The following is a 72,089-nucleotide window of genomic DNA, read 5'->3' on the forward strand; positions in this document are numbered from 1 at the left end:
ATATCAAACGATATGAATGTACAACTGTATATAGATTTAAAGATGAAAAAGACAGAGATCACTTCGTATCCGCTATGCATAACATTCAAGGACAATGCAGTCGACAGAGAATATGTGAATCCAAACAGTTCTGCGACATCATCACATCGCGTATATGATTTAAATATACCATATTTGCTGGAAAATGGAGCAACAGGGGTGATATGTAACGGGCAAGAATTTGACGGCATAGATGAAGCTCAACATAGTATAATTCGAGACCCATCAAATCAAAACATTGAAGAAGGTCAGTTATACCAAGACAAAGAAACCATTATAAGTGTTATGAAACACTGCGCAATCCGTGAGAATTTTCAGTTCAGAGTTCAGAGTTCCTGTACAAAAAGGTATATTTAGTATTGTTATGTAAATTTCTTCTTTGCAACACTGAAATGTTAAAACATGTATATAGTATATTGAAAATATGTATGCGTGTATTAATTAGATAGAACTAGTAGCAAAATATTAAATGTTAAGTTACTATATATATTATATTGCTTATAGGTATAAAATATAATGTTTTCATATTCAGTATATCATATTTTTCTTCCAACAGGTATTGTCTCGTATGCGTGGACGACATGTGTACTTGGAATTTTGTATCTTTCAGACTGAACAAAACTAAGATATTTAAAGTGATGAAGTTCAATAATGTTCACAACTGTGGGGTCGAAGTACGAATGTATACACAACGTCACGCTACATCAGATTTCATAGGATATTTTATACAAGATAAGTACGCGTTGATTCGAAGACTGTGTATACTCCAGCAGATGTAAGGCGAGACATGAAAAAAATTCATGGTTTCGACGTGAATTATATGAAAGCTTGGAGATCGAAGGAGAAGACTCTTGAAATAGTGCGAGGGAACCCAAGCAAATCATATATAGAGCTTCCTAACTCCCTGTACATGTTGATGCATACAAATTCCGAGTCCGCATATAGATTAGAGAAAACTGATGATGGATCATTCTTGTATTTATTTGTAGCTATTTATGCATCGATTAAAGGGTGGGAGTATTGCAAACCAATCGTCGTTGTTGATGGCAACTTTCTAAAATCTACATATAGAGGAACAATAATCACTGCTTCAACACAAGATGCCGCAGGTAATTTTAAAATATTGATGAGTTAAAATTATCTACTCATTCTAAGCTTTCTTTTTACTTGTAAGAGAATGAATAGAAGTGAGTTTAAAGTTCATTTGCTTATATATTGTAGCTCCCAGTGAGAATCAGAAAGTGAGAGAATATAAAGGAGAGATTTTAGGAATTAAAAAGTTGCATGATTTTAAAATAAGTTGTACTAAAAATAATTTTATTAAAGCAGTCGTAGAAAATATAAATACGTCTTTAAAGAGTTGTATTATATGTAAATTCCTCGTAAAGAGACCCAAAACTAACTCTTCCTTCTAAATATACAATTTATAATATAAAAATATAAAACTAATCTTAATTAATTAAACTAAACTATATTAAAACATGAACTATTTTTTGTATTTTCAAGATTATATAAAAATAAAAATAAGGTACTATTTTGTATATTTTTTATTTAAATTTATGAAAGATACATAAACTAAACTATTTTTTTGTAATTTTTATTTTTGTGATAAAATAAAGTAAAAGAGTCAAAATTAGTTGAAATAGCGATATTAGGCCTAAACTAAGTATTTAAATGATAAAATATGTAAAATCTTGGGGAGTGTCAAAAATCACATGTCTACAAAGATTTTTTCTTTATTTAGTTGCATTTAATGCATGTTTAATATTTTGAAATCATAAGAAAAACCATAAAAATTATCACATTTTAATATCTTAGGTTTAATTTAAATTTTTAGGAATTAGTCACTCTTTAATTGTTAGAAATTAATAAATAAAAATCAAATAAAATATTTTTTAAAATTTTACATGCATTTGTTAATATATAAATAGAATTAATTTTGCTAATTAGATTTAAGTTAGGTTTTAATTTGTTAGAATTTAAAATCAAGAAAAAAGAAAGAAAAGAAGGGGGTTTCTTTTGGTGTTGAATTCACTGGGCCAAATGTACAACGGCCCAGTCATTTTAAATCCGCCCAACTCGTCTGACCCGCCGGCCCAAGACCCCCTTCTCATTGAACTCACCTTCCCAAACCCTTTCCCAAACCCTAAAAGAAGACAATCAGATCCCTTCCCCTTTAGAAAAGAGACCAGCGCCGTTTCCTCCCCTCGAGGATTTTCTTGGACCTCTGGCTCAAACAACAGAGAATGGACAACCTTCCTCCATGAAAAGACTCTCCTCACTCTCACCTCCACACTCTCACCTCCACACTCTCTTCACTCACCTCTCACACATACACAGAGACAGGAATAACGAGAGAAAAACATAGGCTACAAACGGACAAAAAGAGAGATAGAGAGAGGACGAAACAGCTAGAGAGAGGGACTTTCTTCTTCTTCTTGGCCAAGAGCAATGTCTCTGCGGCTGGTCTTCTTCTTCTTTCTCAGAAAAAATGCAACACCATAAACTCACATCTGTTCAACACCGAAAACTATCCCCAAATTTCAGCCTAAAACGCCTCTGAAATATCCCAAAACTAGCTGAAAACCAGATCTAAAATACCCCAAAATCTGCCCCAAAACTCACCTCCATAACAACCAATATTCATCTCCAAAGTTGCTGAGAAAATGCAGCAACTCTCCTCCCCGAACCAGCCATGAAATTCACCTCCAAAACACCTTTAAACTAGCTCCAAAATAGCAATATTTTACAGCCGAACCCAGCTGGAAAATACAGCAATAAGCACCATTAAAACCATCGTAATTCTTCCCCAAGGTAGCGTGTAATTGGGTTTGAGCCAGATTCGATTTGACATCGAGGTTCCGGCGTGGCTTTCAGTTGGCTGGACCGTACGCTCTCAGCTTCGTCAGAGGCTCCTCTTTGTATATTTGTTGGAAGCTCTTGCAAACATTGAAAGCTAATCAAAAGATCCATTTTTAATCTATTGTTTTCAATATAATAGTAGATCTGTTGTGACTTTTGTTATATTATGCCTATTCCTATGGTCGGGTAGATGATTTCTTGTTTGGATTTGCTTATTAGATTTGATATTGAGTTATAACTTGAATTAATTATGTGACTATTAAGTAATTTGTTTATTTTGATTAAGTTCAAAATTAAATAGTGATGGCCATGTGATTAGTTGGGAATTTGTGGTGGACTGTGAATATTTAGCCATTAGAATTTTAAATGTTCTTTGTTTATTTAGCACATAGTAACGAGTTAATATTTTTGCTGTAAATGTCCTATGTCTTTTCTTTTTCTTTATAGAAGCTTTAATTAAGTACATTTCTTTTGCTTAATGTTTGAATATTTTTAGTTGAAATCATGCTGCAACAAGTTTATTTACTAGTTAAAATAGATCTTTGATATACTGCACTAGGCTTCATTAGATTTGAATGCTTAGGCTTAGAGAATAATATTGTAGTGCTCAACGGATTTTGAGACTAAGTTTGGTTTAGGGATGACGGATGCTGGAAATAATTTTAACGAAAAGATAAAGAAATTTGGCCCAAAAGAATTATGCCTGACACACCTCCTTAAGTAAAATAAGCAACTTTTGAACATCTTAGCTTGCTTTAGGTGCGATTAATAAATCATCGCGGCTATGGATACGATTTCCGTGGCATGATCGTGATACATAATTCCCAATTCGAGTGTGTGTTTCACGTGACTCGATCATAACTTCAAACAATAATTAAAACAAATATGTTGTAAATCGCGGGTGCATTTCATGTGACGCGATTCGCAATATGTACAAAAACAACGAGTGCACGACATCGTGACTAGTTCAAATAAATTTCATAAATCGAAAAAATGGTTAAGTAAATAAAAGCGGTTATAAAAATAAAAATACACAATAGGTTTAAAATATGTAGTAAATCAGATAATGAGGCCAATTATTAATAGTTGAGTGACCGTGCTAAAACTACAAAACTCGGGAATGCCTAACACCTTTTCCCGGGTTAACAGAATTCCTTACCCAGTCTTTTGTGTTCGTGGACAAAAAAATAGAGTCAATTTTTCTCGATTTGGGATTTGAAATAAACCGATGACTTGGGACACCAATAATTATTCCAAGTTGCGACTCAGAAATTAAATAAATAATCTCATTTCGGTTATGCCACTTAAATTAGAAAAACCCCCTATCTCCCCTCGGGAAAAAGGAGGTGTGATAGCTCTGGCGTCTCTGCTGGGGATAAGAACCCAGAACTTCTGGTTCAGGATTCAGAATTCGAGCTTAGAATAACTATTATAGTTGTCTTTTATTTATTATCTGATTTTTACGTGTTTGAGCCTAATGTGCTAAATGCTACTTTTTTCGCTTTGATATTGACTAAACTGTATATAAACTGTTATGAAACCCTCTTCTCTCTGAGTCTTCTAAATCTTCTGGGAACGTGCGCTTTGCGTGACTTCTTTTCTATTAGAGTCGTATCCCAATTTTAGAACGAGGTGAAACTTGTGTATTTCCGGTACGTTGTCCCCCTCCCCCTCCGGTTCGAGCTGTCCGCTCGGGTAAGCCAGGTCTAGAATAATACACCCAGGTTTTAAACCTAGAATAACATAGTCTCATGGCGGATCCCTAGTATGAACGCTTGTTTGCATCACGTGCATTTGACTTTGGGGACTCAACACAGGGGTTGAGTCCGTCTAGGACAAATGTACCCAATTTAAAAAGGCCATCATGATACATCTTACGTGCTACTTGATTATCAGTTTGTTTCGGCTAGCATGTTGACCAGCTTCTAGAATAAGGAAAGAAAAAATAAAAAATAAATAATAAAAAGAAAAAGAAAAAAAACCAAGAGTGAGGTAGGTATTTGAAAATTCCGAAACTCTGCCGAAATTATGAGGTAAAAAAAAAGTCATTTCAAAATGATCCAAAATTTTCAAGTGCCATGTTTTCCTTGTTCCGTCAAAACTGACCAAACTATGCAGGTATGATTCTCACCGGAAATGAGATACGTAGCAAACCTCATCGGTTCTGGCCCTAATTTTTTTAAAAAATCTAAAAAATATTTTCCTTTAATTCCTTCTTTAGAAGCACTTCCTTAGAAAATTCAAAAAAAAATTAAACTCAAAATAAATAGTTTCGTTCTTTCTGAAGTCTTTCATACGGAAAAAAGAAATAAAAAAGAAAAATCAATCAAAAATCAAAATCCAAAATACGGATGTCCTTTATTTTGAAGTATTTTTTCCAAAAAATGCCAAAAACAAATCAGAAAAAAAGAATCCAAAAAAATTATTCTTTTCCTTCTTTAAAGGTCTTTCTTTTGTAAATGTTATTAAAAAAATAAAAAATTGAAGTCCAAAAATATTATCGTTTTTCTTTAGAAATACTTTTGTAAATTTTAAAAAAAAGCTAAGGAATCCAAAATATTTTCTTAAAAGCCCCTCTTTCTAAAACTAAGAGGCAACATCCAAAATTCGAAAATATTTTCTTTCTTTTGGAAGTCTTTCATTCAAAAAAAAGAAAACAAATAAAATCAAAATTCAAAAAAAAAATATATGTTTTTCCATTCTTTAGGAATCTTTCTCCTACAAATTCAAAAAAGAAAAGAGAAATAATACAAATCAAAATCCAAAAAAAAAAAAAAAAATTCTACCTTTTTAGAAGTCCTTTTTCCAAAAATTCAAATAAATCAAAATCAAAATAAAAAATTCTAAAATATTTCTTTCCTCTTTAATAGACTTTCTTCCGAATATTCAATAAATAAAAAAAACGAAATGCAAAAAAAAAGAGTTCCTTTTTAAACGCTTTCATTGTTTGAGTGTTATAAAAAGTAAAAGAGAGAGTTAGTTTATTTACTTCATTCCTGATTTTTCTGAACTACGCAAGATTTGATTCATATGGTGTCATGATACGTAGGCAATCCCCATCGGATTCAATAATAGCAATAAAATTAATTGAGTGAAAAATAAACTGAAAAAAAGAAAAATTGAGTGAAAAAAAAGAAGAAGAAAAGAGTGGGAAAAAAAAAGAAAAAAAAGAGACAAAAAATAAAAGAGTGACAAAAACAAAATAAAAAAGAAAAGAAAAGAGAATGCCAAAAAATAAAAGAGCGGTAGAAATAAAATAAAAAAATCAAGAGTGATTAAAGAGAGGCAGAAATAAAAGAAAAGAGGTACATACTAGAAGGATTAGTTAAGGCCGGGATAAAACATGCAACCTGTCACACCTCCTTTTTCTAACACCCCCGTAAAGGAGTATAAGGGAGTTTTTTCAATTAAAAAACAATCGAAACGGGATTTATTTCAATTAAAATTCAGAGTCACCACTTGAGATAGTTTAATGGTGTCCCAAGTCACCAGTTCAAATCCCGAATCGAGGAAAAGATCGACTCTGTATTACAGTCCGCGAACACAGAAATTCGGGTAAGGAATTCTGTTAACCCGGGAGAAGGTGCTAGGCATTCCTGAGTTCCGTGGTTCTAGCATGGTCGCTCAACTGTTATAATTGGTCTATTATATGATTTTAGAACATGTTTAAACCTATGGTTCAATTTTAACTTTAACCGCTATATTTAATTAATTTTTAGGAAAAAAATTCAACGTCATCTAAAACACGTCTTGAACCACGTCACATAAAAGCACCTGCGGTCCACGACATATTTTATCTAACATGTTGAGATTTGGATTTGGGTCACATAAATGCGCACCCGAGTTTAGGGAGGTAAGTTATTAAAATAACGCGCCTAAAGCAACTGCGCGTTAGCAACTTTGCGAGGGCCATGAAAATTCGCTAAATGGCGCGCCTCGAATTCTAAGGATTAAACAAAATTAATTAAAACGAGGGCCATGCAACTGTGATTTTTTTTTTTTGCATGGCGTGCCCCGAATTATTCTAACCTAAGGGGGTTGCTAGATTATAAAGTGAGGGACATTCTTTATGCAATTGGTCATTATGGCATATCTCGATTTCATTTTGGAAAGTCTCATTAATTAAAAGGAGAAAATTTATCAAAGCTTTGGACAAAAAATTGAACTACTTTTAAAAGGCGGGTCAGTAGCGAGAATGAATGGATGCATGAACACAAAGAGAGGCAGCTGATTTCCAACTCAGGCCCAATCGTGGGCCCAAATCCTTGGGGAAAACTGGGCATTAGTGGAAAGCAAGACTCCAGATCGAGTCCTTAACCAAAGCAAGTGATTCTTTCACATTTAGCCACATGCTAACAGATTTCCCTAACAATCAGTAATCAATATATCAAGCTACTTTTTAACACTATCAGGTACAACTGTTTGATTGCAGATTTATCAGATGCCTATTTTGGATTCGAATACAACTGGACTTGCTTATTCCTCATGGAAATTCAAACCAAAACCTTTCAGTACTAACAACATTCAATCCACACAAGACAACATGCTAGTTATTGGAATTTTTAAAAGAAATCTAGCTTAAACTCATTCTTCAAGCAATGAGTACCAAAATCAAAGATGGAGTTGACATGCAAACACCCATTCTAACTCACCCTGTAGCCTTTTATACTCAAACAAAGCTCGACTTCAGCATTTGAAATAAGCTGACAACAACCTCAATAAATTTCCCAGCAAAGAGATCTGATGACTAAACTTAAATGTAGCCAGAAGTTTTAATTAAAACTCAGAATAATGAGAACACAACATATAACCAAATTTGACTAAACCTAATGCTAATCAGGCATCCATAATAATTCAGAATCATGCTAAAGTTCGATTATATAATACCAAAGTCCAACTACCAACTCAAATGGCCAAAGTGTGACCCAAGTTTCATAATAGCCTTATGCCAAACATACTAATAACACTCATTTACTTAAACCAGAATTCAATCCATTAAGACAACAAAGAGATTTCGAATGTAAAATCAGAGCAAGACTATTAAATCAGCAAAGTATGAAATGTCATGCTTCAAATTCAGCTTTTCATTTCAATCTTCAAGTTCACTTCACAACATTGAGGCTCAAAGTAGATACCGGGATATAGCCAAAAGAAATACAGAATTTTAGTAAGGGAACGGTGAGATCAACAGCAGTTAAGCAGCAAAACAACCATTAAAATCAACTCCAACCAAGAATGAGTTGCAGCAACAACAGTTCCAATCAAACAGTAGCCCAGCAAGCTTTAAACCAACTTTGACGACCAGATTGAACCCATTTTATACTCGGATGAGTCCAGATTGTTTCAGAAATTGAAAAGAATTCAAAACAAATCACTGAAGAGACCCAATGAAACAGTAAAAATCAGCCATTTTGTATTTCTGTATTTTTTTATCTCTTAAAACTCTCAAAATAAAGTCATTTCAACCCTCAAAGAAGTTAGAATTCAATTCAGGAGTTGGAAATCTAAGAAATCACCAAGGAAACTCAATGAAATAGTAATTTTTTGCAGCCGTTTGTATTTTTTCAGAATTTTTATCTATTAAGCTCTGCCTTTCAATACAAGAAAGCATGCCTTTATAGGCCAGGAAGTAGGGCAGCTTTCAGATTTTAATATTTACCCCCTTAGTCCCTTTCCAATTCTTATTTTTGCTGCTTAATCCCTAAACTTCTGACTTGCTGGCCAAGTAAGGCCTTTTTTTCAGCTTCTAGGAAGCTTCCTAGACAGTTATCAAAAGATTCTCTACCCCAAATTTTCCAAATTAACCTCTAAGTCTTCTTGTTTTTACCCTCAGCAACCAAACAGACCAAGCTTGACCCAAAACCTTTGGGCTCTAAACAGAGACGGGCTTCTAATGCCCCTAAGTCTACCTTACCCAAGGCCCTGAAACTAATCAAAAATCAGCCTGGTAACAAATTGAGCAAAGGCTGACAAAAGCCCCAAAATAATTAACAAGCCCGAATTAAACCCAACAGGAATCCAAATCAAACAAAGACAAATTCCAATAAAAAATTAATCTAATTACATGATTTAAAAGCTTAAAAACCACTGATTTTAATTAGACTTAAACTAATTTAAATCACAAGAAAATATGAAAACCAGAAAAGAAAATAAACAAAGGACGAAAAGAAAAGAAAGAAAGAAAGAAAGTACTGATGCAATCCGCCATGGATCGATGAAGACGAGCCAAAATCGTCGTTAATCAATTGTTCTAAACAAGAACAATCGCTTAACGAAAGTTCTGTGTCAAGTCGAGTCTTGAAATGTTATTTTCTTTCTGATTTTCAAATCTAGACTTGAAGTGAAGATTGGGCATTTTGGGGGAAATTGGCACCAGATTAACGTCTGAAGGGGTTTGGGGAGTAGATGGTGAGAGTTTTGGAGTTATTTGGAGCTTTCTTCCTTCGAAAATGGCGGGACTTAGGGTTGTATTAGGGTTGAGACGTGAGAGAGATGAGGGAGATGAGAGATGGGGAACTGAAGGGTCTCTATATTTTCGGACATTAGTATGTGACAAATGAGATAGTTCTAGGATCGTTGGATGATCTGAAATGAAAGGCTGAGATTGGATTGGAATTAAAACTTTAAACGTTGTCGTTTGGACATTAAAGAGACCGACCAGTTTGGACCCGTGTATTGGGCGGGTTCTTAAGGAAAAAAACATTGGGCTTGGGTGAATTAATTTAAAGCAGCCCAAAATCCAACTCTCTTCTTATTTTTTTTTCAATTCTCTAATTTCAAATTAATTTTTCAAACAATTCTTTTCCTTGTTTTTTTTTCACAAATTAAAACTAAAATCTTAAATTAAGCTATAAAACAAGACCAACTAATACTAAATAATTACCACAATTAATAAATTAAAGAACAATTACTCAAAAATCAAAAATTAAAATTAAAAAGGTGCACAATAACTATTTTTGTGATTTTCCTTTTTTTATAAAATAACTTAATTACTACTTAATTCTTACAACTGCCAAATTAAATCCTAAATGCAAATGCAACATATTTTTTGTATTTTTCATCAATTTAAACAAAAAATAATAATGCACAGACAAATGCAAACAATTAACAAAAAAAATGCCACAAAAATCCACAAAATTTGCAAATAATGAGAAAAAATTATTTTTGTTTTGAATTTGTGGGAGTAATTTATATAGGGCAAAAATCACGTGCTCACAGCTGCCCCTCTTTGCTCGAAAACATGATGAGTTTTCGTGCAAAGATAAAGTGAGTGGATACGAGCGATTTTTGCCCGCTTGAATACTCCGCGGGAAGCATTTTTTGAAAGATTTGACCGCACCCTGCTTCTGAGGTTACCTACATATCCTTGACTATAAAGAAATCAGGTCAGTGTAGTTCGAAAAGTTTTGGTAGCTGGGACTACCATGAAGCTATGATTTCACTGTTGCTCCTGCTACTGCTTACGAAACCCCTTATAACACCATGTCAAAATAAAAAGAAACTAGACTAGACTATGATCTATGCATTACAAAAACAAAAATCCTATCTATATCTTCAAACTTGCTCTTGTGTTTCTTGTTGCCTTGTTGACTTGTATTCTCCCGGCGAAATTCCTTTGTTACCGACTTGAATTGTAATCTGAGATGTTTTCCCTTTCTTCAGGTGGATGCCTGACTGCCAAAAACTTGAACTACATTCTGAGATGCTTTCCCTTTCTCCAGGTGGACGCCTGACCGCTGAACTTGAGTTATACTTTGCGATGCTTTCCATTTCTCCAGGTGGACGCCTGACTGCTGAACTTGAGTTATACTTTGAGATGCTTTCCATTTCTCCAGGTGGACGCCTGACCACTAAACTTGAGTTATACTTTGAGATGCTTTCCATTTCTCCAAGTGGACGCCTGACTGCCGAACTTGAATATTCCCGTGCTCTCCAGGTGGGCTCCTGACTGCTGAACTTGAATTGTATTCCCGTGCTCTCCAGGTGGGCGCCTAACTGCTGAACTTGAATTGTATTCCTGTGCTCTCCAGGTGGGCGTCTGACTGCTGAACTTGAACTGTATTCCCGTGCTCTCCAGGTGGGCGCCTGACTGCTGAACTTGAAATGTATTCCCGTGCTCTCCAGGTGGGCGCCTGATTGCTGAACTTGAATGTATTCCCGTGCTCTCCAGGTGGGCGCCTGACTGCTGAACTTGAATGTATTCCCGTGTTCTCCAGGTGAGCACCTGACTGCTGAACTCAAACTACTTCTCCCTGTTCTCCAAGTGGGTACCTGATTTCAACAAAAATAGACAAAACAAAGAAAATATTCTGCCCCAGTTTGGTAGCTGAGCACATATGTGAGTGTTAAATTGAATCATGTTACCAAATATTACTAAGAATTTGAAAGCTAGATCCCGTTATCCAGGAGGGGTCCTGACAAACTCCTATTTAGATGACAATTTTAAAGCTAAATTATGTTTTCTGAAGGTATATCTTATGCTAAGTCTTGTTATTCAAGTAAGTTTTAAAATTACACCCCATTATCTAGGAGGGTCCTGAAAACTCCTAATTGAATTCTATCTTAAACATGCAAACTTTGAAACCAACTTATATTCCTTTGGGGTACATTTATGCTAGATTATGCTACTCATGATTGTTTTTAATTTTAAACTGGGTCCCATTTTCCCGGAGGGTCCTGAGAGTCAAAAGTCAAACCTGTCTGGTGCTTGCTTTTCTCCCCCGGAGGGTTTCCCCGAAACAATCGAAACTTTCTGCCCCTGTTTCAATTGAAGAAAAATCTTGTCAGTTTAAAATATGATGGTTAGTTTGTGGCATTCTTGCTGAAAGTGGATTCCCTGCTGTCATGCTTTATTTCGACTGCCTTCCCGTGAACTGGTCAAAAAGTGCTTGACTTCCCGATCGACTTTCAAACCCCCATGACTTTGGATGACCCGAGTGTTCGATACCCAAACCGTTGTGTTACATCTCTGATCCATCTGTTTGAATCTCTGCATTTCCCAAGAAATTACCAAACCCTTTCACTGATGGAACTTCCACTAACCTTTTATACCCCATTTCACATCATACTATCTCTAGCAATGCCTTGAACGCCCTGTGCCTTGTGCAACTTTGGAAGTTGGCAGTAAGCTTTGAAATTCCTTCTTATTTGCTTAAACAGAATTGACATTAGGAAGATCTTAGAGAAATAAACCCAAAAGAAATAAAATGTGATTACTTTCAGAGCTAAGGATAAGAAAAATCCAAAACTGGAAGACTATCTGAAGGGGAAAAAGAAAAGGGACTTATCTGAGTGGAGCAGCTGGCACCAATGATCATGACATGCATTTCGGATTAATCGGCCCAATCTATCCAACCGATCAACTTTCAGTTGTCGTACTTTGCTCTAAGATCTTCAAAACACAATTTCTTTGCCAAAACCTTGACCTTGTTTGACATGCGGTGCCCTGAAGGGTTTTCACCGGCAGACTTCTCTCATTTGTGCATCTCTCAACTCACTTTCGCCTCCAGGTGCCCGTGAAGGTTTTCACCAATAAGACTCTCTCATTTTTGATTTCTCTCAGCTCGCGTCGCCTTATGGTGCCCGTGAGGGTTTTCACCAATAAGACTCTCTCATTTTTTCATTTTCCTGCTTGGAACAGAGTGTTGCCCCTGATATGAATTACTTCTACTTGCTCGACTTGGCATCTCTAAAAGACTGATCAGAAGGTCTTTTTTTGAACCGTAATGTGGGTTTTTGGATAGGGTTAGAAATAAAGGGTATCAAGGCTCAAAACAATTCAAATGGGTTCAAAATTACAATTTTCGGGATCAGATTTCTTACAACAAACACAACTTCTGCCCCAGTTTCTTTGCTTGGGGACTTTGGATTTTTATTTTGATGGGACCGAACCGTGAGGCTACCTATGTATCCTTAAAAGGAATCAGGTCGAACGTAGTTCATGTCATAGAAATTGCTGTATTGTTGTGATTTTTCTTTTCTGTTCTTCCTCTTTCTCTTCTTTTTTTTTTTCCTTTTTGTTGTTTTGTTGTTTTTTTTCTCTTTTCTTTCACTTTTTCTTCTTTTTTTTCTCTTTCTTTTTCTTTCCTTCTGTCTTTTTTTCTTCTCTCTCTTTTCATTCTTTTCTTTTCTCTTTTTCCTTTACTCATCTTTCGCACTTGCGCTTCTGATCTTTGGTACTGATTCCAAAAGAGGGGTATGAAAGGAAATAAATAAGGTTCAAAGGGATAACAAAGGATAAAGTGTTTAGATAGCAGAACAAAATACCTTCATCATTCCAATCTTCAAAATATGCCAAGTACAAACAAATACAATTTAAATAAAGAAATCATACATAATATCTCTTGACCGCATTGGAATTGATGGCCATTTCTACACATTTGCCTTCTATTTCTGTTAAATACAAAGCACCATTGGACAACACTCTAGTTACGATAAACGGCCCCTGCCAATTTGGGGCGAACTTGCCTTTTGCTTCAACCTGATGAGGAAGGATGCGTTTCAATACTAACTGACCCACTTCAAACTTCCGTGGACGCACCTTCTTATTATATGATCTTGCCATTATCTATTGATACAACTGGCCATGACACACTGCTGCTAATCTTTTCTCATCAATCAAACTTAGTTGCTTCATGCGGGTTTTGACCCATTCATCATCATCAATTCCGGCCTCAGCGACAATCCGAAGGGATGGGATTTCAACTTCCATGGGGATTGCTGCTTCCATGCCATATACCAACAAATAAGGAGTTGCTCCTACTCAAGTACGAACAGTAGTGCGATAACCCAATAATGCAAAAGGCAGCTTCTCATGCCATTACCTGGAACCTTCCACCATTTTCCGAAGTATCTTCTTTATGTTCTTGTTGGCTACCTCGACTGCTCCATTCACCTTGGGGCGATATGGGGTGGAATTGTGATGTGTAATCCTAAACTGTTGACACACCTCTTTCATCAAATGACTGTTGAGATTAGCACCGTTATCTGTGATGATCACCTTTGGGATCCCGAACCGACAAATGATATTTGAGTGCACAAAATCGACCACTACTTTCTTGGTTACAGACTTAAAAGTTTTAGCTTCAACCCATTTGGTGAAATAATCAACGGCCACCAGAATAAACATGTGCCCGTTGGACGCTGCTGGCTCGATTGGTGCAATGACATTCATGCCTCATGCAACAAAAGGCCATGGTGCAGACATTGTATGCAATTCAGATGGTGGAGAATGGATCAAATCTCTGTGCACTTGACACTGATGACACTTGCACAGGAAATTGATACAATCTCTCTCCATAGTGAGCCAATAATAACCTGCTCGGAGAATTTTCTTTGCCAGTACGTACCCACTCATGTGCGGTCCACAGACTCTAGAATATACTTCAGTCATGGTAGCTGTGGCCTATCTAGCATCTATGCATCTCAACAGTCCAAGATCCGGAGTCCTTTTGTACAAAGCCCCTCCACTGAAGAAAAATCTGCTTGCCAACCACCGAATCATTCTCTTTTGATCACCTGTGGCTTGTAATGGATACACCCCCATCCTGATATATTCCTTGATATCCTGAAACCAAAGCTCACCATCAAGTTCCTCTTCCACCACATTATAGTAAGCATACTGATCATGGACCCGAATATGCAACGGGTCAACATAAGCCTTATCCGGATGATGTAACATTAACGCCAAGGTAGCCAAAGCATCAACAACTTTGTTATGGATCCTTGGAATATTCTTGAACTCTACTGATCGAAATCATTAACAAAGATCATGTAAACATTGCTGATATGGTATAAGTTTTAAATCCCTTGTTTCCCATTCCCCTTGGATCTGGTGAACCAGAAAGTCTGAGTCTCCTAAGACCAAGACTTCCTGGACACCCATGTCTGCGGCCAACCTCAAACCCAAAATACATGCCTCGTACTCAGCCATGTTGTTAGTACAATAGAAATGAAGCTAAGCCGTAACATAGTAGTGATGCCCTGTTTTAGAAATAAGTACAGCCCCTATCCCGATGCCTTTCATGTTAGCAGCTCCATCAAAGAAAAGTTTCCAACTTGGCTCTCCAACTGGTTCCAACTCATCAATGTGCATTACCTCTTCATCAGGGAAGTAAGTCTTCAGAGGCTCATATTCTTCATCCACTGGGTTCTTAGCCAAATGGTCGGCCAACGCCTGGGCTTTCATCGCAGTCTGGGTCACATAGATGATGTCAAATTCCGTGAGCAAAATATGCTACTTTGCGAGCCTCCATGTGGGCATAGGATTCAGAAAGATATACTTTAATGGATCCAAACGGGAGATGGTAAGTGGTGTAAGATGACAAATAGTTCTTCAACTTCTGTGCCACCCAAGTTAGGGCGCAACATGTCCTCTCAAGGTAGAGTGTACTTAACCTCATAAGACGTGAACTTCTTGCTGAGATAATAGATGGCCTGCTCCTTCCTGCCGGTGATGTCATGCTGACCTAATACACAACCAAAGGAATTGTCCAGGACCGTCAAATACAGAATCAAAGGTCTCCCCAGTTCCGGTGGCACCAACACAGGTGGGTTTGACAAGTACCCTTTTATCTTATCAAATGCTTCTTGACACTCATCTGTCCACTTGACCGCAGCGTCTTTCTTCAACAGTTTGAAGATAGGCTCACAAGTTGTCGTAAGCTGAGCAATAAACCTGCTGATGTATTCAATCTCCCCAATAGACTCATCACCTCAGTCTTGTTCCTTGGGGGTGGCAACTCTTGGATAGCTTTGTCTCTAACGGGTCTAATTCAATACCTCGACGGCTGACTATGAATCCCAACAATTTTCCAGATGGCACACCAAATGCACATTTTGCAGGATTGAGCTTAAGATTGTACCTGCGAAGCCTTTGGAGAAATTTACTCAAATCTCTGACATGATCAGACTGCTTTCTAGACTTTATGATTACATCATCCACGTAAACTTCGATCTCTCTGTGTATCATGTCATGGAATATGGTTGTCATTGCCCTCATGTAAGTTGCCCCAGCATTTTTAAACCAAAAGGAATGACCCTGTAGTAGTATGTTCCCCACGGTTTGATGAATGCCATCTTCTCTACATCTTACTCATCCATTAGGATCTGATGATAGCCCACATAGCAATCCACAAAAGACCCAATCTCGTGTTTGGCACAATTATCAATCAAAATGTGGATATTTGGCAGTGGAAAATTGTCCTCGGGACTCGCCTTGTTGAGATCACGGTAATCAACACATACCCTGGTCTTGCCATCCTTCTTTGGCACAGGTACTATATTGGCTAACCAAGTGGGATACCAAGTGACCCGAATAACTTTTTCATCGAACTGCTTGGTGACCTCTTCTTTGATCTTCACACTCACATCAGTTTTAAATTTCCTCAGCTTCTGCTTGACAGGAGGGAACGCTGGGTCAGTGGGCAATTTGTGAACCACCAAGTCAGTGCTTAAACCCGGCATGTCGTCATATGACCATGCAAAGACATCTTTGTACTCAAGTAGCGCTTTAATTATCTCCCCCCTGAGTTGAGGTTCAAGATGGACACTTATCTTAGTTTCTCTGATATTATCTGGGTCCCCTAAATTGATTGCTTCTGTATCACTCAGGTTAGGTTTGGATTTTTCTTCAAAATGGCTTAATTCTTTACTAATATCTTCAAAGGCCTCATCCTCATCATATTCCGATTCATCATCACACTCTATTTCTTGAATTACTATTTCAGAATTAGATTGGCTTTTAAGATTGGGCGAAAGATTCCTCATGCATGTCATGTTATTGAAACCAGCATAAAAAGAATTGTACAAGGAAGAAAAAAAAAACAAAAATAAAACTGTCAGGAATGAAGAAAAAGGGAAATTGCATTTCATTAAAATTAAAAGATAACAAGGTTTATACATCCAAACGGACAGAACATAGAATCTGAATTACAACCCTGGAATAATCCAGATAAACTGAAAGAAAATCAAAGCAAACTACCAAAACTCCTTCCTGGTGGGGAGAGGAGTAGCTTCCCAATTGTTAATATTTGCAGTGAGCCCAACAAATTGCACATCCGCCTTGCTAGAACCCTCTCCAGCTTCCACCATGTTCACCTCGTCGAATAACTTCTCAAACCTCTCAAGCAACTCCTTATCAGGACCGACCACAGAACTGGGAACTGTTGTTACTAGGTGTTTCTTGGTGCCAGGCCTGACAAATGATCTGGAGAGTCGTGGGATGGGCTTTGGTAGGACCCAGGCCCTTTGTTTCAACTTTCTAGCTCTTTTCACGTCTACAACTATGGTCTTGAACCCCAAACCTAATGTATCCATGTTTTTGGGAGGATACACCGGTTGTACGATACCTTGCAGAGATGCACCCAAACCCTTGCCCGGTACAAAACCATTTTTCAAAATTTTAACGGCTACCATGACTGATGCAGCAGCTACCCTCAGAGTTGGAACACACTTCCCTTTTGGAATTTTCTCTACCGATACCGTGTCAAAAACCTGATAAACCCATGGCCCCTTGTCGTCTTCAAATTCTATGAACAGAACAATGGCGTCACTGGGAACACACAAATTATCTTTGCGTTCACAACAATTTCCTGTCTATCCCATTCAAACTTGACCATTTGATGCATAGTAGATGGGATTGCTTTGGCAGCATGAATCCAGGGTCGACCCAACAACAGATTGTAAGAAACAGCCACATCGAGCACCTGGAATTCCATGATAAACTCAATTGGCCCTATTGTAAGCTCAAGCACTATGTCCCCGACTGAATCTTTCCCCCCACCGTCGAATCCCCGAACGTAGATACTATTCTTGTGAATTCTTTCATCATCCACCTTTAACTTGTTCAGAGTGGAGAGAGGGAAAATGTTCGCACTAGAACCATTGTCAACCAGTACCCGAGTAACCACGGAATCTTCACATTTCACCGTAAGATAAAGGGCCCTATTGTGCTCAGTACCCTCAACAGGCAACTCATCATCAGAAAAAGTGACTCTGTTTACCTCAAATATCTTGTTAGCTATCTTTTCCAAGTGGTTTACTGAGATTTTGTCAGGAACGTGGGTCTCATTCAAGATCTTCATCAAAGCTCGACGGTGCTTGTCTGAATGGATCAATAATGACAATAGTGAGATCTGAGCCGGTGTCTTCCTCAATTGCTCCATAATGGAATAATCATGCACTTTCATTTTTCTCAAGAATTCCTCTACTTCTTCCTCGGTCAGAACTTTCTTCACTAGCACCGGGTTGTCTTTGGAGATCTTAGCTTTTCTCAACTTTTCGGGGGCAAAGCATCTCCCCGATCGAGCCAAACCATGGGTTTCACAAACATCTTCTTTAACCTCTTTCTCCTTGTAAGTCACTGTCACTTGTTCATAATTCCACAGGACCGCCTTGCTGTTGACTATCGGTAATTGAGTTACCGGTTCGATAATGACAGGATCTATGCGGACACCCTCCACAATTACAACAGGCTTGTTCGCCATTCCTGGCATAACCACTTTCGCTCTTTCATGTTTTCCTGCAACATCACTTGAGGACCCCTTCTTGACCACCACAGATGGTTCACTATTTGCCCCGTTCAACTTGATCATATACTTCTCACTTGTTTATTTTTCAAACGGCATGGCTTCACTGGACCGAATTATCATGACAGTTTGCGAAGGCTTCTTAGGATCCCCTCCATTATGCACTATCTCAATCATATTTGTCTCAAGATGGGCTGGCAATGGGTTCTGGTTGATATTAGGTGCCTCCGGAGCTTGGACCTCAATCCGATTAGTATCAATGAGTTCCTGAATAGCTATTTTCATTTGCCAGCATTTCTTTGTGTCATGCCCCGGAACACAAAACAATATTCGCAACTCACAGAGTGATCAAGATTCCTTGGGGGAGGGTTTGGCAGTGTTGGCTCGATCGGACTCAGCATACCCAATTATCATAACCTGTGGAACAAACTGGTATAGGATTCTCCTAATGGAGTGAAGGTTTTCTTCTTCTGCAACATATCATTCTTAAATGCTTGCTTGGGCCGGAAACATGATCTAGGAGGGTTTCGGTAGGCTCTTGGGGGTGGATAGGCATTTTGTGGAGCTGGTTATGTATTTTGTGGGACTAGCGCACACCATTGTGCGTGGGCCGGAGGTTGGATATATGTTTGGGCATGGTGGACAGAAAAATGGGAGTTTGGTGGTGGGTAGTAGTGTTGGGGTGGATTATATGAGGTATGGGGAGGTGGGGACGAGGTTGATGATAATGGTGAGGTGGACCCCTATGCCCGAACCAAGCTCCTGATTCAACTGTTGCGACATCCTCTTTCTTCTTTTTTCCAATTACTCCCCCAGTTCCACTTTGAATGGCCTGGGTGGTTGCATTGATCCCCGAATAGCTCATGATTTTGTTTGTCTTAAGCCCTTCTTCTACCATACCGCCCATTTTTACCACTTCATTGAAGGACTTGCCTATAGCTGATACTAGATGTCCGTAATAAGTGGGCTCTAAAGCCTGCAGAAAATAATCTACCATTTCACTTTCTTTCATTGGAGGGTCAACCCTTGCTACCTGTTCTCTCCAACTAAAACCATACTCCCTGAAACTCTCATTATGCTTTTTCTCAAGTTTCTTCAAAGACAGACGATATGGAATAATTTCGAGATTGTACTGGAAGTGACAAGCAAATGCCTGGGCTAGATCATCCCATGTGTACCATCTTCCGTGATCCTGCCGAGTGTACCACTCCAACGCTGAACCACTTAGACTTTAACTGAAATATGCCATTAGCAATTCATCTTTCCCTACAGCTCCCCTCATTTTGCTACAAAACCCTCTCAAGTGCGCTACTTGATCACCGTGCCCATCGTACAAATCAAACTTAGGCATCTTAAACCCTGCCGGTAATTGCACATCTGGAAACAGACATAGGTCTTTGTAAGCCATAATTACTTGACCTCCCAACCCTCGCATGTCTCTGAATGACTGTTCCAGGCTTTTAACTTTTCTGAACATCTCCTCTTGTTCGGGATTTTTAGATGGTTTTTCGATTTCCGCGGGGAGGTCGAAATGAGGAGTGTAGGAATAGGGTTCGGGAGCCTTGAAAGTGGGCTCCGGGGGGGTAATACTGGTTGTCGTGAGTCTGGAACAGAGGCTCACTGGATGATCAGTATAATGCAGCAGGTGGGGGTGCCACAAAAACAAAAGTGACTGGTGGAGGAGGGTACGAGACTTGTTTGGGTGGTAGAGCTTGTGATGTATGGGAGGTGGTGTCATGGCATTGTTGGTATAGGGGAAAGGCCGGAGATGAGTTCACAGTGGGAGGTTCCTGGGGCTGAGCCAATGGCGGGATAAAAGCAGGGTCAGCGGGGTAAGTTGGTGGTGGTTGCCCTTTTGCCCAGGCCTGGTACATTTCAGCCATCTGCTGCTTCAACTTATACATCTCTTCTTTCATCGAATTAACGTCCAACTCTTCCACCTCTCTTGAGGGATCGATAACACTTGCATCAAGTTCCTGATTGGCCATGATCAATCTATTTTTTGAACGGGTGTTGTATGGGTGAGTTTCCAGAATGCCACATAAACTAACCACCTACCTGTTAATTGACGACAACAACAAACTAGTTAGCGATCAGGGTGTAACAGATAGACAACCGCACATTTGGGAAATGAATGCACCTAAGCAGTTAACCGTTTCTATTATGCATTTGATCGGTTGCTTGCGTCATCCCGGCCTTTCCTTATTTCTATTTACGACTTCCCTTTTTCTCTCTTTTGTTTTGTTTCTTTTTATCCTTGCCTTTGCTCTTTCTTTGTTTTTACTCTCTCATACTTCTCTCTCTTGTTTTGACATTGCTCTTTTCCCACAGTTTCTTATTTTCTTTCTCTTTTCTTTTCTTTTTGTCTCTTGCTTTTCTCTCTTTTTCTTTTCCTCTTTTTTTATCACTCTTCTTTTCTTTCTTTTGGTTATGGTCGAATCCTATGGAGATTGCCTACGCATCATGACCCCGCATGAATCAGACCGAGCGTAGTTCTGGAGAATAAGTGTAAATATAAAATATTTTGGTATTTTCAAATTTTCATAAAAAAAGAAAATGCTTTGATTACAACGACTCAAAAACTAACAAACTAAAAAATCACAGTTTCATGACCCTCGTTTAATTAATTTTGTTTAATCCTTAGAATTCGAGGGGCGCCATTTAGCGAATTTTCATGGCCCTCGCAAAGTTGCTAACACGCAGTTGTTTTAGGCGCCTTATTTTAATAACTTACCTCCCTAAACTCGGGTCCGCATTTATGTGACCCAAATCCAAATCTCAACAATGTTAGATAAAATATGTCATGGACCGCGGGTGCATTTATGTGACGTGGTTCAAGACGTGTGTTTGATGACGTTGAATTTTTTTCCTAAAAATTAATTAATTAAAGCGGTTAAAGTTAAAATTGAACCATAGGTTTAAACATGTTCTAAAATCAGATAATAGGCCAATTATAACAGTTCAGCGACCGTGCTAGAATCACGAAACTCGGGAATGCCTAATACCTTCTCCCGGGTTAACATAATTCCTTACCCAGATTTCTGTGTTCGCGGACTGTAATACAGAGTCAATCTTTTCCTCGATTAGGGATTTGAACCGGTGACTTGGGACACCATTAAATTATCCCAAGTGGCGACTCTGAATTTGAATTGAAATAAATCTCTTTCCGATTGTCCTTTAATTGGAAAAACTTCCTTATACTCCTTTACGGGAGTGTTAGAAAAATGAGGTGTGACAGCTCTGGCGACTCCGCTGGGGATCGAACCCAGAATCTCTAGTTCAGGGTTCAGAATTCGAGCTTAGATGAATTGTTATATTTGGATTTATCTATTATTTGATTTTATTACATGTTTGGGTTTAATGTGCTAAATGATGCTTTTACCACTTTAATATTATCTGAATTGTATATAAACTGCTACGAAACCCTTCTCTTCTCATCTTCGGGGATGTACTCGCTGGTCGAGACTCCCTATTCTGTTAGTGTCATACCTTGAAATAAGAAAGAGGCTCGGATAAGTTACTAAGCCGGATGACCTTTTGGTTCCCGGTACGTAGCCCCCTCCTCGGCTCGAGTTGTCCACTCGGGTACACAGTCTAGAATAAATACCCAGGTTTCAAAACTAGAATAACTCAGCCTCATGCCGGATCCCTAGTAGGAACATTTGTTTTCATCATGTGCATTTAACTTTGGAGACTCAACACAGGGGTTGGGTCTGTCTAGGACATGTGTAACCGAAATGAAAAGACCATTCTGATGCATCTTACTTGCTACTTGTGCATTCATTTGCTTCAGATTTGCATGTTGACCGGCTTGTAGGGAAAATTTAGAGAGATTTAATAAGAAGGCTGAGAGGTATAATTGCCTATTTTGAAAAACCGATGTCCCAAAATATACCGAAACTCTGCCGAAATTTTGAAAAAAAAAGAATTTTTTTTTGTGTTTTTCGAAATTATATACATACAAAGGAAGATTAACTAGAGTGATTAGAAAGCTATTGAAATTACAATGCAACTAAAAGCGCGAATAATGTCCTGTGATCTAATGTAATACTATAAACGAGTCGAGTACTACACAATTATATCAATATTAAATTTCTGCAGAAAGCTTAGGTTGAAATCTTATCAAATGTCCTGTTTTTCCAAGGGTAGAATATGGCACAACCATTGAGTTCCCGATATTCTATTTTTTTATGGGCTAAAAAAAAGTGACACGCCTTCACACGTGTATTATGATATCTGAATCATTTTAAATCTTGAAGTTCTGCCTTTGAATTATTAATCGTATGGGCTAATAGTTGATTTGTTTTTGTACCTGCCTGTTTATTCGGCCCAAATTTTTGGATTACATTGTTTAGTTTGTTAAACATACATTGATTTGTGATGATACTTTTACAAAGTTCATTACGTTAAATAGTACTATTCAAACAAGATGTTAGTTTATATATTTTTTCCACTTCTTTTAGTTATCTGATTTGTATGTTTTTTCGTTTACAGACTTCGTTCGTAATGCTACTATCAGAGGAGATGCTTTTGGCAAAGAAAAGGCAACACAACCTTTAACAGACATAACAAAACGTCAAAATTCCACACGATTTTATTATACACCTTTAAACAGTTGTGGACATGCTTCATCGTCTCAATCTTAGACACAATATCCAAATTTACCTCAAGAGAAACATTTGCAATTTGGTTTGTCAACTTCAAATGTGCAGAGAAATTATCTTCTACCGGATTTAAATGAGCTACCCCAACTGCAAGGTTCTTATTATAAATAAATTTATTTATATAACATAAGTCATTTATATATACTAACAACATTTTATTATAATTTATTATTAGAACTTGAGGATGAAAATATTAATGGTGATGTATCAGGTATGTTTTTAATGAATAAAAGTTTTAGCTATCAAATTATACAAATAAACTATATTTATAAATAATAAAAATAATGGTACCTTGATTAAATACTTAACGTAATGGTACGTGAAAACAATCACAGAAAATAATGATGCAACTGAAGATGAAGACGAGTATGAAGGTATGTCCATCTTAACACAAACAATGATTCATACATGTCCACGTTTTTCAATTTATATGGCTAATTTAATATGATTTTAATATTATACTATTTAGAGGCTGGCGTCGGATATGCAATTATTGACAATGAAGGTATCAATATTTTATTATTGTTATATGTATATATAATAAGTAGGCATGCCATAACATAAAACCTTGACATTAATCTTACATTTGCTTCTTTTATCCATAAATTACTGGGATATAGGCGATCCTACATATGAATGTGAACATTGTGGTGCTTACTTCTGGTATGAAGAAAGAATAAACAAGAAAGTCAAAGCTAAAAAACCAGAGTTCTCTTTGTGTTGTAATCATGGAAAGATACACCTACCACATCCAAAAGAACCTCCCACAATTTTAAAACACTTATTATTCGGATCAGGTAACAAGAAAATCTATTTTACCATACTTAAATAATTTCTTCAATATATGAATATTTTGATTCACCACCAAATATTTTTATGCAGGTCCAAAAAGTAATCATTTCAGAGATAATATTAGAAGTTATAACTCAATATTTTCATTTACATCAATGGGAGGAAAAGTTGATCCTTCTGTCAATCAAACAAAGGGGCCAAGAACATTCAAACTATCTGGACAAAACTATCATCAAATCGGAAGTTTGTTGCCTCCCGAAGGATCCACCCCCAAGTTTGCACAATTATATATATACGACACAGAAAACGAAGTGCAGAATAGAATTCATGCACTGGGGTTAGTATTCAGTTATTCTTATTTTAAATATGCATGAATATTCTAACAAAAACAAACTTAGATCAATTTTACTATACCTATATTTATGCAGTCGTGGTCAAAGCGTAAACCAACTTCATGCTGAAATTGTTCAAGATATGAAATAAATGCTTGATGAAAAGAATGTTTTCACAAAGTCATTTAGAATGGTCAGAGACAAATTTCAAGAAAATACTCACTCCAATTTTAGGCTCAGATTGATAGGGAAATGGAACTATGATGGAAGAAGATACAATTTACCAACGGTTTCAGAGGTAGCTGCTTTGGTGGTTGGAGATTTTGATGTGTCTAGATGTGACCGAGACATCATTGTTGAAACCCAATCTGGACAAACACAAAGGATAAATGAGTTGAATGCCACCTATTTAGGACTTCAGTATCCTTTATTGTTTCTATTTGGTGAAGATGGTTATCGGGAAGACATTCCTTTAAATGGAAATGATGAATCAAGTGGAGCAAGGAATTTTGTTAGCATCCGTGAATATTTCGCATACAAAATTCAAGAAAGGAATGGTGAAGTACCAACAATTGTGAACTCAAGAAGATTATTTCAACAATTCTTGGTCGATGGATTTACAATGGTTGAATCGTCTAGGTTGAAGTATATCAGAACTCATCAAAGACAATTGCGAGCACATATGTATAAAGGATTAGAAGATGCAGTTTTACATGGAGAGATAAATCCTTCTTCTCAAGGTAAAAAGGTAATTCTTTCATCCAACTTCACAAGGAGTGCAAGATATGTGATTCAAAATTATCAAGATGCTATGACAATCCGCAAGTGGGTTGGATATCCAAATCTCTTCATTACATTTACTTGCAACCCAAGTGGCCTGAGATTAGTAGATTTGTAAAGAGTAGGGGCTTGCAACCAGAAGATCGCCCAGACATTTTATTTAGGGTGATCAAAATCAAATTGGATCGTTTAATAAAGGATTTGTAATAGAAACAATTTTTTGGAGCAGTTAAATCAAGTATATAATTAATCTTTTATAATAAATTATTATCAGTTTATAATCTAATTTAATAAAGCATTTTTTTACATATGAATTTCAACTATTTACCCTAATTGTAAATTATTATTATTTTGCAGTGATATATACTATAGAATTCCAAAAGCGAGGGTTGCCTCATGCACACATATTGCTCTTTCTTCATAATAAATATCCAAATGTTGGAGACATAGATCAAATAATTTCACAGAAATACCAGATGAATTGGTCGATCCGTATTATTATAAGGCCGTGAATAATTTTATGATGCATGGCCGATACTAGATGTCCGTAATAAGTGGGCTCTAAAGCCTGCAGAAAATAATCTACCATTTCACTTTCTTTCATTGGAGGGTCAACCCTTGCTACCTGTTCTCTCCACCTAAAACCATACTCCCTGAAACTCTCATTATGCTTTTTCTCAAGTTTCTTCAAAGACAGACGATCTGGAATAATTTCGAGATTGTACTGGAAGTGACAATCAAATGCCTGGGCTAGATCATCCCATGTGTACCATCTTCCGTGATCCTGCCGAGTGTACCACTCCAACGCTGAACCACTTAGAATTTAGCTGAAATATGCCATTAGCAATTCATCTTTCCCTCCATCTCCCCTCATTTTGCTACAAAACCCTCTCAAGTGCGCTACTGGATCACCGTGCCCATCGTACAAATCAAACTTAGGCATCTTAAACCCTGCCGGTAATTGCACATCTGAAAACAGACATAGGTCTTTGTAAGCCATAATTACTTGACCTCCCAACCCTCGCATGTCTCTGAATGACTGTTCCAGGCTTTTAACTTTTCTGAACATCTCCTCCTGTTCGGGATTTTTAGATGGTTTTTCGGTTTCCGCGAGGAGGTCGAAATGAGGAGTGTAGGAATAGGGTTCGGGAGCCTTGAAAGTGGGCTCCAGGGGGTAATACTGGTTTTCGTGAGTTTGGAACAGAGGCTCACTGGACGATCAGTATAATGCAGCAGGTGGGGGTGCCACAAAAACAGAAGTGACTGGTGGAGGAGGGTACAAGACTTGTTTGGGTGGTGGAGCTTGTGATGTATGGGAGGTGGTGTCATGGCATTGTTGGTATAGGGGAAAGGCCGGAGATGAGTTCACAGTGGGAGGTTCCTGGGGCTGAGCCAATGGCGGGATAAAAGCAGGGTCAGCGGGGTAAGCTGGTGGTGGTTGCCCTTTTGCCCAGGCCTGGTACATTTCAGTCATCTGCTGCTTCAACTTATACATCTCTTCTTTCATCGAATTAACGTCCAACTCTTCCACCTCTCTTGAGGGATCGATAACACTTGCATCAAGTTCCTGATTGGCCATGATCAATCTATTTTTTGAACGGGTGTTGTATGGGTGAGTTTCTAGAATGCCACATAAACTAACCACCTACCTGTTAATTGTCGACAACAACAAACTGGTTAGCGATCAGGGTGTAACACATAGACAACCGCACATTTGGAAAATGAATGCACCTAAACAGTTAACCGTTTCTATTATGCATTTGATCAGTTGCTTGCGTCATCCCGGCCTTTCCTTATTTCTATTTACGACTTCCGTTTTTCTCTTTTTTTTGTTTCTTTTTATCCTTGCCTTTGCTCTTTCTTTGTTTTTACTCTCTCATACTTATCTCTCTTGTTTTGCCATTGCTCTTTTCCCACAGTTTCTTATTTTCTTTCTCTTTTCTTTTCTTTTTGTCTCTTGCTTTTCTCTCTTTTTCTTTTCCTCTTTTTTTATCACTCTTCTTTTCTTTCTTTTGGTTATGGTCGAATCCTATGGAGATTGCCTACGCATCATGACCCCGCATGAATCAGACCGAGCGTAGTTCTGGAGAATAAGTGTAAATATAAAATATTTTGGTATTTTCAAATTTTCATAAAAAAAGAAAATGCTTTGATTACAACGACTCAAAAACTAACAGACTAAAAAATCACAGTTTCATGACCCTCGTTTAATTAGTTTTGTTTAATCCTTAGAATTCGAGGGGCGCCATTTAGCGAATTTTCATGGCCCTCGCAAAGTTGCTAATACGCAGTTGTTTTAGGCGCCTTATTTTAATAACTTACCTCCCTAAACTTGGGTCCGCATTTATGTGACCCAAATCCAAATCTCAACAATGTTAGATAAAATATGTCGTGGACCGCGGGTGCATTTATGTGACGTGGTTCAAGATATGTTTTTGATGACGTTGAATTTTTTTCCTAAAAATTAATTAAATAAAGCGGTTAAAGTTAAAATTGAACCATAGGTTTAAACATGTTCTAAAATCAGATAATAGGCCAATTATAACAGTTCAGCGACCGTGCTAGAACCACGGAACTCGGGAATGCCTAATACCTTCTCCCGGGTTAACATAATTCCTTACCTAGATTTCTGTGTTCGCGGACTGTAATACAGAGTCAATCTTTTCCTCGATTAGGGATTTGGACCGGTGACTTGGGACACCATTAAATTATCCCAAGTGGCGATTCTGAATTTGAATTGAAATAAATCTCGTTCTGATTGTCCTTTAGTTTGAAAAACTTCCTTGTACTCCTTTACGGGAGTGTTAGAAAAATGAGGTGTGACAGCTCTGGCGACTCCGCTGGGGATCGAACCCAGAATCTCTAGTTCAGGGTTCAGAATTCGAGCTTAGATGAATTGTTATATTTGGCTTTATCTATTATTTGATTTTATTACATGTTTGGGTTTAATGTGCTAAATGATGCTTTTACCACTTTGATATTATCTGAATTGTATATAAACTGCTACGAAACCCTTCTCTTCTCATCTTCGGGGATGTTCTCGCTGGTCGAGACTCCCTATTCTGTTAGTGTCATAACTTGAAATAAGAAAGAGATTCGGATAAGTTACTAAGCCAGATGGCCTTTTGGTTCCCGGTACGTAGCCCCCTCCTCGGCTCGAGTTGTCCACTCGGGTACACAGTGTAGAATAAATACCCAGGTTTCGAACCTAGAATAACTCAGCCTCATGCCGGATCCCTAGTAGGAACGTTTGTTTGCATCATGTGCATTTAACTTTGGAGACTCAACACAGGGGTTGGGTCTGTCTAGGACATGTGTACCCGAAATGAAAAGACCATTCTGATGCATCTTACTTGCTACTTGTGCATTCATTTGCTTCAGATTTGCATGTTGACCGGCTTGTAGGGAAAATTTAGAGAGAGTTAATAAGAAGGCTGAGAGGTATAATTGCTTATTTTGAAAAACCGATGTCCCAAAATATACCGAAACTCTGCCGAAATTTTGAAAAAAAAAGAATTTGTTTTTGTGTTTTTCGAAATTATATACATACAAAGGAAGATTAGCTAGAGTGATTAGAAAGCTATTGAAATTACAATGCAACTAAAAGCGCGAATAATGTCCTGTGATCTAATGTAATACTATAAACAAGTCGAGTACTACACAATTATATCAATATTAAATTTCTGCCGAAAGCTTAGGTTGAAATCATATCAAATGTCCTGTTTCTCCAAGGGTAGAATATGGCACAACCATTGAGTTCCCGATATTCTATTTTTTTATGGGCTAAAAAAAAGTGACACGCCTTCACACGTGTATTATGATATCTGAATCATTTTAAATCTTGAAGTTCTGCCTTTGAATTATTAATCGTATGTGCTAATAGTTGATTTGTCTTTGTACCTGCATGTTTATTCTGCCCAAATTTTTGGATTACATTGTTTAGTTTGTTATACATACATTGATTTGTGATGATACTTTTACAAAGTTCATTACGTTAAATAGTACTATTCAAACAAGATATTAGTTTATATATTTTTTCCACTTCTTTTAGTTATCTGATTTGTATGTTTTTTCGTTTACAGACTTCGTTCGTAATGCTACTATCAGAGGAGATGCTTTTGGCAAAGAAAAGGCAACACAACCTTTAACAGACATAACAAAACGTCAAAATTCCACACGATTTCATTATACACCTTTAAAAAGTTGTGGACATGCTTCATCGTCTCAATCTTAGACACAATATCCAAATTTACCTCAAGAGAAACATTTCCAATTTGGTTTGTCAACTTCAAATGTGCAGAGAAATTATCTTCTACCGGATTTAAATGAGCTACCCCAACTGCAAGGTTCTTATTATAAATAAATTTATTTATATAACATAAGTCATTTATATATACTAACAACATTTTATTATAATTTATTATTAGAACTTGAGGATGACAATATTGATGGTGATGTATCAGGTATGTTTTTAATGAATAAAAGTTTTAGCTATCAAATTATACAAATAAACTACATTTATAAATAATAAAAATAATGGTAGCTTGATTAAATACTTAACGTAATGGTACGTGAAAACAATCACAGAAAATAATGATGCAACTGAAGATGAAGACGAGTATGAAGGTATGTCCATCTTAACACAAACAATGATTCATACATGTCCACGTTTTTCAATTTATATGGCTAATTTAATATGATTTTAATATTATACTATTTAGAGGCTGGCGTCAGATATGCAATTATTGACAATGAAGGTATCAATATTTTATTATTGTTATATGTATATATAATAAGTAGGCATGCCATAACATAAAACCTTGACATTAATCTTACATTTGCTTCTTTTATTCATAAATTACTGGGATATAGGCGATCCTACATATGAATGTGAACATTGTGGTGCTTACTTCTGGTATGAAAAAAGAATAAACAAGAAAGTCAAAGCTAAAAAACCAGAGTTCTCTTTGTGTTGTAATCATGGAAAGATACACCTACCACATCCAAAAGAACCCCCCACAATTTTAAAACACTTATTATTCGGATCAGGTAACAAGAAAATCTATTTTACCATACTTAAATAATTTCTTCAATATATGAATATTTTGATTCACCACCAAATATTTTTATGCAGGTCCAAAAAGTAATCATTTCAGAGATAATAGTAGAAGTTATAACTCAATATTTTCATTTACATCAATGGGAGGAAAAGTTGATCCTTCTATCAATCAAACAAAGGGGCCAAGAACATTCAAACTATCTGGACAAAACTATCATCAAATCGGAAGTTTGTTGCCTCCCGAAGGATCCACCCCCAAGTTTGCACAATTATATATATACGACACAGAAAACGAAGTGCAGAATAGAATTCATGCACTGGGGTTAGTATTCAATAATTCTTATTTTAAATATGCATGAATATTCTAACAAAAACAAACTTAGATCAATTTTACTAAACCTATATTTATGCAGTCGTGGTCAAAGCGTAAACCAACTTCATGCTGAAATTGTTCAAGATATGAAATAAATGCTTGATGAAAAGAATGTTTTCACAAAGTCATTTAGAATGGTCAGAGACAAATTTCAAAAAGATACTCACTCCAATTTTAGGCTCAGATTGATAGGGAAATGGAACTATGATGGAAGAAGATACAATTTACCAACGGTTTCAGAGGTAGCTGCTTTGGTGGTTGGAGATTTTGATGTGTCTAGATGTGACCGAGACATCATTGTTGAAACCCAATCTGGACAAATACAAAGGATAAATGAGTTGAATGCCACCTATTTAGGACTTCAGTATCCTTTATTGTTTCTATTTGGTGAAGATGGTTATCGGGAAGACATTCCTTTAAATGGAAATGATGAATCAAGTGGAGCAAGGAATTTTGTTAGCATCCGTGAATATTTCGCATACAAAATTCAAGAAAGTAATGGTGAAGTACCAACAATTGTGAACTCAAGAAGATTATTTCAACAATTCTTGGTCGATGGATTTACAATGGTTGAATCGTCTAGGTTGAAGTATATCAGAACTCATCAAAGACAATTGTGAGCACATATGTATAAAGGATTAGAAGATGCAGTTTTACATGGAGAGATAAATCCTTCTTCTCAAGGTAAAAGGGTAATTCTTTCATCCAGCTTCACAGGGAGTGCAAGATATGTGATTCAAAATTATCAAGATGCTATGACAATCCGCAAGTGGGTTGGATATCCAAATCTCTTCATTACATTTACTTGCAACCCAAGTGGCCTGAGATTAGTAGATTTGTAAAGAATAGGGGCTTGCAACCAGAAGATCGCCCAAACATTTTATTTAGGGTGATCAAAATCAAATTGGATCGTTTAATAAAGGATTTGAAAGAGAAACAATTTTTTGGAGCAGTTAAATCAAGTATATAATTAATCTTTTATAATAAATTATTATCAATTTATAATCTAATTTAATAAAGCATTTTTTTACATATGAATTTCTACTATTTACCCTAATTGTAAATTATTACTTTTTTGCAGTGATATATACTATAGAATTCCAAAAGCGAGGGTTGCCTCATGCACACATATTGCTCTTTCTTCATAATAAATATCCAAATGTTGGAGACATAGATCAAATAATTTCACAGAAATACCAGATGAATTGGTCGATCCGTATTATTATAAGGTCGTGAATAATTTTATGATGCATGGCCCGTGTGATTCTACTAGAAAATCATCTCCTTGCATGCGTAATGGTAGATGTACAAAATACTTTCTAAACAAGTTCGTAGAAAATACCACAATCGTTGAAGATGGATATCCTGTTTATAAAAGAAGGAACAATGGTAGAACTATCCAGAAAGAAGGTATTGAAGTGGATAATAGGTATGTGGTGCCACACAATAGATTTTTATTGTTGAAGTATGGTGCACATATAAATGTTGAATGGTGCAATCAATCTCGATCAATCAAGTACTTATTCAAGTACATTAATAAGGGTTATGATCATGTGGCAGCAGTTTTTTCTTAAAGTGTGCATGGGGAAGACTCATCCGTTGTTGATGAAATAAAAATGTATTATGATTGTCGATACATATTACCGTGTGAAGCTGCTTGGAGAATTTTTAAATTTCCAATTCACCATAGAGAACCTTCGGTAGAAAGACTTTCCTTTCATCTACCAAATGAACAAACAATTATTTTCTCTGATGATGATCCAATTGATGATGTTGCCAATAGACTAAGTGTAAAGGAATCACAATTTTTAAGCTGGTTTGAAGAAAATAAAATATATGAAGAAGCAAGAGAATTAACTTATGCAGAATTTCCTCTTAAGTTTGTGTGGAATAAAAAAGTAAAAAAGTGGGGAAAAAGAAGAAATTCTGCATTTTCAAAAGGGAGAATATTCTTTGTACTGCATGGAAGTGAAGAACAATATTACCTTCTAATGTTGTTGAATGTCATTAAAGGACCTAAGTGCTATGAGGATTTACACAAAATCAACAATCATGAACATCTAACTTTTAGAGATGCATGTTATGCACTGGGTTTATTAGATGATGATAAAGAATATGTGGATGTCATAAGGGAGGCAAGTAACTGGGGAATGCCATCATATCTTAGGCAGTTATTTGCTATGTTACTATTATCAAATTCAATGTCAAGACCAGAATGTGTTTGGGAGGCAACATGAATTTTATTATCTAATGATATCCTACACGAAGAAAGAAGAATATTAGATAATCCAGGTATACAATTCCACCTTCTATTTCAGATTTTAATATTATATATTTGTTAAAAAAAAATTACATTATTGTTGTATACAAATTAAATCTTAGTCTAATATACTATGCTAGATTTAGGTTTGCAAAGTATGAGTGTTTAATTATTAATATATTTTGTTGGCTACATACTCGATGTAGCCTTCCAATCAAGTAAAGTAACATTAATTTGCATTTACAATTTCTGATCAATTAATTAATTAATTATATATTTTTGTTATTTTAGAGGCTGAGCTAACAAACGATGAACTAAAGAATCATTGTCTACAAAAGTTGGAAAATTTGTTGAAAGGTTGCGGAAGAACATTACATGATTTTCTAACAATGCCAAGACCGGTTTTCAATGAAGAGGAAGTTGACAATACTAATAGACTCATTTGTGATAAATTGCGTTATAATAGGCGCTCTTTGTCTAAGGAACATGAAGAATTATTGGTTAAATTGACAGTGCAACAAAGGTTAGTTTATGACAGAATTATCACATCAGTGAATGAGGACAAAGGTAAATTCTTCTTCTTATATGGTCATGGAGGAACTGGAAAGACATTTATGTGGAGGACTTTGTCTTCAGCCATAAGATCTAAAGGAGACATTGTTTTAACAATTGCGTCCAGCGGAATTGCATCTCTTTTGTTACCAAGAGGTCGAACAACTCATTTGAGATTTGCAATCCCACTCAATGCAACTGAAGATTCAACATGTAATATAAAACAAGGTACTCCTTTATCAAAATTGATTGTCAAGACAAAGTTAATTATTTGGGATGAAGCACCAATGATGCATAAATATTGTTTTGAAGCTTTAGACAGAACTCTAAGAGATATTCTTAGATTTAAAGATGCATCCAATTTAGATCGACCATTTGGAGGAAAAACGGTTGTTCTTGGAGGTGACTTCAGACAAATCTTCCAGTCATTCCAAAAGGTACTAGACAAGATATTGTTAATGCTGCCCTTAATTCTTCATATTTGTGGAATCAATGTCATGTCTTAAAGCTAACAAAAAATATGAGGTTGGATGGAAATCAGGTGGATTCACATTTGAATGATCTAAGATAATTTTCTGATTGAATTTTAGCAATTGGTGACGGTATGATTGGAAATTCTGTTGAAGGTACAGAAAAAGTTCATATACCTGATGATCTTATCATAAATAATTGTGGAGATCCATTTTATGCGATTGTGGAAAGTACATATCCAGATTTTTTAAGTCATTGCAGTGATATAACATACCTACAACAAGAGGAATTCTTGCTCCCACTCTTGACATGGTTGAATCAATCAGCGAATACATGGTTTCACTAAACCAAAGTCAACCAAAAATATTTTTAAGTTCCGATACAATTTGCATGTTAGACAATGCTTTTACAGGTTTGGAACATGTACATACACCCGCATTCCTAAACACTATTAAGTGTTCTGAAATTCCAACTCATGTTATCACTTTGAAAGTGGGTGTCCCAGTGATGTTATTGAGAAATATAGACCAATCTTCAGGTCTGGACAAAAGGTGTTCATTTCGAGAATGTTGCTGACTCCATCTGATGCAAGAATACCTTTTAAGTTCCAGCGAAGGCAATTTCCAATAGTTGTATCTTTTGCAATGACTATTAACAAAAGTCAAGGACAATCTTTAACTCATGTTGGGTTATATTTGAAGAAACCAGTCTTCACACATGGACAGCTTTATGTTGCTCTATCACGGGTTACAAAAAGAAAGGGATTAAAGATTTTGGTTTATGACGATGATGGAGAAATTTCAAATGAAGCAACAAATATAATTTACAAAGAAGTTTTTCGTAATTTACTTGGAGAATGAAAGCAAATATGATCTGAAAGTTCATAACTTATTTGCTTCTCATGCTACTGTCTTTGCTAAACCATATTGGAAATAAGCTTCAGAAGCAATAGTTGACAACTTCAATTGGTATGCTTATCTGTCATCTCATCAACATTAATTGTTACTATTTTGAGTTTCTCTGAGCTAATAAATTCTTATGCTTTAAATATACTAACAAACAACTTACAAACATCTCTGACCTTTTACAATAGAGTTATCACAATGGATGTTGAGGTTTACAAAATAAAACTTGCTCCGCAACCGAAGGTGGAACAAAAGAAGACAAAGATTCTACTGGTAAAATTAATACTAAATAAACATCCGCTTGATTTTGGTTTAATCACACATTTGAATCTGATTAAAGATTTGTGAATTGATAGCTTATAGCTTTTACTTACTCATGCATTACAAATATGAATCATTTATTTCCTTTTTATTTATTTAAATGAAAGATCGTTCATTTCAACTAACACTATTCCTACCATATTTTCTGTTCTTCAAGCCTTTTATTTTAATTTTAGTCTCATTTCCTCTCTGTTATTTTTATTCCTACCATATTTTGTGAATCATTTATAATTTACGCCATTGTCTTGAAATTGTGATAGAAATAGTAGAGAAAACAAATTTTCTTTTGAACTGCTCATAAATTAAATTCGTCCAAATTATACTTGCATTAGAGTATTACTTGCTAAATGAAAATTTTAACTTCGTTCCTTTCGGTGAGTATTAAGTGTTGATTACTCTTTCTTTTATCAAGTTGTGTAAAGTCATAGTAATTCCTGTTCAGGGATGTCAAATATATGTTCATCTATGTTGTTTGGAGTTGCTTGCAGCACTTTCTTCCGATATTTCACTATATTTTCTATGGGAAAGGTTAGTACTTTCATATTTACTTGCTTACTCTTTCTTTCTTTCTTTTTCTAACTCCTTTTTGCATGTTTTTGTTTTGCATTTTGGTTTCTGCAATAAACCGTTGCAATAGGTAGTACTCGAGGATGACTATACTTTTACAACACCTTATTGCGGAAGTGATACTTTTGAAAGAAAAGTCGAGGTTACTACTTTTACCTTTACAATAACACCTCTATTATATTGAGTAGGCTTTATCTTTCAAAGTTCAGCTTTGTAGAATTTGTTAAGCCAATTGGTAATTATTTTTCATGTGCTTATTTTAGGAGGTTGTCTTATAAAACTTAGCTTTCTGTTAATTGTTCTCTTTACTGCATTGATAGCGGTTGTGTGCAAGTTGCCGATACACTACTGCTTTCTCGGGAGGTTCAAATACATTCTTCTTTACATGTATCTCAAATAAAAAAACTGTCATCTCTTGCCTTAATTGTTCATCTGCATATTTAAGATTCTTATGGTGAACTTTAGTCCTTGCCTCAACTGCGGATGCACCCTTACAGGATTTAGGTAATGAGTCTCAATCTCTATTTTTAAAGTATAATAGTTTTTCTTCAAAATATGTGTAGTTATAAAGTTTAAGTTCAGGTTCTGTCCCCGCTGTAGCCAATACGGTAAAAAGGGCAAAAATTATAGGCCACCCATTGAACAATAATATCTCTAAATATGTATTTATAAACAAATATTGGAATATCCTTTATTGAAAAGGTAATACATGTATCTTTATCTTTTGTATATGCATTTTGTAATTTTTAACTGTCCATACACTTACTGTTTTTTCTGTACCAGCATAACTTGATACATGCTACAATCAGAAATAATCAAGTAAATAGGTTCAAGAATTTGTTGAGTAAAGGTTCAACCTATGTTAATCAGAATTTCAAAGTTACTGAGACTTCTGGTGAATATAGAGCACTGATAAGTACTTTTAAAATTACTTTCTTACTCACAAATTTTCTCCAGAAACTATACGAAGAAATTGTTAATATTCCTATACAGACATGATTAGTTCACAGCTGAACAATAATACCATGTTATCAGTTTCTTATATTACTATCAATCTTTGCTTCTACATTTTGTTTATTTCCAATGTAATTATGAAATAACTCCTTTTTTCAGTTCATATTATAGATGTCGTTGGTTTTCTATGTGCCATTGGTGACATGGAGAGTTTTGAAAATAAGTGGAAAAATGGGACATCTACTTTTGTTTGTTATCTTTCTAAAAAAAGTTGATTAATTCCTACCTTAATTCTGTTTTCAAGTTGTTTAAGCACATATCTTTATATTACATTTTGGATGAATCATATGGATTTTAACTCAACTAGATTATGTTTCTTCTTTTTCCCCAGGCAGTTTTGCAAAATCAAAAATAACTTTGTGGGAAGAATTTGAAGAAAAGTTTGAACCTTATCTATACAATGGCTCTCGCACTTACATTGTCATGCAATTTTCAAACTTTATGAATGTGGATTTCACTTCACATTATTCTGTAGGTAAGAAGTTCAAAATGTCGCGTATGTTATATTATAACAATTACTCCAATCTGTTAGTTGTTTCTTTTTTTATTAATGCTTTCCCTTCTTCCATACAATATAAATCCCTTTTGGTCATTGGCTATCAATACATGAAAAATAAATTCATAATCTTGGCAGTCAGAGCTGAATCATATGTAGATTTTGTTTAAGGGATATGGCAGCTGATGCTAGAAAGAAAAGAAGTGCTACTTGGTAATTTACATACTCTATGCATGCTGCACCTCACACTAAATTTCACCTTCTAATTATAAAAGTCCATGAAGTAAGCATTTTCATGATTCATCTTAGCAGTAAATAACCAGGTTAACCATGTGTTAAATCAATAAAGAAAAAAACACTAAAAGGTTCACAACAATATGTCTTTTCATTCCCTGGCTGCTAATCCTACATTTACAACCGTTCTTAATTTTTCTTTCCTTTTTTTCTTCTGCCTACCACCCTTTCATAGAGTTTGGAAAGCTCAACTTTAGGCCCCAACGTGTCATCGTGCTCCTATTACAATTTGCTCCCCGTGGACCATTCTTGCAAGTCGCATGCCCTTGCCGATGGTGCAGTACCTAAGGCAAGGCTAGAGCCAGAAATCAAGTTGTCTTTGCCTATTGCTCGATCAAACTAACCTCATCTCTCTTCCTATCAACACCACATTAGCACTTTAGTTGCCACTTCTTTGCGGCATACATGTTGACATCTCTACCTATTCAGGTATTTAATAATAAAAGTCTATATTACGAAAAACTATCCCTTCTTTAAATTTACGTTCAGTACTAATACATCCCATTTTATATTGTCATTTTCTGAAGGACTACCTCTTAGGACAACAACAACTCAAGTTTCCTTTGGATATAAAAAAGAATTCAATTGTTCCTGGTCAGAAATTCTTTTACTATCGTATTAATGGTTTTATTATGTAATATAATAACATGCACAAATCAATATCTCATTGCTACTTCTCATAAATTTGTATAATTTGTGATATACATCTTCATCAGGATATTCTTTTAAACACATTTCTGAATTTCTGTTCTTATGTTTTTACAATTTTGCGCGTCTTAACTTAAAAAAATATTATTCTGTCAAGGTTTTCATTCTCCCACTTCCATGAGAACATACCATCGAAGTTTGAGAATCTACAATTTGAAAAACTAACTTTTCAGTAAGTTTGAAGAATTTTATGCTAGAAAACTATGTTTGATTAAGATATGTACTAACTACTAAGTGAACAACCTGTAATTCTTGACACAAAGGAAGGACAAAAATACTACATGAATAAAGAGCATAATAAGAATACAATGAAATAAGTCATGCTTCAATAAGTTCTATTTGAAACAAGATTATATATTTTGCAACTTGATTGAAAGGTGAAAGAAGATGTTTAACATCCTCTATATCTTAAGAATCCGTCAATTTCTTATATTTAATTCTTTCTTATTTCCTGTGTTTTGACATGCAGCCTAGATATGAGCGTCTCTGCATGTAATATCAAGCAAAAACTCATACTCCAGTATTTATGTGTACATTGTCATGTCTCCAAACACCTTAGTAAAGTTGTTGTAATAGAGTGGGAACATTGTGGATTTCAAGGTTGTGCAAGTAGGAGTAATTGTTTTCCCCTAACTGTATATTATGAAGTCTGATTTTTCTATCTTGAAATACTATGGCTTTGTCGTATTTCTGAATTTTCAAGGCATTAGAAACCTTTGTTTCGCAATCTACCTGGTATACATGACTTCAGGAAATAACAGTATGTTTTTTATAGTGTTTTCTTGCTACTTTATTATACGAATATCTGTTACATTAACATGTTCCAAAAAATAACAGCATTTGCATGCTTTTTGTATCTATCGTCTTTTCTAAGATATATTTTCTTATGAAAGATTATATTTATTATTCTCCGCGCAACGTGCGGGTACGGATACTAGTTCTATATAAAGAAGAAGGAGGAGATCAGCTACAGGGACCATCTTCCTTTCTCTCCTAAGCTTACAACAGCAACCTTGAATCCTAATTTCATTTTTCTAAAGCACACAATACATCTTCATCAATCTTTATCTCAAAGTCATCAAGCAAAGCTGAAAATATTATCAAACTGGCTTGGCAGAGGCGGAAGTCATACTCAACACTTCTCCTCCTCTCAGCCATTGCCGACAGCCTTCAACCTGTCAATACCCTCTTTCATCTCCTCCGACAAGCCATCACAAAAAACCAGTCGATAAAATCACGAAAATCTGCTCGAAAACAGCTCCAACATCTCTGTCGAAACTACCCCAAACTCCAGCTCAATATAGCCCTTAAAATGCGGCAAAACCAGTTGCATCGCACTATACCATAGCCGTTTTTCCGGCGAGTCCGGAGGTCCGTTAAGTTCCGGCGAAGTTCTCCCTGCCTTGTCCGGCTTGTTCGAGTTTTTCTTGTCGAGTTTACATTTTTGTATTCAACAAATCATTATGTATATAAAAAGATACTTGTGTCCGGAGCCATATCCAGAAGCAAACATGGAGTTTTCAAAGGAAAATGATATTCGCTTGTTTCAGTTCGGTATTAGGAACTGCAAAGTACGCTTTCTCATTTTATCTCACATTTTTTGCTAATGATCAATGTTGCTTTTTTCGCTTAAAATCTTAAGTGAATACTCAAATTTGAATTGATTCCGCTGATATCTGAAGTTTAATATGCGTAAACGAGGGAATTAGCTTTGCAGAAGAGGAGAAATATCAATTTCTAGTAGTTAGGAACCAAAGTTTATAGGAGTAAAGTTAAATGTCAATTAAAAAGAAAACCAAGGAACAGTTCTTCGTACATAAATCTTCATGTATATAAAAAAGGTTAGTTCTTTCTGTTCCTTTATTACTTTGTTCTAGTTGACACTGTGTTATCAATTCTCTATTGCTTTACCATATTTATTGTTTGAGTTAGTGTATAATCTATTCTCCAGTTTTGCATATTTGTTCCATCTTCTTCACTGATATTGCATTTCCATGCCTATATATATTGTTTAGTGGTATGTCGCGCCCCCTTTTTCCCTCTTCGCATCGGGAGATCGGGTTTATGACATTTTGGGTATATGACAATTCATTCTTTTTGGGAACTGAGTTTTGCATTTGAAGAGTCACCACCTAATGATTTAAGGCGCAAAAGGACACCTATAAGGGTTCACTTCTGAGTTTGTTTGGATAACCGGAGATAGGGTAAGGGCTTGAAATTATCCTAAGGGGAAGGTGTTTGGTACCCCTCAGGATCCACTAGTGTGGTTCCCGGCCAGACAGTTTATTGTGAATTTTTATAGTTAGCACACAGACAAGTATAGGCTCAAATAGTAGGGGATTTAAGTTTAAACACATAAGAGTTTGAAAACAATTAGAAGGCAAATTTTGAAAGGAAAGAGTTACAGTTCTACAAATATAAAAAGGGAAAGGGGGGCCTAGGTTTATTTATAATATGGATTACGTCAATGCGATACCCGGTATGACACTCCTCAGAAGAGGGGATACATGTGGTATTAGCGCACTGGTCATCATATCCATATCTACCCTTCCCACCCCGTTAAGGTGTTAAAGCGCGAATTGGTCTCGACCTCTATTGCATGTGTCAAGACCCAATTCTCCGAATCCGATCGTGATGACGCCTCTCGTGAAGACAAGGCCAACCAGACCAAAACAGACCACCCCTTTTAAATAGTTAAATACCATAAGTAGTTCTAAAACGTGATGTAATAACCATAATTTGCGGAATTAACGATAACAATAGTAGAAACCATCCTGACACAGCCCAAACCGAGGTGTCACAAGTCATGAGCTACTACAGAATCTGTTATAGGTCTACAAAGTACGGATTCCGATACAACAGTCTGAAGAAAACATAAATGATAGAGGGTAAGAGAGACAAGGGGCTACAGACGTCAACAACTACCTTGTAACTCTAAAACACTGCCTAGCCTGGAAGGAATCAGTGCTCAGGTGCGGACTCTGCTATGCCTGAATCTGCACACACGGTGCAGGGAGTAATGTGAGTACTCCGACTTAGTGTGTAATAATAATAATAAATAAAGACTTAAGGCAAGAAATCACGTAAAAACACAAGGCATTCCAGACTGAAGCAGTAAAATCACTTTAAATAGTAAGGCAATGAGAAATCAAGTGAAAATCCCTTTTTTCCAACAAGTAAAGCAAGTAGTTTACAAGTGAGTAACAAAAATGTAAACAACCCCTCGGGCAAAACATGTACAACAAACCGCCCCTCGGGCATAATATCAACAGAACCAGCCCCTCGGGCTCAATATCAGAACAGTGCCAGCCCCTCGGGCTCAATATCAGAACAGTAACAGCCCCTCGGGCTCACTCTCAGAATAGTATCAGCCCCTCGGGCTACCTCACAATCACTCATATCAGCCCCTCGGGCATAGTATCAATCATTCAGAACAATGGGTACCCACGCTCACTGTGGGTGTGCAGACTCCGGAGGGGCCCCTTACGGCCCAAGCACTATATCAAGCCACCTCGTGGCATCATCACTCGGCACTCAGCCTCAAATCACTCAAGCCACCTCATGGCATAAAAAGTATCTCAGGCCCTCGGCCTCGTATCACTAAGCATATCCTCACATATGGCCCTCAGCCTCACTAAGTCCAAAAATCATCACAAGCTCCTTGGGCATTAGCAAAATAGTAGTTCTCAACCCAAAACATGATGTAGAAATATCATTTAAGTTTCAAATCTGAGTAAAAGTGGCTGAGTTTGTAAAACAGTAGATATCAACAGGACTGAGTTCAAATAATAAGTCAAGCAGTGAGGAAACAGTGATAAAAATCCCCGAAGGGTTCAAATAGTTGGCACGAAGCCCAAATATGGCAATTAGCCTAAATCATAATGATAACAGAATTTCAGTCAAATACGCGGTAAAATCATCAAACGGGATGGACCAAGTCACAATCCCCAGTAGTAAAAGACCCCACGCTCATCATCCAGCGCGTATCTTGCCTCAATATAGCACTACGATGAGCAATCCGGGGTTTCAAACCCTCAGAACATCATTTACAACCATTACTCACCTCGAACTGGCTAATTCTCTAGCTCGCGATGCCTTTGCCCCTAAAATTGGCCTCCACGTGCGTCGAATCTATCCAAAATCAGAACGAATACATCACAATATGCCAAGGGAACAAAGCCCAAGCGAAAACATTCGAAAAATATCAAAAATTCCAAAATTAGCAAAACTCGAGCCCCGGACCCACTTCTTGGAATCGAGTAAAATTTACATTTTCAGAATCCTCATACCCTCACGAGTCTAACCATACCAAAATTATCCAATTTCGATACCATTTGGTCCTTCAAATCATCATTTTATATTTTTGAAAGGTTTCACAATTTTCTTCCCAAATTCCATCCCAAATCACGAATTAAATGATGAATTCAGTGATAGATGCATGTATTCTAGCCAAATCTGAGTTAAAATCACTCACCCCGATGAATTTCTTGAAAAACCTTCAAAATATCGCCAAAATCCGAGCTCTCTAGGTCAAAATATCAAATAAAACCCAAAACCTCGTATTTATAGAGTAGCCCTCAGATTTCACCCTCCGAGGGCCGCACAAAACTGACCGCGGTCCGCACAAACCAGTGCGGTCTGCACAAAAACGACTGCGGCCGAACAGCTTTCCTCTGTAGTGACAGACTTTAGTATTTTGGCCATAAGTTTTGCTACAAATGTCCAAATTACAATATCTCCACTTTTCTGGAAACTAGACACGAAGGGCTACAACTTTTGTTTTGAATCAACTCAATACACCTTGTAGATCGAAAGATATGAGCTTCCGAAGTTGGACCGACGACCTGCAGATCTTCATGACCGCGGACCGCGGACCATTTTCCACGCCCAACACTAAATCCACCGCGCCCAGCACTAAAACTTCTGCCCCCATCCATTTTCTAAGTTAAGGAATGTCCGAACTCGCTCAAACCTCACCCGAAACACACTCGGGGCACTCAAACCTCAACCCAAACATACCAACACCTCCCATAAAATCATTAACACCTTGTCGAGCTTTCGAATCACTCAAAACAACATCAAAGCACCAAATCAACTTCGGATTCAAGCTTAAGAACTTAGAAATTTCAAATTCCACAAACAACGCCGAAACCTATCAAATCAGGTCCGATTGACCCCAAATTTTGCACACAAGTCATAAATGACATAATGGAGCTATTCCAACTTCTTGTGTCGGATTTTGATCTTGATATCAAAAAGTCAACCCCTCGGTCAAATTTCCAAACTTCGGCTTCTCATTTTTGCCATTTCAAGCCTAATTAAACTACAAACTTCCAAAAACATTTTTGGGCACAATCCTAAATCCAAAATTACCATACGGAGCTAACCAAATCATAAAAATTCCAATCCGAGATCATATACAAACAAGTCAAATATTGGTCAAACCTTTCAAATTTTAAGCTTTCAACTAAGACTGTTCTTCCAAATTAAATTCCGATTAACCTAAAACCCAACACCAATGATTTACATAAGTCATAATACACCACACGGGGCAAGTCATGCCCGAGAACTAGCGAGCAAAGTGCAAAATTTCAAAACGACCGGTCGGGTCGTTACATCCTCCCCCACTTAAACATACGTTCGTCCGTGAACGTGCTCAGAGTTGTTCCAAAAGCTAACGAATCGCTGAATAACCTTACCATGCATATATCCAGGGTGATCCCACGTCACCCTATCTCACATAGGTGCGATAACATACAGTAACTGAAATTTCACAACCCAATCTAACCCATAAGTCTTAGAACCACATTTCCACTTCTGAAATCATTCACAAGATCAGAATCTCACATCTATATTCAGAATAAGCCCGAACCAGCTGTAATCACCCATACTTGCAATCTCAGGTGAAATCACTTGATATACCACATGACTCAAACACTCGTAGTGATAACTTCTAATTACAGCAACAACACACAACAAACGAATACCGATAGAAAAACTCTTATCAACTAAAGCCTCACCCCAACACTTTCATATACTGTCAATGATCACTAAAACACGCGGTAATCCATAACCATTTCCCAGATTAACCATTCAAGAAGTCACTTCTCCTTTGGCAAATGCCACAGCAAACTTCTAAGTCGAAACTCGATATTATCCTTTCAACATGCTGAACTCAAATCCGTTTGCAGTCATTAAAGACCCTGATAGTCTCATCTAATCCAACACAACTACTCTTGTGACATTGACACCTCAATATAGACTAAAGCCATGATTTGTGCAATCCGTGCACCAATAAGCCACAATCCGAACCTACTTAATTCCTGAAAAATGACTCAAATGAAAGAGCTGTACCGCAAGCTCCCTAGTACCACCACACACAATGCCAAGAACCCGTATCACATCATAAAAACAGAACACACAAATCTAACCCGCAGGATCATACCTCCCAATAGCTTCCCTCCAACGCGCGACCTCATCCAGACACTGATCTACGTGAAAACACCTTAAGTCACTCTTCTCAAAATCAACAATCGTGCGCAATATGATGGCTAAAACCAAAGCAATCATCATAATCACCGCGAAGCAATTGATATAACATTACACATACCCGAAGGGACACAACCGATACGCTACCCGCCGAGCAATACCCGATACTCTACATGCTCAAATTCCATTGAGAGGACCCAATAGCGCCGCACCACATGTGCCTATAACCAACAAATCTTAACGCCTCGCAACATGGAAAGATAACTCATAACTCCCCGTGATTACTAATAACTCAATAACAACCGAATCAACACATCTCTCACCATTGATAAATTGAAGTCAACCAAAACGTCGTGATACAGAACACACATCCGTATAGGTCTATCAATGAACCACACATCAAGTCTAGTCACACACAACATATAAATAATCCTCCGAAGGTTCACAATGACTGAATCATAACACATACTACCCTCTGACCAACCTTAGCTATTTTCTCACAGTCCACAACCACAATACCTATGATGTATTATTAACTCAATCACATTTCCCTCTTTCTAAAGTGCATACCGTTATCAAGACACACCATTTAGTAATATCATTTACCTAGTCATCTGAAACTGCATGTGTTGTCTAAGAATTTATAACCTTCCTTTCAAAACTGAATTGCGACCTTACATATGCCAATCTCCGCCCTACATAACATACCACATATAATATGCCATACTATGATAAATATGAGAACTTCAAAATCCCTTTCCGAGCCACCATCAACTATATACTTAACTAGTCAAAAATTTTCCATTTGATCCTATCTTGGAGAAAATCACTATACATTCCATGCTCCTTATGCCAGCAGAAATTATACATCTCTATCGTGGTAGAAATTATTAAGAACTCTCCAAATCCCTCTTTCCATAAAAAAAAACCACCAACATTGACTTACTTTAACTCAACTAAGATACACAAGTCATCCAAAACCTAAGAGAATTGCCACGAAACATATATGGAAACTCATTACCTTGTAAACACCCAAAGAATTATTCATATCCTTACCATACCGATATGGCCTACTACCAAGCTATCCCATCTATCCGAGCTCCCTTCTGATTTACCTTCACTTGATACTCCTTCTTGCTATAACATCACATTTCCTCAACCCAAACTTACCACACGAGACCCAAGCATAATACCACCCAGCCTAAGGCTCATCACCCGCTGAATACTCTTTTTAATGTTTCCCCTAAGCACCATATTCAAGATACCGACTCTGAAAGGACTTACTGCGAATCCGAAGACATTACCTTCACCTTCCCGATACTGATATATAGAATCCCATAATTAACATAGAAAATACCACAAGTCTTGCCATCTCCCACTGAAAAATTCAGTTTCTATCCATGAGTACAACTTGAAAGCCTTCAATTATTGCATGTAAAATTTTGAACACAATAGGACCATTCTCTAGAGGCATCCATTCTACTCAAACCGCAGTTAGATTGATTAAACGAATCGAACAAGTTGTGCTTCATTTGCACTCCGACACTGCAGAATGTGACCTCATTCCAATATAACCAAGAAACTTCCTGCCCTATGCACCGAGCATTCCTTACCAACCACAACTCAAGTCATTCCCCAATTCTCGTACACCCATAAAGCATAACACATCCTTTATTGAAATTTCCTTTACTCGAGCCACAACTGATTTACAAATATGCCTCGAACTGGAACCATTAGAGCACATAACCGTGCAATCAACTATTCAATAGCGGACTCCCCTACTTGGCTCAAAGTCATAGCTCAAAACACACACCATAACTCATAACGCATACACTTTATTGTTGCCATAATACCATAGTGAGATTAAACTCAACCCTTCATAAGCTCGTGGCACACAGACCATCTAGTACTTCATATCTTTTACAAATCTTGCATTTACTCTCATAACAATTAAACTCACTCTCTTAAGTGACCCAAATTAAATTCGCACATATATTTCACTTGTAAATGGGATCTTCTAACAGACAACATAAAGATCGCACAACTCCAGAACACTTCGCATGAGATAACCCACCTGCTTCGCCTTAAACTAACATTTATGTATATCTTCTACCATCATAACCATTACACACTCACTTAGTCTTCCTGAGTCTAAACTCATACCGCAACATGAAATCCACTCCACTCCCAACTAAGAGACATGAAAAGATTCTTCACACGCCCATAACTCGGGCTATAACTCGAATCAAGACGGAAATAAAGCACCTAATAGTTCTTCTATCCTCCAGTAGACCTTTCTCGTCATTGCAAAATTGTACGAATACATCTCGCAGCACTAACATTCTTATTACATAGCCATCCAGCCACCACTTCCACTAACAGGGAAAAATACCTAACATATAAATTCAAAAGCACTTGCTTACACAAGCAGCATCTCGGTGCTCAAGCTATATGCAAAAATCCGGCATCAAGTCCTCCAGACTGGCCCAATATCAACTCACCGAGATCATATCTCACCCCTCAATCAGGGAATCATAAGCCATTGATGCACATCTGATACTGAGCTCTCATGCGTGCATACAAACGCGTGGAAGGAATTTCAAAAGTTACTTTCCAAGCTGAATCAAGGACGCACAATAAGAATTCGAGAGTGTGAAGTTTTTCCTAAAGGTTCTGCAGCCTCTCGAGGATAACTACAGACGTCTCCGTACCAATCCGCGAGACTCTACTAAACCTGCTCATGACTCGTGAGACCTATGTAACCTAGGCTCTGATACCAACTTGTCACGACCCAATTCCCCGAATCAGATCGTGATGGTGCCTCTTGTGAAGACAATGCCAGCCAGACCAAAACAGACAACCTCTTTTAAATAGTTAAATACCATAATTAGTTCTAAAACGTGATATAATAACCACAATATGCGGAATTAACGATAACAACAGTAGAAACCATCCCGACACAGCCCAAACTGGGGTGTCACAAGTCATGAGCTACTACAGAATCTGCTATAGGTCTACAAAGTACGGAATCCGATACAACAGTCTGAAGAAATCAAAAATAATAGAGGATAAGAGAGACAAGGGGCTGCGGACGTCAACAACTACCTCGTAACTCCAAATCACTGCCTAGCCTGGAAGGAATCAGCACTCAGGTGCGGACTCTGCTATGCCTGAATCTGCACACACGGTGCAGAGAGTAATGTGAGTACTCCGACTTAGTGAGTAATAATATTAAATAAAGACTGAAGGCAAGAAATCACGTAAAAACACAAGGCATTCCATACTGAAGCAGTAAAATCACTTTAAATAGTAAGGCAGTGAGAAATCAAGTGAAAATCCCTTTTTTCCAACAAGTAAAGCAAGTAGTTTACAAGTGAGTAACAAAAATGATAGAAATGTAAATATCCCCTCGGACAACATGTACAACAAACTGCCCCTTGGGCATAATATCAACAGAACCAACAAAACCAGCCCCTCAGGCTCAATATAAGAACAGTGCCAGCCCCTCGGGCTCACTATCAGAACAGTAACAGCCCCTCGGGCTCACTCTCAGAATAGTATCAGCCCCTCAGGCTCCCTCACAATCACTCATATCAGCCCCTCGGGCATAGTATCAATCATTCAGAACAATGGGTACCCGCGCTCACTGTGGGTGTGCAGACTCCGGAGGGGCCCCTTACGGCCCAAGCACTATATCAAGCCACCTCGTGGCATCATCACTCGGCACTCAGCCTCAAATCACTCAAGCCACCTCATGGCATATAAAGTATCTCAGGCCCTCGGCCTCGTATCACTAAGCATATCCTCACATATGGCCCTCGGCCTCACTAAGTCCAAAAATCATCACAAGCTCCTTGGGCATTAGCAAAACAGTAGTTCTCAACCCAAAACATGATGTAGAAATATCATTTATGTTTCAAATCTGAGTAAAAGTGGTTGAGTTTGTAAAACAGTAGATATCAATAGGACTGAGTTCAAATAATAAGTCAAGTAGTGAGGAAACAGTGATAAAAATCCCCGAAGGGTTCAAATAGTTGGCACGAAGCCCAAATATGGCAATCAGCCCAAATCATGATGATAACAAATGAATTTCAGTCAAATACGCGGTAAAATCATCAATCGGGACGGACCAAGTCACAATCCCCAGTAGTAAATGACCCCACGCTCATCATCCAGCGCGTATCTTGCCTCAATATAGCACTACGATGTGCAATTCGGGGTTTCAAACCCTCAAAACATCATTTACAACCATTACTCACCTCGAACTGACTAATTCTCTAGCTCGCGATGCCTTTGCCCCTCGAATTGGCCTCCACGCGCATCAAATCTATCCAAAATCAGAACGAATACGTCACAATATGCCAAGGGAACATAGCCCAAGCAAAAACATTCGAAAAATATCAAAAATCCCGAAATTAGCAAAACCCGAGCCCCGGGCCCACGTCTTGGAATCGGGTAAAATTTACTTTTTGAGAATCCTCATACCCTCACGAGTCTAACCATACCAAAATTATCCAATTCCGATACCATCTAATCATCATTTTATATTTTTGAAAGGTTTCACAATTTTGTTCCCAAATTCCATCTCAAATCACGAATTAAATGATGAATTCAGTGATAGATTCATGTATTCTAGCCAAATCTGAGTTAAAATCATTTACCCCGATGAATTTCTTGAAAAACCTTCGAAGAATCGCCAAAATCCGAGCTCTCTAGGTCAAAATATCAAATAAAACCCAAAACCTCGTATTTATAGAGTACCCCTCAGATTTCACCCTCTGCGGGTCGCACAAAACCGACCGCGGTCCGCACAAACCATTGCGGTCCGCACAAAAACAACTGCGGCCGCACAACTTTCCTCTGCAGTGACAGGCTTTAGTATGTTGGCCATAACCTTTGCTACAGATGTCCAAATTGAAATATCTTTGCCTTTCTGGAAACTAGACACGAAAGGCTACTTTTGTTTTTGAATCATCTCAAAATTCCTTGTAGATCTAAAGATATGAGCTTCCGAAGTTGGACCGACGACCTGGAGATCTTCATGATCGCGGAACGCGGACCATTTTCTACGCCCAGCACTAAATCCACCCTGCCCAACACTAAAACTTCTGCCCCCATCCATTTTCTAAGTTCAGGAATGTCCGGACTCGCTCAAAACTCACCCGTAACACACCCGAGGCCCTCAAACCTCAACCCAAACATACCAACACCTGCCATAACATCATTAACACCTTGTCGAGCTTTCGAATCACTCAAAACAACATCAAAACACCAAATCAACTTCGGATTCAAGCTTAAGAACTTAGAAAATTCAAATTCCACAAACAACACCGAAACCTATCAAATCAGGTCCGATTGACCCCAAATTTTGCACACAAGTCATAAATGATATAATGGAGCTATTCCAACTTCTTGAGTCGGATTTTGATCTCGATATCAATAAGTCAACCCCTCGGTCAAATTTCCAAACTTCATCTTCTCATTTTCGTCATTTCAAGCCTAATTAAACTACAAACTTCCAAAAAATTTTCCGGGCACGATCCTAAATCCAAAATTACCATACGGAGCTAACCAAATCATAAAATTTCTGATCCGAGATCATATACAAACAAGTCAAATATTGGTCAAACCTTTCAAATTTTAAGCTTTCAACTGAGACTGTTCTTCTAAATTAAATTCCGATTAACCTAAAACCCAACACCAACGATTTACATAAGTATAATACACCACACGGGGTAAGTCATGCCTGAGAACTGGCGAGCAAAGTGCAAAAGCTCAAAACGACCGGTCGAGTCGTTACAACATGCTATTACCCATCCCATTCCTATCAGTCCCGGAGGAACTTAGGACTACTATTCCTAAAAAGGGAGGGATATCAGGCTGACTTTTAGGATTCAAATGTGAAAAAGCTAAGGCGACATACAAAACACATAATACTGCACGTTAGGGGAAACATGTAAACAAATAAAAGGCTCACGTATACCTCCTCAAGCAAACACATAAATAACATGACTTGAACATACATTTAGGGTCTGAATTTAAAATACTAAGGGGGTTTGATTGTTGAAGCAGATCAGTTTATTACATAACTCAGATAGGAAGTCCGAATCAGGCCTGCCTGCTGGTTGTAGCAATTATTGATTAACAAAGGCGGATTCAATTTTCACTAACATTATCACCTAGGGCTTGCCTAAGTGTTTGGGTGATATCCTATAACATGATATCTATTCTGATTCAGAATGTGGTATAGCAGTAACCATTTTTAAAATAAGCGATTGGAAATCTTATAGGGATGCTTTCTAAATCGTGTTAAATAAAGAAGTAAGGTTGTTTAAAACTGGTTCAAAGTCAAACTGATTTTAAATCAGACTGGGTTCAGATCCTATAGACATGATATCTAGTTAAGCGTGAAATGAAATAGACAGGAGTTGCTTAGAATTCCTATAGGCATGATTTCTACGAGAATACTGATTTTAACATTATGAACATGATATCTGCTTAGCCGTTTAGATCCTAAAAGCATGATGTCTAAGTGTGGTAACAAACATGCAGAATAAACCTATAGGCAGGTTTTCTAAATGCAAAGTCGAACATGCGGAATTTATTAGAGAACAGACATTATATGCATGGTGTCTAGATGCAGAGCTGAACGTGCAGAATTTAACAAGTCCTATAGGCATATTTTCTAAATGCAGAGTTAAACATGCTGAATTACCCACCCCTTTTCACTAGCCACTCCAATGTTTTATTACAACTTATTACAGACCAAATAATGAACTACAATAAAAAAAGTACAAAAAGAAGAAGTTACAACCATAGGAAAACTGATTCTTGACTTCCTGTCTGAGTTATGAGATAAACCAACTCAAATGCCATTGACTCAAAGCCTTTCTTAGACTTGGGTATATCAAAGTTCCCTAAGGGTCTCAAGGAACCCCGGGCAGTGCTTACACCCAAGTTTGCATAACCAGGTAGAGACCAGTGCAGTGTGGAAGGGCCAACCCTTATGTGTCCAAGTTCAGAGGGAGCTCATGGGTCCCAAGGCAAGGCTCACACAAGAGGGGCAGAGCCTAAGTCTAAGAGTAGAGTGGAAGTGCAGGAGCAGAGAGTTATTTAAAACTGGGTTGAGAGTAGTAAGGGGGTAAGGGTAATTTGAAAACAGTAGTAATAAAGCTAAAATTATACAGCATCAGTAGTTGCACAAAGGGGGTAGGGGTTTGGGAATACATTGCAGGTGGCATATGAGCCTAGGAGGGAGTCGAATCTAGACATACACAACAATAAGTGATGCTGGCATGCCCATAAACCAGTCAAAGGACATAACACATAGAGAGGATATGAAGCATATGACCCAGGAAGGGTCAGGTTTGGGTCATGCACAACAATGTCTAATGCTGACATGCCCTAAAACCAACCAAAGAATACAAACACATAAGGGATATGGGGGTTTGGGATTCATAAGTCATAATAAGTGACTAACAGAATTCATACATAAGGAGAACACATTGATTCACAGCATGCTTTAAGAATGAAACTTGATTAAACACGAGCAGGAAAACAGGCAAGAGTGAAGGAAATATTAAATAAACACGTTGTTGTTGATGCTGAAGAATAATTAGAATATACCAGTAAAGAAGCAAATGCACAAAGAAAAGTAGGCAAATTTACACAGCCTAGCCTTGGCTTCAGCCGGCTAGACAAGGTAGCAACATAAGTAGTAACAGAGCAAAGAGAGAGAGAGAGAGAGAGAGAGAGAGAGAGAGTTTTTAAGTGAAGTGTGTGTTCTGAACTCAAGTAGTTCGTGTCCTTAAAGAAGAGAAGGTGTAGGGTATTTATAGATTTTTGAAAACGAGTGAAGGGGAAGTAAACATGGAAACAATCACAAGTCAGAATCAATTAAACAAGTGATTTCCTTTAAAAATCAGTTTGTAAGCAGACTGATTGTTGCCATAGAAGGAGTAGTAAAACCATTGAGTAAGTAATCAAGTCTAAGTAAAGAAATATACTTATTTTGGGAAAGGATTCAGTAAGGCAAAATAAGGAAAGGAATCAATTAACCTTAAAAGGCGAGTGAAATTAGAGTTCACCAAAGAAAAGTTTTGAACTCATTGAAGGTTAATCAAAGAAGGAACCTCAACATATAAATAGAGTGAACAAACACCAGCCATGCGAGGCCAAACCCATTGGCAAGAGAAACAACATACAATAGTAGCATAAGATTCAGTAGATATCGAACATTCGAAACATAATAATCAAGTAGGTCAAGTCACATTGAATCAATAGTGAAGAAAAATAGAGTATTAGAAGCATGCAAAGGTCTCACAGTAGCAGATGAGAAAACCCTTTTGAAAAGTTAGGGTTTCAAGCATAGTTAAGTTTTAAAGATAATAGAAACCCTGAATCAGAAGAATCACATAAAGGAAAAAAGTATTCTAAAACAAGGAACTTCAAAAAGAGTCAGGTATTCAAACGAACAGTTTCAGACCCAAAAACATAGGTTTTTGTTTCAACAATAGTCGAGCTTAAAAGATGATAAACAAATAGATCAAACAAAAACTTAACCAAATAAACACTCATATAACAAACAGTTTCAGAACTCGAATGAGATCCCAAATGAAATTAGGGTTTTAAACATGCTAACCCAGTTAGACGAACAATATGAGCAAAACATAGTCAAACCAGAAACACGTTAAAAACAAAGAAAAGATTTTCAAATAACTTAAGAAAAACCCTAATCGGAAAAGATAAAGAGTCGTTTTGAAAGCAATGTTAAAGAAAATTTGAGAACATGCTTAAAAGTTCAAAGTAAGCATATATCTAAGGTAGATCTGAAAGAAATCGAAAGATCTTAGAGATTAGGGTTTCAGAAAACCCAAAAAAGGTGAGAAAGGCTTCGAAAGTTAACGATCTAACCAGGAGAGTCAAGGATCTGACTCGAACGACCATGGCTGGACGGAGAAAAGGTCAAGGAGGACCGGAGAAGGGCCATGAACTGAAATCAAACAAGGACTGGACCCAGACTCTTTCAAGGTCTGGCCGTGAAACCACAAAAACAAACACATAGAAGCCATGTAAGGCTGGTATAGGTCTCAAATGACCACAGAAGGCCATGGATTAGGGAGGTATTAGGGTTGTAGTTGATGGCGGCAGCTAGGGTTTGTAGGAGTTTCAAAGAGAGTTGAGAGAGAATAGGAGTTCAAAGGTGGCAGTGGGTGAATAATGAATTAGGTTTGGGGTCGTTTGGGATTAATTAAGGAAAGGGCAGCCGGTGGCCGTTGATCTAAATGATCAACGGCTGGGATTTAAAGGGTTAGGTGGGGATCTGGGTATGGGTCAGTTTGATTTGAAATTGGGTCGGGGTAAATTGGGTTCAAATTGGGGTTCAAATTAGGCTGAAATTGAAATGAAATCTAGCTAGATTTTAAATAGCCATTTTTCCCATTTATTTTATAAAAAATAGCAAATTAAATTCTGGAAATAAATTGAAAGTACTACATCATTTATAATATATAATTATCAATTTAAAAATACTGGACATAATTTTATAAATGTAAACGTAATTAAATCTTAAAAGGGGCTAACATTGAAATTATATGCAATTTACTTTTAAAAAATACTAAATAAATTTGTAAAAATATTCAAAAATTATATTAGCTATATTTTAGCATATATATGAGAATCCAATAATGAATCACCAAAAATGATAATTTTGGGATTTATTATTGGATTTTTTATTAAGAAAATAGGGAAATAAATTGGCTTGAAAATCTTTAAAAATTAAGGAAAAATAATAAAATATTTGGACATACTTATATATGCATACATATGCTATTTTAAAAGTATTTTGCATATTAAAAAATATATAGGAAAAAATTGGGTATCAACAGCTGCCACTCTTTATCCGGGAAGGATGAAAGAGTTGTCAGGCAAAGATATGATGGCCAATTTTGACCGAGCGGAATGGTTCGAAGAGGTTTAGGCCGTGCCCTGGCTTCTGAGCTGCCTACATATCCCTGATTTTACAGGAATTAGGCCATATGTAGTTCAGGATCTGTCGGCGGAGGATGTCGATGGAGACTTTTCGAGAATGGACGCAATATCTAGGGTCGGGTGTGTGGTAGATTTGTGGGAATGTTTAGGTTTGATATGGCTACGGATTGGAGCGAGATCTCTCCTGTCGAGATGGCCATTGCTCGCCAGTATACCTGCAATTAGAAAAAATACAAGCGTGTACCACGCATAAATTTAAACACGATGCAAATTCCCGTAGGACCATGAATGTTGTCTTTGGACGGTTAAGATGACATTTTTTAGAACATGATGTCCTGGGCCATGAAGCGTGTAATAAAGGATTCACAGGCCATGAAATGATGCTCTCGGGCTTTGAGGATGGTGCCTCTTGTTGGCCCAGGAACACGTAAAGTTTTGAAGATGACAAATGAACTCAGTCATGGACCAGGTCCATCTGGTGAAGCACAGGCTTGATCTAAACATGTGAGATGCACGTGAAGGAGGTGAGCATGAAGAAGATAAGTCATCAGCAATATCTCGTGATCTGATCGAAAAGGTTACATATTGGATAAAGGGAGAAGGTCTCCTTATATGAAGAGAACACAATCCAGATAAAAGATAGTGTTGGAGTTTGAGATCTTCAAGGACTCAACTACGATAGAAGATCAACAATCAAGTCCCAATCAAACTCTGATTACTAACCTATTAAATGATAGTGATTGATCTCGTTTACAGGTATTGCACAAACACAGAAGTTAAACTAAATTTAAAGCAAAAGAGCAAGGTGATTTTGCAAGCAATTTATGTGAGATTTGAGTGTGCACTCCTGAAGCTACTTGAACGAGATAGAAGAACCAGTTCCATTGTGTTTTTTCTTATTCTAGTTCAATTGTAGTAGGTGGTTTAAAGTTGTACCTTTTAGCTTTCATCGAAGCAATTGTATTAGGTACTTTGAGTATTCAAGTTATAAGCTAACTTAAAGTTGTCGCAATAGTTGAGGCTGTGTGCTACAACGGGATTAGAGTTAATCTTTAGGTTTACAAAGAATTTTTGTCAATGCTGTTTTGGCTCAGTGATTTTAGTGGAAGTTTGGGAAAATTCTACTGAGTAGTAGGTCGTGGTTGTTTCACCTTTTAAGCCAGGTGTTTTCCACGTAAAACATTTTGTGTTCTTTATTTTATGTAACTTTTATTCTGAAAATAGTAGTAGTTAGAACACCTAGAAGAACCAGGTTCTTTTAGAACCAAAATTGGGTACCACACAAATCACCCCCCTCTTGTATGGTATTGACGTTAGAACATCAATTGGTATCAGAGAGGATTATACTTGAAGAGGCTAACGCCATAGGAAAAGATCAACATGAGTGCACCACTTGGGAATTGGGAAGGACAATCCACTACTAGGCCTCAACTTTTCAATGGTCAGTACTATTCTTGGTGGAAGAACAGGATGATGGATCACATCATAAGAGAAGACTATGAGCTCTGGGACATAGTCACTGATGGTCCTCTAGCAACTACAAAGAAGAATGCTGAAGGAGTGGATGTGTCTAAGACAAGGACTGACTGCACTGCTGAAGACCTGAAGAAGTGGGAGAAAAATGCCAAGACCAAGAAATGGCTTGTGTGTGGACTAGGTCCAGATAAGTACAGTAGAATTCAAAGTTGTACTACTGCTAAGGAAATATGGGACACTTTGCAAGTAGCTCATGAAGGAACACCTCAAGTGAAGAGGTCCATAGGAACACTACTGTACTCCCAGTATGAAAACTTTACCATAAAGGAAGGAGAAACCATCCAAGATATGTATACAAGGTTCACCACACTGACAAATGAACTTAAATCTCTTGGAAGGATTATTCTTGAAGAAGACAAAGTTGAGAAGATTTTGACCAGGGTTCTGCCAGTCTCTTGGGAAAGAAAAATCACTACTATTCAGGAATAAAAGAACATTGCTACCCTCAAGCTGGATGAACTAATAGGAAACTTTACTGCCTTAGAACTGAGAAGGCAGACCATGAAAATGGATGCACCTAGGAAGGAAAGAAGTCTGGCTCTCAGAATTGCTGAAGGTTGAGATCTGGAGGATGATGAAATGGCTATGATCACTAGAAATTTTAAAAATTACTTGATGAGAGGAAAGGGTTCTTCAAGAGGTACAACCTTCAACAAACCAAAGGCTCTTGAGAAACAAACCAATGAGGGCTGCTACAAGTGTGGTAAGACTGATCACATGATCAAGAATTGCCCTCAATGGGAAATTGAGTAGAAGAAGGAAAGGGCTGAACGAAGGAGCAGGAAGAAGGAACATGTTCAACCAAAAAGGAACAAAGGATCAACAAAGGCTATGGTTGCTGCCTGGGGAAAAACATCAGATGAGGACTCAAAAGATGCAGTTGGAGATGAACAAGCTCTTATGGCCATATGAGAATCAGATGATGAACAAGAGGTAAGTATTCTTCATCTCAATCTTTTCTACGTAAGCTGTTTGTGCAAAGATTGTTTGTTCATACAGGCAGTGTGATTTTGGGATCTTTTGTTTGCTCCGCAAGGAAGACAAGATTAAATTCCTGTCTAAAGAAAGATTGTCTGAGCTATTTCAGGATTTCATTGATGAGTTTGAGATAATTAACAATGAAAAGGAACAACTGTCTAGGGAATGTATGATCCTAAAAGCCAAGTGCAAAAATCTAGAGTCTAGGGCTAATGAGAGCGAAAGTGAAAATACTGAGTTGAAGAACCAGGTTCTTGAACTTGACACTAGTGTCCTAGAACTTAGGTCTGAGAACTTAAAACTGAAACTAGGAACAGGAAAGAAGAAAGCTGATCACACTCATCTCACCCTAGAAGAAAACTTAGGAAAAATGAAGGATGAGCTATACAGGAAAGATGAGCAGATAAGAGTACTAAAAGAAGATCTAGGGAAGGTAAAACATGAACTAGACAAAACTTGCAAATGGAACAAGGCTTTTGATGCACTCTATTGGCTACACGAACATCATAGTAGCAACAAAAGAGGACTTGGTTATGGGACTCAAACACCTAAGTGGGATCCTAAAAACAAGTACCTCACTCTTCCTGAAAACAAAATTTGCACACATTGTGGCAATACTGGCCATTACAAAAATGAATGTAATGCAAAAGAAAAGGCCATTCAAAAGAACAAAACTTTTTTTCAAGAAAAGAATAGGCTGCCTGGGTGGGCTAGAAGGAATCTGATTTAACCCTTTGGCCATAGAAAGGGACCCAAACTAGTTTGGGTTCCTAAGACTAACCCCTGATTTCTTTTTGCAGGTCGAAGTGAAGGGAAGCAAACAAATATGGTACATGGATAGTGGCTTCTCAAAACATATGACTGGAAGCAAGAACCAGTTCCTTTCACTTAAGGACTTAACGGGAGGCAATGTCTCCTTTGAAAATGGGAAGAAAGGTGAGATCATTGGGGTTGGAAAGGTAGGTAAGATAGACTCTCACTCCATTGAGAATATCTACTTGATAGATGGCTTGAAATACAACCTTATAAGTGTGTCACAACTGTGTGACAAAGATAACCTTGTAGCATTCACCTCTACTAAATTCTTTGTGATTAATCTTACCACTGACAAGATTGTTTTGCAGAAAAAAAGAGTTAACAATATTTACATTGTAGATTTGTCTACTCTCTCAGAAAATGAACTAACCTGCCTAGGTGTGCTGGATAATGATCCCCTCCTGTGGCACAAAAGACTTGGTCATGCCAGTCTGAATCTGCTAAACAAATTGGTCTCTAATTACTTGGTGATAGGGTTACCTAACATCAAGTTCAAGGAAGACAAAGTTTGTGAGGTTTGTGCAAGGGGTAAGAAGGTAAGATCATCTTTCAAAAGCAAGAAAATTGTAAGCACAACCAAGTCATTGGAACTGGTCTATATGGATCTATGTGGTCCAATGAGAACCATGAGCAGAGGTAGAAAGAAGTATGTAATGGTACTTGTTGATGACTATTCTAGATTTACCTGGGTACTGTTTCTTACATCTAAAGATGAAGCATTTGACATGTTTACTGCCTTTGTTCGAAAAACTCAGAAACAATTAGGAAATCAACTTGCATCAATTAGGTTTGATCACGAAACTGAATTTGAGAATGCTAAGTTTGCTGAATTTTGTGATGCAAATGGTATAGATCATAAATTCTCTGCCCCTAGGACACCTCAACAAAATGGAGTAGTTGAAAGAAAGAATAGGACTCTTGAATAAATGGCTAGGACTATGCTTCTTTCTAGTAAACTGCCCCATAGCTTCTGGGTAGAGGCTGTAAACACTGCATGTTACATAATCAATAGATGCATGACTAGACCTCTTGTAGAGGAGACTCCCTATGAGTTACTTAAAGGGAGAAAACCAAATATATTCCATCCTAGGGAATTTGGTTTCAAATTCTTTGTGCACAATAATAGAAAAGACTCCCTAGGTAAGTTGATCCCATAAGTGATGAGGGAGTATCCTTGGGATATTCTTCACATAGCAAAGCATATAAAGTGTTCAATAAAAGTACTTTGTGTGTAGAAGAAAGTGTACATGTAGTATTTTATGAAACTAACATTCTTTCTGAGAGACAGGAACACGAAGATGAAGCCATTGGATTGGTAAAGGATCTGACTGAAGCCTCAGCACAAGTCAAAGTGGCACCAAAAGAAGGAACATGTGATGGAATAGGTTCTTCCATCCAGGGAAACTTGACAGGGGGAACTAATCAAGGAAGAATTGAAATAAATCCCCTAAAAGAACTTGTTCATGACCATGTTCCTCAGCAACAGAACACGGGAGAAACATCTAGCAGAAACCAGTTGGTTTTGAAACCTCACAAGTATCAAATTTCTCATCCAATTGAGAACATTATCACTGATCCAACATCTAGAGTCAAAACTAGATCACAATTAAAGAATCTGTGTGCTTTTGATGCCTTTTTATCTCTTATTGAGCCTAAAAATGTTGTTGAGGCTTTGCAGGATGCAGATTGGGTGAATGCAATGCAAGATGAACTCAATCAGTTTGAGAGAAGTCAAGTTTGACATCTAGTTCCAAGACCCAAGGACAGATCAGTTATTGGCACAAAATGGGTCTTCAAGAACAAACTTGATGAAGATGGAACCGTTACAAGAAACAAGGCAAGACTGGTGGTCCAAGGTTACAGCGAAGAGGAAGGCATAGATTATGATGAGACTTTTGCTCCAGTTGCAAGACTAGAGGCAATAAGACTCCTCATAGCATTTGCAGCACACATGGAATTCACTCTTCATCAGATGGATGCCAAAAGTGCCTTCCCAAATGGTTACCTGAAAGAAGAAGTGTTTGTAAAACAACCTCCATGGTTTGAGAGCAAAGAATGTCCTGAGCATGTGTACAAGTTAGACAAGGCTCTCTATGGACTCAAGCAGGCCCCAAGAGCATGGTATGAACGACTGTCCAAATTCCTACTGGAGCATGGTAACAAAAGAGGTAAAATTAACAGTACTTTATTCTTAAGAGAAAAAGGTAATGATCTCCTTGTGGTGTAAATATATGTTGATGACATAATCTTTGGGGCCACCACTGATAAGCTAAGTAAGGACTTTGTAAAATTAATGAGGAGTGAGTTTGAAATGAGTATGATGGGTGAGCTTAACTTCTTCTTAGACTTGCAGATCAAACAAAGTCCTAATGGAACCATGATCCATCAGCAAAAGTATGCAAAAGAGCTTATCAATATGTTTAAAATGGAAGAATCAAAAGAAATAGACACACCCATTGCAAATGCCACTAAATTAGACATTGATGAACCTGGTTCATCAGTTGATCAAAAGTTGTATAGGGGTATGATTGGTTCACTCTTGTATCTTACTGCCAGCAGACCTGGCATTGTTTTCAGTATAGGGCTTTGTGCCCATTTTCAGGAAAATCCAAAGGAGTCTCACTTGACTACTATCAAGAGGATACTAAGATATCTGAAAGGCACCACTGATTTATGTCTTTGGTACCCCAAAGGTAGTAATTTCAATCTAGTAGGATATGCTTATGCTGATTATTCATGTTTCCTAGTGGATAGGAAAAGCACCTCAGGTATGACACACTTTCTTGGTTCATGTCTTGTGTCATGGGTTACTAAAAAGCAAAATTCAGTGGCCTTATCCACTGCTGAAGCTGAGTATGTTGTTGCTGCCTCTTGCTGTGCTCAATTGCTATGGATCAAACAACAGCTGGTAGATTTTGGCATTGAAGTTGATTGCATTCCTATAGTCTGTGATAAAACAAATGCTATAAGGATGACAAAGAACCCTGTTCATCATAAGAGGACTAAGCACATAGATATTAGGCACCACTTCTTAAGAGATAACTTTGAGAAAGGTTTGATCTCCATAGAATTCTGTGCTACTGATAAGCAAATTGTTGACATCTTCACTAAATCACTGAGTAGAGAAAACTTTGAAAGGAACAAGTTGGAATTAGGGATGATTAAGATCACCTAATAGGCCCAGCTCAGAATACACAATGAAAAAGAAAATTGGCTAGGAATATTCTAACTTTGTGTAAATATATAGATTAATTCTTACTTAGTTTCATACTTTAGTTAGTATACTCCTGTGACATGTGTATATATGACTCACTGATCTCTTATAAAGTTTTTCTATTATGGCATTTGAGGCATGTTCAAGAGAATTCTAAACGAAGAACCTAGTTCATCAATGTGAGTTCATATGAAAGATCATGTATGTTTTCAAAACTTTGCATAGTTAGAAAGATTACCAATTCAATAATGAGCAGAAGTCCTATACTTGCCAAACTCCTAGAAAATTCTATTAGTTGAAGCATTGAACCATTTTCGTCCATTTAGAACTCTAAAACCGCGATTTTTGCCTAAAATCTAGGGAAGCCAAATATATCATTAAAATGCTGGAATTTCAGTTTGATTAGACTTCTATTTGACCCCTAAAAAATCTGTCGTTACCTAATTAATGTCTAATTCTCTTTAAATACACATCACATCTCCAGCCCTCTTCAAAATTCTAAAACCGTCAAAAATTCATCTTCAATCCTAATTTCCCTACTCTCCAAAATTCCCAAATTATTTCAATAAATCAACAACCATGTCTAACCCACAAGATCATCTTGGAACCGCTCCTCCACCTTCTCCCTCAAATTCACCCTCAACTACTCTACCTAGTGAATCTCCAAAACCTAGGTTTCGAAGGCAAAAAATTCTTGCCCAAAAAACTGTAGCATATGGGGCTCTGAGAAAGGTTTTAAACGAAAGGTTGAAAGCTAGCCAAGTGAAAGAAAGCCCAGCTCAAAATTCTGATTCTAGCTCTGAGACTGAATCTTTTCAATCCGCGATTGAGGGAGATGGACATAGGTCTTCTGACTCTGAGAAGACTCAAGAATTCCCTATTGAGGTAAGTTCATCTGTTATTGAAAACTTAGAAACTAGGTTTGTTCTAGTTGGACCCATTAGGGATGTTAAGTTGGCTGAGACGAGTAGGAGTGGAGGTAAAAAGAAGTCTGAAAATGAAAATGAGAGAGAGGGTGCATGTGGTGAAGAGATGAGAAATGGGAAGGGAGCAGTTCTTGCTATAGTTGGTTGCACAAGAGAGGTTAGAAGAGAGTGACATGAAGACAAGGGGAAGTGGGTCTGGGGAGGTTGCTGAGAGGTTGGTTCATCTGAGCAAAAGGAGAGATGAACCCATTTCATTTACTGAAGAGACCCTAGCTGATCTACTGAGAAAGATTGGGGTAAGTTATGACCCAAAGAAATGCAAAGCTACCACACCAAAAGCCCCAAATATTCCCAAGTCATCCAAGAAAAGAAAAACTTTATCCCCAAAACCTACTGCCTTTTCAATGCCTAAGGGAAGAGCCACAAAAAGCAGGGTAAAACAAAGTCAAGCTGACTTATAAAAGGCTCTAGAAGAAAGCAAGAAAAATAAAATGGAGAAGGGAAAGGGAATGGTTGCATAATCCTTTGAGGTTGTAAAGGAAAAGGAGCTGGAACTAGTCGATCAAGAAAGGGGTACAACAGTGGAGGTTCCTACACCAAAACCTAAGAAGTCCAAGAGTTCTTCCAAAAAGTCTTCTTCTGTACCTGTGTCTACTGAACCCTCACTAGACAAGAGGAACATATCTGCAGTGAAATCTAAACAAGCAAAAGTTTCAGATGATGAAGAGTGGAGTGGAGAAGAAGAAGAGGAATCTGAGAAGGAACAGGACAAGTTTGTCATCTTTGGCAGGAGAAATTTTTTGAAAGGTAGATTGTTGAAGGACCTGGTGGAACCAGGGATGATGAGGTTTGTTGACTCTTTAGCTGCTCAAGGTTGGAAGGACATGGTCCTTCAGATGGATGGGAGACTAGCCAGAAATGAACTAATTGAGTTCATGGCTAATGCTGTTGTTAAGGATGGGGTTGTCAGTAGCTTGGTGAAGGGTGTCCCAGTGCAATTTGATGCTGAGAAATTGGGAGAAATTCTGGATATACCCTCTGAAGGGTTTGATGACTACACTAGGCAAAGGTGGCCATGCCTGGACTCCCTACCTACTGCTTTTGAGATCACCAAGAGGTTCTGTGATTCAGAGGATGTGAATGAAGCCAGGGCTGTGCAGAAAAGTGAGATGAGGGCTTAGCACAAGGTTGTGTTTGAGTTTGTCAACAAGTGCCTACTGCCCAGACAAGAGAGAAGACATACTGCAAATTACATGGACCTGGTTCTTATGGAGTGCCTTGAGAGAGGAAAGTAGATCAACTGGCCTGCTCTTATTGTAAAATTGCTAGACAGGGTCATCAATGGCTCCAACGCTCATGCTACTCCATATGGCTTCACACTGACCACTGTTCTGGACAGGCTGAACGTGCCTTTGATGAAATGGGAAATGGCATCAAGCAAGGAACATTTTGGCATTAAGACTCTTCTGGCCTGTGACTATCCGGTCAATGCCATCCCAGTTGAACTTGGTTCATCTCTGAAGACACCTATCAACAGCAAGGTTAGGACTTTGGTTCTGGAATGTGGAACTAAGGATGCTGAAATTGCTAGGCTCAAGGCTCGTGTGGCTGAATTGGAAACTGAAAGGGATGGCCTTAGAACTGAGCTAGCAAAAGAAAAGGAGAAGAGTGATGGAATCCTTCAAAATATGCTGAACTTTCTCCAGACTCAACCCTCTAGTTCCTCCAAGCCTTAGGTCTCCTAGCACTTGTCTTCTTAACCTGTCTAGTACTCCCAATGAACCCCAATGACCCAGATTAGGTCTCCTAGCTCTTGTTTTGAAAGTTTTTCTTTCTTTTTGTGGGCTGTTAATGGCAACATATCATGATCAATGACAACAATTGTTTTCTCTTGTTCTATGGTGATTCTGACCTTAATAGTTTAAATATGTTTGTTGATTATTGATAATTGCACCATGTTTTCACTTGCAGTTGCCCTAGTGGCCATAAGTACTTATTAAAATCTAGAATTCACACTGTGTATGCAACTTTTCGATGATGCCAAAAGGGGGAAGAAATATTGTGCTTTACACATTATTCTGAAATAAGTGATATTTATAACCTAATTAACCTGGTCCTTGATGATAAGTAAATTTTCTAAGTCTAGTGTTGATGGTTAAGCTGAGTTCTTACAGGTTCTTTAATCAGTAAAAAACACAGAGTTAGTCATCATCAAAAAGTGGGAATTTGTTGGCCCAGGAACAGGTAAAGTTTTGAAGATGACAAATGAACTCAGTCATGGACTGGGTCCATCTAGTGAAGCACAGTCTTGATCTAAACATGTGAGATGCACGTAAAGGAGGTGAGCGTGAGGAAGATAAGTCATAAACAATATCTCGTGATCTGATCGAAAAGGTTGCATATTGGATAAGGGGAGAAGGTCTCCTTATATGAAAAGAACACAATTCAGATAAAAGATAATGTTGGAGTTTGAGATCTTCAAGGACTCAACTACGATAGAAGATCAACAATCGAGTCCCAATCAAACACTGATTACTAACCTATTAAATGACAGTGATTGATCTCTTTTACAGGTATTGCACAAACGTAGAAGTTAAATTAAATTGACAGCAAAAGAGGAAGGCGATTTTTGAAAGCAATTTATGTGAGATTTTAGTGTGCACTCCTGAAGCTACTTGAACGAGATAGAAGAACCAGTTCCATTGTATTTTTTTCTTATTCTAGTTCAATTGTAGTAGGTGGTTTAAAGTTGTACCTTTTAACTTTCATAGAAGCAATTGTATTAGGTACTTTGAGTATTCAAGTTATAAGCTAACTTGAAGTTGTCGCAACAGTTGAGGATGTGTGCTACAATGGGATTAGAGTTAATCCTTAGGTTTACAAAGAATTTTTGTAAATGGTGTATTGGCTCAGTGATTTTAGTGGATGTTTTGGAAAATCCTACTGAGCAGTAGGTAGTGGTTTTTTCAACTTTTGAGCCAGGTGTTTTCCATGTAAAATTTTCGGTGTTCTTTATTTTATGTACCTTTTATTCCGCAAACAATACTAGTTAGAACACCTAGAAGAACCAGGTTTTTCTACAGCGAAAATTGGGTACCACACAAATCACCCCCCCTCTTGTGTAGTATTGACGTTTAGAACATCACCTCTGAACCATGATGTCTTTGAATAATAATATGCAAAAGATTAAAAGGGATCCTCCGGCCATGCCATGGTGTTCTTGGGCTATGAAAATGGTGCCTCCGAACGATGAAGCCTTTGGATAATTTGGCGATATTTTAGCCCATGAGATGCAGTATGTGGCGATCTTTCAGCAATGCAGATGTAGTATGTGGCGATCTTTTAGCCATGCAGATGCAGTATGTGGCGATCTTTCAGCCATGCAGATGCAGCATGTGGCGATCTTTCAGCCATGCATATGCAGTATGTGGCGATCTTTCAGCCATGCAGATGTAGTATGGAGGTAGAGCTTAACCTCGAAAGGTAGAATGGTAGCCTTATGCAATGCAAAAATGCAGATGGAGATAGCGTTTAATCTCAGAAGGAAGAATGGTAGCCTTATGAAATGCATATGGAGACAACATTTAGTCTCCGAAGGCAGAATGGTAGCCTTATGCAATGTAGAAATGCATATGGAGGTAGAGCTTAACCTCGAAAGGCAGAATGGTAGCCTTATGCAATGTAGAGATGAAGATAGAGGTATAGCTTAACCTCTGAAGGCAGAATGGTAGCCTTATGCAATGCAGAAATGCAGATGGAGATAGCGTTAAGTCTCAAAAGGCAGAATGGTAGCCTTATGCAATGCAAAAATGCAGATGGAGATAGTGTTTAGTCTTGGAAGGCAGAATGGTAGCCATATTCAATGTTGAAATGCAGATGGAGGTAGAGCTTAACCTCGGAAGGCAGAATGGTAGCCTTATGCAATGTAGAGATGCAGATGGAGGTAGAGCTTAACCTCGGAAGGCAGAATGGTAGCCTTATGCAATGTAGAGATGCAGATGAAGGTAGAGCTTAACCTCGGAAGGCAGAATGGTAGCCTTATGCAATGTAGAGATGCAGATGGAGGTAGAGCTTAACCTCGGAAGGCAGAATGGTAGTCTTATGCAATGCAGAAATGCAGATGGAGACATTGTTTAGTCTGAGAGGGCAGAATGGTAGCCTTATGCAATGTAGAAATGCAGATGGAGACAGCATTTAGTCTCGGAATATAGAATGGTAGCCTTATGGAAGAAATAAAATGGCAAATGGTAATAGAGCTTTATTAGATGATAGCAGGTTGCGATATTGTGACTACTGGGGACATTGTGACACACGGGATGTCACTGGTGTGCATGGATTGAAAATGTGGGTAAGTGCAACAGTTCTAAGAGTATTATTCCTGAACAATGTTTGTCTCCTGAGTGTATACTATGTTTGATGATTTCGCAATCCGAGTACCTACATCTAAAGAAAAATCGTGAGTTTTTTAAAGGGGGAAGGTTAGTTCGTATCCCCGCCGGCTCTGCTTGACCTACTTGGCTTTGATCTGGTGATGCTGTATGTATCATTGGGGTAGCATTGCTAAACAAGTAAATTTCTGTAATAAACATGCACGATTTTGTAAAATATGACATAAGTATATAATTAAGAATAACTTTAAATGAGCCGATGACTGTGAAGTGGTTCAAGACATTGCAACCTCTCTTGCTACGGAATTTTGAGGGTCCTCCTCAAAATTCTACCCCCAGTTTAATGGGTTGATGCTTCTGACTGTTGTTTGTGACGATTCGGCTGAAATAGCTTCGGAATTTTGAGGGTCCTCCTCAAAATTCTACCCAGTTTCCAATTGCGGGGGAAAATGAAAATTTTATTGAATTGTGACCGAACCCATAGGGCTGCCTACGTATCCCCTCTTAAATAGGATTCAGGTTTGGCATAGTTCAAATTACATCATATAAGGAAAGCATAAGATTACACATAGTAACGCTTGACTGCATCTGAATTGATCGGTTTCGGCCAGACTTCTCCATCCATTTCTACAAGTATGAGGGCTTCTCCTGTCAGAACCCAATGAACTATGTATGGACCCTACCAGTTGGGAGAGAACTTCCCTTTAGCTTCATCTTGATGCGGGAAAAGTTTCTTTAACACTAGCTGCCCCGGTGTGAACTGTCTCGCCTTGACTCTTTTGTTGAAGGCTCTGGAGATTCTGTTCTGGTAGAGTTGACCATGGCAGACTGCATTCATTCTCTTTCCATCTATAAGGGCTAGTTGCTCATAACGACTTGTCACCCATTCTGCGTCGTCGAGCTCAGCTTATTGTATGATTCTTAGGGAAGGAATTTCTACCTCGGCAATAATTACTGCCTCTGTACCATAAACCAGCATGTAGGGAGTCGCCCCGGTTGATGTGCGGACTATGGTACGATACTCCAAAAAAGCAAATGATAACTCTCGTGCCACTGCTTATGCTTCTCTATCATTTTCCTTAGTATCTTCTTGATGTTCTTGTTGGAGACTTCTAAAACTCCATTCATCTAAGGCCTATAGGCTGTGGAATTCTTGTGTTTGATCCTGAAGGTTTCAAACATAGTTTTCATCAAGTCGCTGTTGAGGTTGGAGCCATTATCAGTGATGATTGAATCTAGAATCCCGGATCGACAAATAATGCGGTCGCGAACGAAGTCTGCCACGATTTTCTTAGTCACTACTTTGTAAGATGCTGCTTCGACCCACTTAGTGAAATAGTCGTTTGCCACTAGGACAAACCTATGCCCGTTGGAAGTGGCGGGCTCAATTGGTCCAATAACATCCATTCCCCAGGCGACGAACGACCATGATGAGCTCGTCGCATTAAGCTCATTTGGAGGTACCTTTATCATGTCTGCATGTATATGACAGAGGTAGCATTTCCGGACATACTGGATGTAGTCCGTTTCCATAGTCATCCAAAAGTAGCCAGCTTGGAGTATCTTCTTTGTTAAGACAAAGCCGTTCATATGTGGACCACAGGTCCCAGCATGAATTTACTCTAGTATCCTAGATGCTTACTTTACGTCGACACACCTTAATAATCCCAATTCAGGAGTCCTTCTGTACAGGATTCCTCTACTGTGAAAGAAATTATTGGACAATCTCTGAAGTGTGCGTTTCTGAGTAGGATTTGCATATTCTGGGTACTCACCTTTTGCCAGATATTCCTTGATATTGTGAAACCAAGTCTTTCCGTCTGCTTCCTCTTTGACATGGGCACAGTAAGCTGGCTGATCATGGATTTTTACCAGAATAAGATCAATGAAATTTTTGTCTGGATGTTGTATCATGTATGATAAAGTAGTCAATGCATCGGCGTACTCATTCTGGACTCTGGGAACATGTTGGAACTCTGTCTTCGTAAACCTCTTTCTCAATTCATATAGATGATGTAGATACGGGGGTATCTTGGAGTTCTTGGTTGCCCATTCTTCTCGGACCTGATGTATAAGTATGTCTGAATCTAAAATTACTAACAACTCTTGAATGTTCATGTCAATGGCCATTTTGAGCCCTAGGATTCAGGCTTCATACTCGGCTATATTGTTGGTGCAGGGACACCTGAGCTTGGCAGATACCGAATAATGCTGACCAATTTCTGATACTAGGACTGCTCCTATGACAACTCCTTTGAAATTTGCTGCTCCATCGGAGAACATTCTCCAACAATCATAGGATTCTGCAATGTCTTCTCCTATGAATGATACCTCTTCGTCAGACAAATACGTTTTCAAGGGTTAGTATTCTCCATCCACGGGATTCTCAGCAAGGTGATCTGCTAGTGCCTGTCCCTTGATTACTTTCTGAGTCACGTAGACAATGTCAAAATCACTCAACATGATTTGCCACTTGGCCAATTTGCCAGTGGGCATGGGCTTTTGAAAGATGTACTTCAAAGGATCCATCCTTGATATGAGATATGTAATGTAGGCACACAAGTAATGTCTTAGCTTCTGCGCCACCCAAGTCAAAGCACAACAGGTGCGCTCTAATAGAGAATACCGAGCCTTTTACGGGGTGAACTTCTTACTGAGGTAATAAATGGCCTGCTCCTTCCTCCCCTTTTTATCATGCTACCCCAGAACGTAACCGAAAGCTCCATCTAATACTGCAAGGTAGAGTAACAAGGGTCTACCTGGCTCGGGCGGGACCAAGACTGGTGGTGTTGACATGTACTCCTTGATTCTGTCGAAAGCCTTTTAGCAGTCATCAGTCCATTTGGTGGCGACGTCCTTTTTCAATATCTTAAAGATTGGCTCATAGATAACTGTAGACTGTGCTATGACCCGGCTGATGTAGTTAAGTCTCCCCAAGAAACTCATCACATCCTTCTTGTTCTTTGGTGGTGGCAATTCTTAAATGGCTTTGACTTTTGATAGATCCAGTTCTATTCCTCGACGACTCACAATAAACCCAAGCAATTTCCCGGCAGGAATCCCAAATGCACACTTCGCAAGATTCAGTTTCAGGTTGTACCTTCGCAGTCTATTGAAAAACTTCCTCAAATATCCCATGTGATCAGCAGCTTTCTTGGACTTAATGATAACATCATCCACATATACCTCTATCTTCTTGTGTATCATATCATGGAAAATGGTTGTCATGACCCTCATGTAGGTGGCCCCAGCAATCTTTAGTCCGAGCGGCATCATCTTGTAATAGTACATTCCCCACGGTGTAATGAAAGCCGTTTTCTCAGCATCTTCTTCATCCATCCCGATCTGATGATAACCGGGGAATCAATCTACAAATGACTGTAATTCATGTTTGGCGCAATTGTCAATCAGGATGTGTATATTTGGCAAAGGGAAGTAATCTTTCGTACTGGCTAGGTTGAGATCCCGGTAGTCGACACAGAGTCTGACCTTCCCATCCTTCTTTGGTACTGGCACAATGTTGGCTAACCATGTTGGGTATTCTACTACCCCAAGAACCTTAGCTTTGACCTGCTTAATGAATTCTTCCTTGATTTTCAAACTCATATCAAACTTGAACGTTCTGAGCTTTTTACCGGCGAACATGTCAGATCGGTTGGCAGTTTGTGAGCCACAATAGACGTACTCAAACCAGTCATGTCATCATATGACCAGGCGAATATGTCCTTATATTCCCTTAAATATTTTGTGTATTCCTTCTTTTTTGATGGCGATAAGTGAACGTTGATTCGTGTTTATTTGACATTTTCTGTATCTCCCAGGTTAATAATATCAGTCTCATCCAGGTTGGCCTTAGGTCTATTTTCAAAATTCTCTACTTCTTTAACAATCTCTTCAGTTATGTCATCTTCCTCTGAATCAATGTTCGTCTGTTGCGTTGTCTCATTGCATGTCATAGTCATTGGTTCATCAAGACACGTAATAGTAATGTTGTATAAGTAAAGTAATAAGAGAAAAATAATAATGAGTGTTGCTTCATTAGAAAAGTCAAAATTCTTTGATAAATTGCATAATTGTTTTGAACATTGGAGATCTTATTGCAGGAATTAAAATGCGAAAAGAAAATAAAAACAGTGCATGATGCTTGTTTTAGCCTTGCTACCCCGAGGCTCATTGGGCTCTGGTTGTCCTGATGGTTCAGTTATTGAGGCGTGCCCCTATACTTACAGCCAGTATGGAAGGGCCTCCCTCCCCCTCCTCCTCGAGAACAACACAATAGTCCATATCATTGTATTCTAAGAACAAGTTCTTTACCGCTACAAATGCTTCTTCTTCGTCTGACCCATAAACAATGTCGGCCTGTTGGAAAGTCTGCTCCAAATGTGGTATTGGCTGCTCCAGAGGATAGTAAGGACCATGCCATGGTGGTGACCAGTTGTTGAATTCTTCCCAAGTGTATTCATATCCCAGATCGAAAGCAGTGCCATGTTTCTTGAGCTTTATGGGCTTAGCGACCCTTGGAGGTTTTTGCCGAGCCCTTTGCCAGGTTCGTACCCACTCCAATTCAGTATACTCTCGATCTTGTTATCCCACCATTTATCTTTGTCAACAACATTTACCCGTTCAATGTGATGGTAAATCTCTCCACCTAGCTTCATTCTCCCTTCGATTGCTGGAATAGTCTGGCGATTGTATATAGGGTTGCTACCGTCGCCGTGAATGATCACTTCTTGGTGATTCCATTCGAACTTTATGGCCTGATGTAGTGTTGATGCTATGACCCCAGCAGCATGAATCCATGGCCATCCCAACAGTAAATTGTAGGATGCTGACACATCTATCACCTGGAAATCCACATCGAACCAGGTTGGCCCCATTTTCAAGCATAAACTAATCTCCCCAATGATGGACGTTTAGGAACTGTCGAAGGCTTTCACATTGTTAGCTCCGTCCTTTATCTCGTGCAGTCCTTTACCCAACTTCTTGATTGTTACCAGTGGACAGATGTTGAGACTGAAACCTCCATCAATCAGGATTCTGGTGATAAAATAGTCCTCGCATTGCACGGTGATGTGCAGTGCTTTGTTGTGCCCTAGCCCCTTGGGTAGCAGTTCATCCTCATGAAAAGTGATCTTATGGCTTTCCAATACCTGTCCTACCATATTAGCCATTTCCTCGCCAGTGATGTTGCTTGGCACATATGCTTCACTTAGCACCCTTAGCAAAGCATTCTTGTGCGCCTCAGAATTTTGTAACAAAGCAAGAATGGAGATTTGTGCCGGTGTTTTGTTCAACTGGTCGATGACCGAGTATTCCTTGGACTGTATATTTCTCCAAAGATCGTCTGGACCTGTCTCAATTATGGGTGACCGATTGGAGGCCAGCTTGCTTGACTCAACTAGATGTTCAGGAGTATGTGCCGCAATAGTTTCTTTGAACCTAACTTTGCCTTTCGTCCTTGCCTCAGCTGTATAGTCCCATGGTATAGCATTTGTATGGAATGGTGTCATGGTTGACATCACCATTGGGATCGGCGTTGCTATCCTTACTCCGAACGGAGCATGTACCTTGGGTGGTAAAACTATAACTTCAAACGGTGTGGGCGCATTTGTTGGAGACGCGAATTTGACCTCGATTGGCGCTGGTGTCTTTGCAGATGACGTTGCTTCAAACTCAAGTGGCACAGACATATTTACCTCAGCGTCCCTAGATAGCTGAATCTGGACTATGATTGGA

General features: G+C 37.9%; 1 protein-coding gene and 1 pseudogene across 1 annotated transcript; one reads left to right on the plus strand and one right to left on the minus strand.

Moving 5' to 3' along the window:
• Positions 1–24,367: 24,367 nt before the first annotated feature.
• On the plus strand, positions 24,368–34,571 carry LOC104247997 (uncharacterized; annotated as a pseudogene).
• A 33,420-nt stretch (positions 34,572–67,991) lies between these two features.
• LOC138875340 (uncharacterized) lies at positions 67,992–68,483 on the minus strand. The gene has a single exon (XM_070154164.1). It carries the CDS (start codon positions 68,481–68,483, stop codon positions 67,992–67,994), a length of 492 nt encoding a protein of 163 aa, XP_070010265.1.
• Positions 68,484–72,089: the final 3,606 nt, after the last annotated feature.

This window comes from Nicotiana sylvestris, chromosome 8 (genome assembly GCF_000393655.2).
Source record: "Nicotiana sylvestris chromosome 8, ASM39365v2, whole genome shotgun sequence".
Classification (NCBI taxonomy): Eukaryota; Viridiplantae; Streptophyta; class Magnoliopsida; order Solanales; family Solanaceae; genus Nicotiana; species Nicotiana sylvestris.

Coding starts and splice junctions, on each gene's coding strand:
- LOC138875340 (XM_070154164.1), bottom strand. CDS start 68,483: ATGGCCATTGACATGAACATTCAAGAGTTGTTAGTAATTTTAGATTCA.